At 34.5% G+C, this 72,089-nt stretch overlaps 1 long non-coding RNA gene across 1 annotated transcript; it reads left to right on the top strand.

Moving 5' to 3' along the window:
- Positions 1 to 19,507: 19,507 nt before the first annotated feature.
- On the top strand, positions 19,508 to 54,869 carry LOC120243390. The gene is made up of 3 exons (XR_005531302.1): positions 19,508 to 19,560; positions 50,295 to 50,368; positions 54,020 to 54,869. It is a non-coding gene; the product is annotated as an uncharacterized LOC120243390 (long non-coding RNA).
- The last annotated feature ends 17,220 nt before the right edge of the window (positions 54,870 to 72,089 follow it).

The raw sequence follows: 72,089 nt of genomic DNA, 5'->3' as shown, positions 1-72,089 counted from the left end.
TAGGTCATGATCTCGCGGTTCATGGGTTCAGGCCCCGCGTCGGGCTCTGTGCTGACTGCCAGCTCAGAGCCTGGAGCCTGTTTCAGTGTCTGTGTCTCCCTCTCTCTCTGACTCTCCCCTGCTCATGCTCTCTCTCTTTCTCTCACTCTCTCTCTCTCCTAAAAATAAATAAATAAAAAAATATTAAAAAAAAAGAAAAACTAAACTAAAAAATTAGCAAATCCTTAATAAAACCAATTAAAGTATAAAAACATGAAGAATAGAGGGAATGTAATTACAAATATGGTAGAGGTAAATAATTAGAATACTGTGAACAACAGCATGTAGACATAGTTGAAAATCTAGTAAAAATGATAATTATGTGGAAAAAATATTATGAAAATTGATTCAAGGAGACAAATATGTCAGTAAGCACTAAAAAACTCAATAATTAATTAAAAGCCCAAAGTCCTTCTTTTCAATTGTCCTCCTTCCTTTCTTCCCTTTCTCTTTCTATCTATCCATTCACCCATCCGCCCTTCCATCTGTGTATGCAGTTATCTTTCTGTCCATCCATCCATGCATGTATCCATCCACCCATCCATCCATCCATCCATCCATCCATCCATGTGTATATAGATGATTGTTTCACAGAAGTTTTTCTTACATTCTGGGAACATACATACATAACAACATTCTGATCTTAAAAATTATATAATTTTATAAGTTTAATAATTTTAATTCTGATAAAAGCATTTTCTAAAACAATGTATGCAAATAAAATCTTAATATAAAAACATGGCAAGGACAGACCAGAAAAAGAAAGCTATTCTAAATTTTCTTATGACTTCTATAAAAAATATTGGGAAATTCAATTCAGAAGTTTACAAAGAAAATATCCTTTAACTAAGTAGAGTTTATCTTAGGAATTTATGGATGATTGTATGGAAAGATGTTACATTGAAAATTAAAGATGAAAAACAAATGATCATCTCAATAGAGACAGAAAAAAACACTCGAAGTTTAACACTCAAGATAAAAACTTGGAATTAGAAAAAGCAAACTTCTTTATCCTGATGAATAGTACCAATGAAAACAACAACAGACATTACACTTAGTGTTGAAACTTTAGAAGTTTCCTTAAATTCAGGAAGATTATGAGGTCGTGTTTCTGGTTTAAGCTAGGAAGTCCTAGCTGAAGTCAAGAAAAGATGGAAGAGGTATAAAAATTGGAAAGAAGAAGAGAACAACATCTTTATTTGAAGACATGGTTATCTGCATAGAAATTACAAGAGCTTCTAAAGACAAATTATTAAAAGAGTATTCTAAGCACCAGTGATAATTATTAGAAAATGTATGTGAAATGTCCTTCTACTATGTATATACTGCAGATGTACTTACACATGATGCAGAGGGAGGGATGATAAGAATGCTCATTGAAGTTATTTATAAGAAAAGTTGGAAGCAATCAGAATATACAAAAATATATTTGTAAAATGGGAAACTCTGCAGCCATTCAAACACATGAACTAGAGGTGCAGTTAATCAACAGAGGGAAAACAGTACATTGCAAAAACAGTTCAATAAACCACTATTTATATCATGATAGGTATTAACAAAAAATAATATATGTTTTCTATGGATATACAAACATTAAGTAGGCAAACATTTATGAAAATGATAAATACCAGAAATATGATAGTGGCTTCTTTTGATAAAAAAGAGGATCAGAAAGTAGTACACAGGTCATTCAACTCTGTTTATGTTTTATATCTTAAAAATAAGGTGAGGTGCACATGGTGAAATTTTAAAATTTATAAAACTGGGTTTTAATAAATATACATTTGTTACATTAACCTCTACATTTGTATGCTTATCTGAATTGCTTTACAATTTAAAAACAAAACAAAACTCTTCTCTATTTAAACAAACCCAACCTCAAAATGTTTCTTTTCAAAAACTATTTTCCTGGATTTATTGTCCTAGAACGTCAAACTTAAAAATGAAAAGGAGAGGATTTTTCATTGCCATAAAAATACCTTAATGATCTTGCCAAAATCATAATTAAACTTCCATATACTAATGGCTTAAGTCAAAAACTTTGAAAGAGTGATATAAAAGATTGGAATTGATTTTCAAAGAACACATAATATGTTTGTATAGCATAATGGTGCACTACAGGTCAATAACTCAAGAGGCAAGATGTTGGGGTAGGGAAAGCAACTCTATTTGGAAAGCCAGCAAACTGAGAAGGTGGTGGATTAAAGCCCTAAAGAAACATCTGAACCTATTATGAAATTTGGAAGTCTTTTATGTTACTACAAGGGAAAAGTGAGAGGAGGTTGGAATCAGGACATGAGAGACATCTGTAGACATTCAGGCACCCACAAGAATCTGATGAAGGTCATGAAACTTTTCTGTCCTTGGTAGTTGATCTTTGCATATAGGAATCCCCATGGTGCTCTTATACATCTTATACATAGCAAATATTATTTCTTTACATACTTTCTTATCTCTTCATGGACTGTTGACTTCAAGTAGGGCAGTTTGCATAAATGTTATCATGCCTACATGCAGAGTTAAGAAGTATCTAAGCTATAGGTCCCAACAGAAAGGGAAATAGAAGCAATATGGAGTCAGATATGCCAAATTTCTCCTGTTACAGTTGAAAAATGCCCCAAATAGGCTACTAAGGGATAGTGTATGGCTTTGGCTTTACCAGACCAACTTATATGATGCTAGGTAAATCTCTAAACAATTCTTTCTAGTGCTAAGATCCAGTAGCCTGAGGCTTCTTTCTAATAAGCAAGGGAGATCAGAAGAAGGTTATGATGTACCTGTCAAAAGAAATAAAAACACTGATTTTGGAAAGAAATCTAGTTTGTAGCTATTCTACCAGATTTCTCTAGAAATTTATCCCAATTCCCTAGTTATAAAACACTTAGGATTTACTTTTTGAGATATCTGGAAATAATTTTAGACCCCCCAAGATTCAGGCAAAAATTAGAAAATGGGAAAAATCCTATTCTTTGGTAGTGAATATTTTGTTAGCAGATTAAAAATTAAAACTGAAATGTCCTATATTACTGGAAAAGAAACTTTTCAATTTCAGGATCAACTTAAGTATTTCTTCTTATAATGGAGTCATGTCAATTTAGAAAATGACATCACTGTTTAAAATGCCTTTCCATGGCACTCTTTGATTAAAGCAGCAACAAACTATCAATCTGCTCCCATTAATGAGTTTTTAACTAGTAGAATCTGAGCTGTATGATATACAGTTTAATATTTATTCAGAAAGTATACACAGATTCCTCAGAGATTTAAAGAGGAAACTTAAAATTCAGTCCTTTAAAAGTGATAGTTCAGAAACAAGATAAGGAAAATGAACAAAAGAGAGAAAACAAGGCAGAGACAGAGAGCAGAGGGGAACCACCCAAAGGAGAGACAGATAAACAGAAAGCCGAGAATGGGATGGTGGATGCACATGTCAGGAATTTGTGTTAATGAAATGGTCACCGCAAGTAATTGAATATTCCTGGTTTATGCCCTGGTGAGGTGGTAGTGGTGGCGGAGAAAGTGAGGGAGTTAATATCTTTGTCAGCACAGAGTCCATGAACATCCATTCTGTATCTGGGAAATGAATGTATTTCCTATATTCATTTCAACCTAATTGTCCTTGATTTCAGGTCATTTTTAATTTCCAGTTATGCTATTCACACTATTGATGTGGCAACTTCAAATGAATGACAGAAGGCAGATATGCAAAGGCAGAACAAGGTAGAAAAGACTATATAGTAGTTCAATTAAGTAGTGTATTAAGCTATACAGTTTTAAACAAAAGGTACAAATTTACAGATGTAACAATCAGAAAGCCAGTTAAGTGGCTTATGGCCAGGGGTGGAGAGAAGAGCATTGTGTATTGTTAGGATGCAACTGGCAACTCCATGCTCATCTAATAACAAGAAACAAAGTAAGTCTTATGTCAAGATAGAACCATAAAACTGAAAAAAATCTAGAACAAAGGATAATTTCTCCATAACTTTGGAGTTTCATGGCTTCTCTCATCTTTGGTTATCTCTATTTGTAGGTTTTATTTTACTTTCATTCTTTTATTTTTTAAATGTTTTTATTTATTTCTAGGAGAGAGAGAGAGAGAGACAGCGTGAGCAGGGGAGGGTCAGAGAGAGAGGGAGTCACAGACTGAAACAGGCTCCAGGCTCTGAGCTGGCAGTCAGCACAGAGCCCGACGCGGGGCTCGAACCCACGAACCGTGAGATCATGACCTAAGCGAAAGTCGGACGCCTAACTGACTAAGCCACCCAGGCGCCCCNTGGCAGTCAGCACAGAGCCCGACGCGGGGCTCGAACCCACGAACCGTGAGATCATGACCTAAGCGAAAGTCGGACGCTTAACCGACTAAGCCACCCAGGCGCCCCACTTTCATTCTTTTTCTTGTGCTGGCTCATTCTACATGAACCAGTACACTTGACATGACCTAGTTCACACCAGAAACTGATAAATTCCCTCTATATCTTTCTTGTACGTCACCAAAGAGATACTTGGGGACAGTCTCAATCACCTTTTTACCATTTTTGAACCAGATGCCATCATATTCATTATCATCCTCACCATGTCACTCCTAACATTTCTTGAGTGATTACTACATGCTATGTACTATTCTCTCTCTCTCTCTCTCTCTGTCTTTTTAATATTTTTAGTGAGAGAGGGAAGAGCAAGCAAGTAAGGAAGAGAGAGGTCCAGAGGGAGAGAAAGAGAAAATCCCAAACACACTCTGTGTTCAGTGTGGAGTCCCACATAGGGCTCATTTTCTTGCCCTTGGGATCCTGACCTAAGTCATAATCGAGAGTTAGATGTTCAACAGAGTAAGTCACCCAGGCCCCCCAGTGGTATGTACTATTCTAAGTGTTTTACATGTATTAACTCACTTAATATGTATAATTCTGAGAGGAGGTCATTATTTTATTATATCTATTTTATAGACTTGAAAACTAGAGTATGGGTAAGTAATTGGTTGAAGGTCACTGCTACTCTGTGCAGAGCCAAATTTGAAACCAGAGGCAGACCTCAAAGCCTGTGGGCTCACCCTTTCCACTATACCATACTATCTGTAGGTCAATTGTGGATCCTTACTTTGTTTAGAAGCATTTGGGCTGGGTTATGGAGTTCTCCAACTAATCAAGGTGGGTAGTGGCCAGGGATTTCCTCAAGTGTGGGTAGATGAGACAAGCAGTGACCAGGCTAGCATTTTGTAATACATTTAAAGAAGTCCCATTTCTATGGCAAACTGGCTGAATACCAAGAGAGCTCAGGGTAGCAAAACCTTGGTGAAGTCAGCCAGAGCTCAAACATTCTATGTGTCTCAGAGTTGACTGAAGTCTAAAAACTGGAACATCAACTTAACAAATTTATGTGTCAGGACAAGTTAAATTATAACCAGAAGTATATCTGAAGAACAAAGAAAATTAGATGTATGGATAAACTAAATATTGGACACTATTTAGCTTTATGAATCAATCTTTTTGTGTAAAAATACCTTCTACATCAATTGGAAGATGCTCTCTGCCAGAATAGTTTCTCAATTAGCACAGCCACTGCTTTTCTTTGACATTTCTTTTTCAGGTTCTAATTCTGTATTTCTTCTTCAAATTGCTCACATTGTGTCTTTAGGTATATTTAACGAAATAAGCTATCTTACAGCCATATTTTGTTCAAACTTGAGTTTTATTTGTCTTTTAAAGTGACTTTGCTTACGTTTTATATTATGTGTTATATGCTGACATTATAGTTTAACTCTCAGAGGACAACTCACTTTACCTATGTATATGTTATTGAGGTCCCTTCGCTGCTTATCCTCAAAGTAATACATGAGAAGTTTCTATAGAGAATATAGTGGATAAGAATGCAAATTTTAGATTCAGTTGTATGTAGGTTTGAATTTGTTATTGCCAAATGTAACTGTCTAATTTTGTATAAATTCATAAAATATGTGCCCCAATTTTCATAGGAATAAAATAGGAAAAATAATAGTACATATCTTAGGATGTTGCTAAGATATGGATGTGGATGTGCAACACAGTAGCAATAAGCTACTCAATAAACATTCAATAAGCAGGAGATATTGTTACAATTAACATTCCCTTTAATAGGATGATTTTATTAAATGAACCACTTGCACCTGCAATCAATTTAATGATACACTGTGAGGTAAGACATCTGAGGAAGTTGTAAGATCTCAAAGTCTTCTTATATGACGGAATTTGGTATGGATTCCTTGGTGAACACAAAATTAATTTTGTGGTCATAATTTGTGTGTGTGTGTGTATGTTTTAATTACTTGTAAATGCCTCTCATTCAAAAGATGTGAGAACCTGAAGGACAATGTATCAGTCATTCATTATGTAACAAAGTTTCTGAACGTAGTAACATAAAATAGTAACAAATTATTTGTTTTGATTGTTGAGTTGATGGAGCTCATCTGGGTGGCTCCATGTGGTGCAGCTCTGATCACTTGTATGCCTGAATTCAGTTGGGAGTGTGGCAAAGGCTGCACTGTCCAAGGTGGCTTCTTACCCTCCAGACTCTCTTGCCTCTCATCATTCACTAGTGAGCCCAGGTTGGTTCTTTTCCCCATGGACACTGCTTTCTAATAGAATAAGGCTTCCTCTGGAAGGGTTTAACCAAGCCTCTTCTACATCACACTCACCAATGATGCTCACTTGACCAGTGCTCAGATGTCGGGAAGAGATGATGCAAGAATCTGGAAAGTGGTAATAACAGCCCATACTTTTTAGTGTTGCCATATGAAATAGCATAATATATATAAAGTAGCCAGAAAATAAAGTAGATGCTCAATAATTTACACCCTCAACTATATATAAAGTAACCAGAAAAAAAGTAGATGCTCAATAATTCCAGTCTAATCAAGGAAGTAAAAAGACAGGACACCTGGTTTGCTCAGTCAGTAGAGTATAAGGATGTGACTCTTGAATTGTGAGTTCAAGCTCCACATTGGCTTTAGAGCTTTAAAAAGAATGGAGTAAAAAGAGCTTCAAACAATTATTTTAACAGTTAAACTTTAAAATATCCTTTAAATGTTTATTATTTATTTTTTAAAGAGAGAGAGCACGTGCTCGCAAGAGAGAGAGACAGAGAGAGGGAGAGACAGAGGATCACAAGCAGGCTCCATGCTGTCAGTGCAGAGCCCAGTGCAGGGCTCAAACTCACCAACTGTGAGATTATGACCTGAGATGAAATCCAGAGTTAGACGCTCAACTGACTGAGCTACCGAGGCACACAAAAATATACTCTAAATTAACTTGCAGAGTTATAAGATCAAGATGAAGAATAGACTAATATTCAAATGATCTTATTTTCTTTGAATATAATGACCGGTAGATTAGTCCAAATACCCAAAAGGTATTCCCCGCCCCCCTTAAATTTCTTAAGAAAACTTTTTGAGACGTAAAATAAAAAAGTTTTCCTATTTCAAAATATTGACTGATAGTCCAACCTTTGTCTCCTGCTATCTGTCCAGTATATTTATTATTAGATAAAGATCCCAACAAGGAAAGAACCCATGAGTAAACACAACCAAAACCAGCCACAGGCCTGTAGTAACTCATTTTTTCCCCACTTATTTCTGCCTCCTTCATAGTGTATGAAAAGTGGACTTTACAAAGTAATGTTCTATTATCTCCTCAGTAACCCTAGTACAGTTTTAGAGATGGTGGAGAAAGGACACTAAGTTGTCAACTGGGCTTGTGTAGCAGTCACCTGTGCAATGCATGAGAAAATTGACAAAGAGGCTATTGCTTCAAAGATAGGTACTACAGAGGAAAATATTGTGGAAGCACCAAGTACTGCTGAGTTCAAACAGCTTAAGGGCTTTTCATGTTTGATTCCTATTCCCCTCCCTAATGTACCCAGGGATCACTGCAATGGTGGATTGAAATGTGTTTTGGAATAAAACTCTCTTTTGCATGACTTTTCTTTCTTCAGAAAATTTTGATTTATTAACCTTTGTTTTCAGAAAAGTACATCTTTGTTTCACATTTCCTAGGTGATGGATTTTTCTCTTACATGAATCTGTACCATCGCGTTGCATTAGTCACAGTGCATTATGTTGCACTAAATCAAGTAACACAATGTGACTATTAATGTTGTGATGTGTAAGAACATGTCTCACTCGGGACTGAGGAAAATGTGATTTTCTGAAAACAGCTGTCTCTGCATTTATTCAATAAAACTTTTCACCTTGGAAACGGTGTTGTTTACCATCTAAGCATTTTCATTGGCAATTTTGAGGTATATTTTAAAGTCTTTTTTTTTCCCTCTAGGATCATTAAATATTCATGATTCCACTAAAACTCTCAATAATGAAATAAATTTTAAGGACAATTACAATGAATACCTACCACCTCAATATTTAGATCAATGAGAAAGAATACTGTCAGAATATTTCAGAACAGACCTTTCTAGCAGATTGATCATGATATATCAATAGACTGGAGTATTGATTTTCTAGTGTCTGTTGCCACCACAATACTCCCTTCTCTAAGGTGATTTATAGGAATTAGAGTAACAGACTTTACCAGGATGTTATCTCTTTATGTTTCCAAAGCCTGTTTTAGCCAACTCACTCTGCCTCTCTCTTTGCAACTTCATGGTCATCATGAAGCTTAAGGAAAGTAGAAGACAGTACCCCCTATCAAAATAATGTCATGCACTAAAAGTGATCTTTGGTTTCTGTTAGGAATGAATTAATTAGTCCAGAGCAAGAAACTGTTCCTTGCATTCTGTTAGGAAAGAATCCATATTCTTTTGTCTTTGGCCTACTGAGGTACAAACTACCATGGTGTTCTCATTGCTTTGTAAGTATTCAATCATCTCAACTTCCATGAATTTTCTTCTAGTAACAGCAAACATTCTTACTTCTGTGATTGCTTACATGTTTTCTTCATCATAATTAGGCTACATAACCCTGCACGTTGCAAATAAAAATTTTCAGGTTCTTAAATGGAATATAAAACAAAAAAAAATCAGAAAAACAAAAATAAAAACATGCTCCAAACTGATTTCCCCCTTATTTTTCCATTTTACTTTTCTTCCACTGCTATTTCTCCCTGTTCATCTTGCTTATACATAATATTGCTTTACTTTTATCAAAATAGAATATGCACATAGAAAAAAAAATCCAGTATGTCAAACGGTTCACATATCCAAAGGGATAAATGCTATGGGGAAAATAATTAAAAACAGTGGGATCGGTAGGGAGTGGTGGGATCGGGCTGATTTTATGCTTAAAATCAATAAATATAAATTTTATTTAATATAGCAGAGTAAACAGACACTTAATCTTCCTCCTCTGTGTTCTGAATCATAGAAAATTGTATATACCCACATTCATGCATACACAAGTGTACACAGATGTGATTAAAAACAAGAGAAACATCTCCATAGGGCAGAAAAACAGCAAAATCCGTGGTTTCAAATACAGAGTAGCTATATGGCTTACAGGAAGTAAAAATTTAAGTCAAGAATTGAAAGGACCCCAGAGGTTCGTCAGAAGTAACAACAGAGGTGGAGTTTTGCCTTGCACTCTGGGACTTGGGAAAGAAAGAGAGAAAAACATCCAGAACTGGGAATTTGGCCTATACTTACACAGAAGTCCGCCAAATATATCAGTTACCAGTTTGAATGTGGAGAGATAAATCCCGGCATATGCGAAGCACAGGGTAGGGAAGACTTGCATGGTAAAGTGACAAAAATGAAAGCAAACCAAAATTCTAACCACTATGTGAAGATCTGCAGAGTAAGTAAACATGATACTGAAGAAATGGAAATAGTCAAACTATATGAAAAGGACATTAAAATCAATATATACATAACTCTTAAAGAGGTAAATTATTCCTCTCACAATAACAAGAAGTTACAAAACAATGACAGGTAACGTGTGAAAAAGTGAATTATATAAGACTTGGAAATGAAAAATAAGCTATTTGATGAAGGGGAGAGGATCATTTGAAGAGATGAATGGTGAACTCTTTTCAGTTGATGAGAAATGTTATATTTTAAAATACAACAAAGCAAACCACATGGAAATAACATTGGGATAAAGAAATGCAAAATATGAAAGAAGTTAAAAGGAAGAAGTTAAAAAGAAGACTAATAAACTTCAATATATATTTAATAGACATTTTAAGAAGGTATTGTTTAGAATAAAGATGAGGAAATTGTTAAAGAAATAATTTCTGTTTCCAGAAACAAAGAAACCTGTAAGTCATCAGATTGAAATGTTCACTGAGAGCTGAGCAGTATAAACAAAAAAGGTGCACACTGAGAGAAAAAAATAATTAACTGTACTACATCAATGATAATGAGAAAATCTTAAAAGAAACAAGAGAATATTAAAATTACAATTACTTATAAAGGAAGGGAGATTAAGCTGACAGAAGTCTTATGAACAGAAATACGTGCATGGAAACAAAGAGCTGAAGGAAAATGACTGTCAACCTAGAATTTAATTCCCAATTAAACCATCACTCAGGAGTGACAGTAAGATAAAGATATGCAAAGACTAAAATAGTTTATTTCTTACAGACCATCACTGAAAAACTTCTAAAAGATTTACTGCAGGATAAAGGAAATGAACCAAGAAAAAAAAAAGGTGGGGGAAGGTGGTAAAATGCATGGAGCAAGAATATAAAAATAAAGTAATAAAGTCAAGCCTAAATATAGGCTTGTGAGATAAAGGCAGTAATACTTGAACAAATTGAGACAGAATACAAAACTGTAGTTAAAGATTAAGTGGAATTTGCTGCTTGTAAGGGGTTCAGGGAACAGTTAAATTGTATTAAGTCCTTGTCTTGTTTAGGTAAGAGGCAGAGATATGATTAATTTTAGGTATTGTTTGCAAACTATGTGAAGAGAAGTTTATTATAAAGTTAAGAGCTAACATGAAAGAATAGAAATTACAGACATTTTTAAATGGTTAGAGAATAAACATGAAATTTCAAGAAAGGAGAAAAACAAAGTAAGAAAAGTGTAATAATTGGAAAGCACAAATTATAGAAATAATTTGAAATGTATTTATAATCACAGTGCATGGAAAATTCACATCTTAAAAGAAAAACTCTCAGAACAGCTCATACAATTGGGTACTATTCAGCGGATGAAAGTAATGAATTAGATCTAGGTCTGTGGATAAATCTCAAGAACATATTGTTGAGGGAGAAAAAGCAAGTGTAGTTATTTTACAATGTGATGCCATTATGCAAAAACCACACACACAAGAATACTTTATGTAGTCTGTTCAGCTACAACTCATGTTTCTTGTCATGCCAATTAACGCATATATAGCTAGTGACTAAGAAAATAATGCAGATGTTGCAGCAATTCATAAATGATCTTCCCTGGAAAAAATTAATATTTTTGTGCTTCCATGTGATAGTGGCTGATTCAAAGTATAACTTATTCAGCCATAGCCCACTAACTAGAGAGGAATAGAGTGCAGTGTTTTACCAGATATCGTATCATGCCATGCCTTCTTGGCCTAATTCTTTTGGCCATTTTTCATCCCAGTTTCTCTTTGTTTCTGAATCATCATCTTCAGGGATCCTCCTAAGCAAAATATATATAACACATATTTTCTGAACTCTCAAATATAAAAATATATCTATATTCTATTTTGGATAACTGTTTACTGCTACTACACCAAAGAATATAGCAGAAAGAAATGGGATTTCTCCTAGAAAGACTTATTTTTGGAGTTTACATCCATCCATCCATTCTGTGTGGCAACCTTCTGTTCCATTTACTACAAGCAGCATGTGCCATGTAGCAGTTAAAAAAATACCCAGACTACCCTTTGCTGTATTGCAAGGACAAATCAGAATGTAAACTGTGTATGTTCAGTTGATTACAGATGTAGTCACATGAATTGAAATTAGCTAAGTATAATTTTACCATTTTACCATTAATTGCCATCCATCCTGGGCACTGTATTCTTCTTGCATTCAAGTTGTAGGTACTTCTTTTAAGATAGATCAGCATTTCTCAGAAGATAGGTCCTTCCCTTCATCTAGACCACTTTGCTACTACTTTTTAAACTCCATTGCTATCACAGAAAGTAAGAACCCTTTCCTTTTGGATCCTAAACTCACTTTTTGACTTCAGGGCAAACATTTTTCCTGAATTCATTTGAGTTGAACCTTAGCCACTATCCTCTGTACCTACCTCATGATAATTTATAGTTCTGATATCAGCACTCATGTGCTCTAAACTTCTATCAAGCTCACTCCATTTACTCCTCAATGAGTTGTTTAGATAATTACTTATTCTTAGACTAATATTAGGATAGCTATTGAATTAATTAGGCTCAGATATGTTGTGGAAATAAATATCTGAGAAATGGCAGTGGCTTATGACCACAAAAGTTTATTTCTGTCTCATGCTACATGTGCATTCCAGGTCAGGGGTGGCTCTGTTCCAAGGCTGTGCTCCAAAGTTTGTATTCATCCTGGACCCAAATTAAAGGGATAGCCTTGATCTGAGATGTTGTTGACTTCATGTTTGAGGAAAAATAGAACATAACAGAATTTTGCAATTACTCTTAAAATTTCTTGGAAATAGGCCATATCACTTCTGTTCCCATTTCACTGGCCAAAGCCAGACATGGGACAGAAGTTCATGTTAACAACTAGTAAAACATAATACACCCAGAGGGAACAAGTGGGAAATATTTGAACAACTCACTTTAATTATTGACAATTCTATAGTTGCATTTCCATTAAATTTCACTTGTACCCCCAATTTTTCAATAATGTGTGTTATCTCTTCCTTTCCTTCTCCCCCATCTTCTCATCCCCACTATGTCACTAACATGTGAATCATCTATTCTTTTCCTTCTTACCCATCTTCTCATTCCAATAAACCAAAAAGTCCTACTGATTGACCTTCTGTAATGATTTCATATATATTCCCCCTTCTTTATCTTTACTGCTTCAACCTGGTCAGGCTCTTATCTTCTCATTCTTATACATTTACATCTCCCAACTGGTCCCCTGCCCTCAGTTCAATGTCTCTTCATGTCCATGCTCCACATACCTCTGTACTTTGATTATGTCAATCACCTGCTGAATGTCCCAACCCTTGGAGGCTTATGGGGAACTTCCTGATGTGAGCCCTGTCTCCTCTCTAGCTTCTTTGTTCCTTGCCCCAGGGACTCACTGCAGTACTCTGTGAAATGTACTATCGCATTACCTTCCTCACCACTCATTCATTTGTATAACCCTTACTCATTTTTCAAGACATCTCAAGCATTCCTGGAAAGCCCTTCCTAAAGCTCCCAGCTCTTGAAGGTCTTGTAATGTATTGTGTATTCCACTATTGCTCCATTTATGTTTGCAATAGTATCTTTATGTGCCTGTCTTTCTCACTGGACTCTAAACTCTATTTAGAGTTCGGGACTGATTTTTACTCAGCTTTGTGTACCTGAAAGGGTAGCAATTGTGTCTCAATAATCTCTGTTGTACCAACACAGTATCAGCACATAAAAGATGCCTAATAATTTGGCTTTATGAGTAAATAGATGTAAGCCAAAAAAGACATTTCCTTCTTCAAATTAAAAAAAAAAAACTACAATAATTTTGGAAAAACAATTTATTTTACACCTGAACCAGGTGTTATAAACACAGTGACTTCTATAGGTTTTGTTTGGGAAAGTAAAGAAGTTAGATTATACCTTAACATCATTAGTTCCTTTAATTTTTTTCCTTGTAAGCAAAGCTGTAACCCACAAATTTTAATATATTCAATATGAATTTACTTATACATGGAAATTCCCCCATGAATTCTGGTACCTAATATTCTAAACATTTCCCTTGGTGCTCAAGATTCTTAGTGTTGAAATGAATAGGTAATTGCAGTCATGATTAAAATATTCTTCTCATGAATATAATCATAGGAGCCAATGGTGGGAAATACACAATGGTGGGAAAATAGTTACAAAGTTGCAGATAATGTATAATCCATCCCTGGTGTACAAGTTGAATTTTAACTTTGCTCTACTATTCAGTGGCATAAGGCACTTGACAAGGATATATCTTCAAAAATGTCATACTATCCCAATTTTGAAGAGTAGGCATTCCTATATAAATGACTTGTTTTATCTGAAGAAAGTATTCTCCTAATAGTTATGTTACACAGTTATTTCATTATCTGACATGTCAAAAATTAAGAACAAGGGCAAAATGTACAAAAATACAAAAATGTCCAATTTGAAGTACATGAAAACATTCTATATACCTTCACATTTAAAAACTATTAGTAATATACTAAAGATGAAAAGCATCCTTAAATTATAGTTCATATATTACTATGGTCAACAGATTAAGCTGGGTTCACATATGATTTGATGGACCAATATATTCTGATTTTTGTCAATTATCTGTCTCTTTAGCCATACTATTATATCTTTAATGATGCTAAATGCCTCTGTGCAACTTCAGGTGGATTCGATATACATGATTGACAGTGATATTATTTCATTTCCTTAATAAAATTTTGTTAAGCTCCTTATGGTAGGCATTGTTATAAATGATGGCAATATAAATAAACAGTGAGCACATACAGTCTGTGCACTTAGGGCTTATATTCTGGTGGAAGGAATTGTCTGATACACAAGTTGACATAACATCAGATTCTGATAAGTGGCATAAAGAAAAGTAACAGAGAAAGAAGAGAGAGTGATTGGCAGACATCTCTGAAAAGCACACATTTATACAGACATCTGAATGAAGTGAAGGCGGGGGGCACTGGGACAGCTGGAAGCACAGCTTTCAAAGCTGAAGACACAGTGTGGAAGGGTCCTTCAGCAGGAGCGTACAAGGTGTTTAAGGCCTGGTAGTCTATGGTAAGAGCTTCAGATTTTGTTCTGAGTGAGATAGGTAAGCCATGGCAAGATTGTGAAAAAAGGAACATCTTTGTAAAAGCACTTGTAAAGAAAATATGCCATTAAGAGAAGTTTATAATGGCCCAGAATGGCTAGGAAATAGAACTTTGCCATAACCCCTCTCTTCACTCAGGAAGTTATCCAACTTTTAGATTTATTGGGCAGACAAGTAAAAGTGTTAATTTTATTGATTTAAGAGAGTAATGCGTATTTTTTAAATAATTGGATAAAAGAGCAGCACATGAAACTGAACTAAATAACATTTTTTGTTTCTATTATAGTTGATGCTCTTGACTCAACTGAGAGTTGTTTAAAAAAGATGTGTCTTTGTTAAGTGATTTCTGAATGTAAAAGAGTATTTTCACATGGGAGATCTTTACATATATAATATGCATTTCATAGGAAGTTACTGCTAATGATGGAATGGTAGTCTCTCCATCATCTAGCCCACGTATAGTTTAAGTATCTACTTGGATTTCTTTTCATGATGCTTATAAAGTATGGATAAAAGTGTGTATTTGTTCTGAGTGAATAATGGGTAGTTTGATTTTGGTATGCAGTGTATTGTTTTCCTTATAATGTCAGTCATTACTCTATGTGATGTGTTTATAGCATTCTCAGATTGATATGTTTAAAATTAATGAGGCATTTGTCTTCCTTGTGAAGAAACTAATAAGGAAACTTTATCCCAATGAATTATGTAGACAGAATTAAAACAAATCAATTTTATTTTAGAGTAGATATTTTCTGAATTTAAAGGCATCCTAATCATTACTATGAATTGATACAATGCTTTGAAAAAAAAGTGGTAAGTAACTTCAAATCACAACCAAATAAGTATGCTGAAAATGCTGGTGGCAGGGTTTCATCCTGGATCTTAAATCTGATACAATTTTCTCCCCAGTTTTGTCCTCTAAAGGGATAATTCATTGACTACATAGCACTTATTGTCTTCTATGTGCCAGACTCTAGGGTAGTTACTGGGCAACTACTTATGCAAAGATCAATAAGTACATAATTTGTTCTCAGCTAATAATTTTCCCAAGAAAAATGTATATGCAATAACTAAGAGATGTAATAGCCAACAAGATATGCAGCTAACCAATATAGCAATTTTGTGTGAATTAGAAGAAGGAAACCCATTTCTTCTAAGATGTATACCTTAGAACAAGCTTTCCCTCTAGGCAAAGATAGTCATATCACTGGATGGTTCAGAAAATTGATGAGTGGGTTTAAAATAAAAAAAAAAAGGTATCCTCCTTCCACCCTACTTTATTTATTTATTTTTCCTCCTAGAAAATGCATTCCTATGATAGGACATGGGCTGGGCAAGTGAAGTACTGGTTGGATTTATATTGTGATTCTCTCCCCTGGGTACTTTTATGCAGTGTACAAACTTTACTACCATGCATGATAGTCCCACAGCTAATGGTCTCACAGTGGAAACACTAAGCAGGGAGTTATGCTAGATAGTATTTTGGGAAGGCTCCTCCCAAATGGAATATTTGAATATAAAACATGAGAGCTAAGAGGTAATTTTGACAACTTAAGAGGCAATTTCAGTAAGAAGGAGAAAGTTGGAAATGTGGCATTTTTGACATTTTGTTTAGTGGTAAGAGATTTGAGAGGGCTGAAATAAAAGATTCATAATTGGGAGTGATATGAATTGTGCCTGGAACGTTTTATGCCTGATTATGAAGAGTCTGGAATGCCCTGATAAGAAATTTGGACTAACAGAGCAGGTTTGGATTACTTTTGGGGAAAAACTTGGAAATTATATAAAGGATACTTGAGTTAGAAAAACATTCCATTTACCACCACTTGCAAACAGAATAGAGTTAAGACAGTGCAGCTGATAACTGCTTTGACTTGCAACACGGCAGACAGAGCTACTCTGTTTCATTGCAAAGGTTGGATCATGTCTTGGAAATTTAAATGACACCATTAGAAGTGTGAATGCATTGACCCATTTCAAATTTTCATAAGGATTTTTCTCTAAATAGGCCTATTTATTATCATTATCAAAGTAATAGGTAAAATAAATAAATAAGTTTATATGAGTAATAAAAATGTGTGAATACAAAACCAATGAATTATTCATAAGTCTTATGAAACCTTAAGAGAATGTCAACCTTATAAGGGCTAGTACATCTTGAAAAAGTTTCTGCACATATACACTTTGATATAATAGTTTTTATGCCAGCTTACTATAGCAGATACTTCTGAAAGGAACATCATTTAATTATACTGGAAAAATGTTGACTTTCTGATAGGTAGGGTAACTTTATCATCACAGAACAATTTTACTTTCCTTTAATGCTCTGTCAGTACTATAATATTTTGCTTTTGATTGTCCTAGTACAAATTTATCTTCTATGATATATTTTAAATTTAAATTTTTAAAGTTTATTTTTTAACATGCTCAAGATGAATACATGGTGGGCTCAGATTGAAGTAGAACTATCTCATGACCTTTTAAAATGATGTATTATGTGACCATATTCAATGGGGAAGTTAACTTTTAACTTCATCAGAGAAAACACATCAAGAATAATAATGATAAATGATCTTTTTAAATATTTTTATATTCCCCAAATTTATTCACACTGTTCTTCTTTGGTTTCTTCTTTTCCTTTGTTTTCTCACTTTCAAGGTAAGTTCACTGTAAGGACAGGCTTTGGGACAGTGTTTCTCCCAATTTTTATGAATCAGAATTCTGAACATGTGGACTAGTAAAAAGACTTTATTTTATCATAAAAAATAAAGCATGAATTTTTAAAAAATTGCAATTGGATAATATGGGAAAAATGCAGTACTTTCCTAAATCTCTCTCACCTCTGGGTGTAATAACTTTTAGGTATGGAGAGAATTCTTCCATATAATTTGCTATACATATACAAATAGAACAGGAAGGTTTGATTAAGATTGTCACTGCTTAAGTATCCATTGGATACTGAAGTCTATAATAGATTATTGAACTTGACAGAATTTTGTCTTGATTTTCAAGTTTAGAAAGCACAGATATTTCATAGAATCACATCATGTTCTTCACATATTTCAGACAAAGTTTTAAGCTTCATTATGATCAGAAGTTCCTTGTGTTTAAAAATTCTGAAATTACTAAGAGCATATAATTTGTTCTGTGAGTGATGAAATATTTGATTTAAAATAAATTAATCTGTTGAAAACTTGGAAGGTAGATAGGAAAAGTATGATACTAGAAACAAGGAAGTAGGTTAAGAGATATATCTAAGGACAGGAAAGATTCTCATTAACAACAGAGGCCACATGGAGAATTGACGTATCATTCACTGCTGCTCCCACTGCAATACAAGTTACTTTTTGTTGAGAGTAGGTCTGAAGATCTAGTAAGAAGTCTAATGGTCCACTCAGGCCCTCTTTCCATCTCAAATTCAAACTGTCAAAAATAATAAAGATTCATTATTCATTATCCAGTGTAAGGTACTTCACTTAGAGCTGTCACTCAGCCTCTTGGATCTCTAGATTTAACTCTGTATGCTCTTTTTGTGACGGGATCTATCACTGATCCAATTAACCATGTTCATAATGGTATACTAGTGTAGCACATTGTATGGTGACTGCTGCATAATGAATTTCTCAAAATTTATCTGTGAATATTGGAGGCACTTTGTGGAATTTTAGATAGGGTGGTATAATTAAAAGACTCTGTATGTGATCTTGCATTAGAAGACACTAACATGGGCACCCAGAAAATGGAGACTTTTGGTAAATTGAGTTATTGGCCTAATTTCTTGCCTTTTCCAACATCCATCCCTTTTAGTATTTTATTTTTTAGGTTGAAGAAAATATTTTAATAGATAGTAGTAATATAATCATCTTTGTAACAATTCAGTATAAAATATAATTTTTATATGGAGGAAGTAGACTTGAAAAGGAAATATGCCTAGGGCCTACAAAAATCAACACTCAGCCTTGTCATAAGGTGGACCTGTGGGCTTGGGTGACCATGCTGAACCTGTGCATTCAGGGCATAGGTAGTTGCTCAGACTTCTTTTGGTCCCTTCCATCTCCTGGACTGTTCTTAGGACTATTTCAGCTGCTTCAATGTGCCTGTTCTTAATTTCAGCCTGTTCAGTCACTCAGAACTTAATGCCAAATGCTGTATGCTTTTTCTGGGAAAGCAAGCCCAGCTTCTTATCAGATTCTCAAGGAGTCTGGAAAGATGTAGCACTTGCATTCAGAGTTGCCGTTTTGAAGCAAGAAGCACCATGATGATGATGGAGGTACTTGAGATGATGTAAGAGGACTCAGAGGCATTGTGATGACCCTAGAGGTCTTATGGTAATGCAAAGAGGGGCCATGATGACATAGAGCGACTGTTAATAATAAAAAGTGTGTGATGAGTTGGAAGATGTTGGAATACATGGTTTGCTTTACAGTTTCCAAATGGAATTTGGATCCAGGACTTGGGCTCAAGGCTCTCTGTGATTTAATCAACTGACTCAGGACTCTCAGGACTTGAGCTCAAGGTTCTCCATGGTCTAATCCACTGACTTCTTCTCTTTTGTGCTTAGATACTCCTTCCCCCAAAGGAATTTTGAAAAACCATCTACCTGCCCACACAGGTAAAAATATGTTTCGTCATAAGTTTAAATAGTTGTAAACCATTTCACACTGTAGACAAAACTGATAATTTTTGTATGTACAATATAATACACATAACATAAAACTGAACATTTTTGGGTGGCTGGATGGCTCAGTCAGTTAAGCATCTGACTTTGGCTCAGATCGTGATCTCATGGTTCAAGAGTTTGAGCCCCACATTGGGCTCTGTGCTGACAGCTCAGAACCTGGAGCCTGCTTCAGAGTCTGTATCTCCATCTCTTTCTGCCTCACCCCCACTTGTTCTGTGCTTCTCTGTCTCTCTCAAAAATAAATAAACATTAAATTTTTTTAATTGAACATTTTGACCATTTTGAGGTATATAGTTTAGTGGCATTAAGTGCATCCATATTGTTGTGCAACTATCACCACTCTCTATCTTCAGAACTGTTGTTTGTTATTTGACCTTGAAGTAAACTTCCAGTGGAAATACACCTCATCTCTAGATTCTGGGCCTGTTCATGTGCTTTTCTTTGGCTAGTAGAAAGTGGGCAGAAGTGATACTGTGCCATTTCCAACACCAGGGTTTTAAGAGACATCACATATTTATTTGTGCTGTTGTGTCTCTGCTGTGGATGTGAGGAAAACATTCTCAGGGAGGATGAGAGATTTGTGAAGCTGAATGACATCTAACCTTCAGTTTACAGCTATCCAGTTGAGTCTAGACTATATTAACGGAATCCTAAATGACTAATGAATAGCCAAAAGAAATACTTTCTGTTGTATAACATAGAGATTTTCGTGGTGGTTTGTTATACAGTAGTGGATGACTTGTACAGGCAGGCCTAAACTCAGTTTGTGGCAGGGCAGAAATATGATAAAGATCTTGCTCTCCTTGAAACACTCTCTGTCCTTCAGATCTATGACATCATACTCTCTTGTATATTGTTTCTACTTTTCAGGCTGTTAATTCTCAGTCTCTTCTCTACCTTTTAGGTTGCAGTTCTACGGTGCTTAATTTTCATATTTCAGAGTAACAGCATTCTTAGAATAGCTCCACTAGATCATATTCTATTATCTTTTTTAAATGTATTCTTTAAAAAATATATTTTGTTTATGATTTTTGCTTTTATGTTTCTGTGAGATATTGGTTTAGAATTTTCCTTTTTTGTAATGTGCTAGTACTATTTGGAGTCAGTGTTATGGTAATCTTATAAAATGAATTGGAAAATTTTCTCTATTTTCTGAAACATTTTGTGTAATACAATTTTATTTCTTCCTGAAAGATACGAAAGAATTCACTATGGCAGCCAACTGGTCCTAGAGTTTCCTTTTTGGGAAAAATTCAATTTATATATTCGTTTCTTTAATAGATCTAGGGCTGTTGAGAGCATCTATTTAATTCTGTGTCAGAGATAATATTTTGCATTTCTCATTTTTATCAAAAGAATCAAATTTATTTAATTCTTTTTAATCAACATATTTAATCTTGTTTATGATTAAAAGTGTAAGTTATGTCACATTTTTATTCCTGACATTGATAATCTATATTTTCTTTCTTACTATTTTGATCAGTTTTGCTAGGAGTCAGACCTACCAATTTCCTTATTCATTTCAAAGAACTTATTTTTGGATCTGTTTTTCTATTGTACATATGCATTTGATTTCATTGATTTCTGTTCTTGTGTGATTATTTTTTCTCTTCTAGTTTCTTTGTCTTGAATATGCTGTTCCTGCTTTACTTTTTTAAAGTTTAAGCAATTTATTTTCAAGAATTTTTGTGGTGTCCTGAAAAGGAATTTCTTTTGTTTTGTTTCTGATCATTGCAAAATCAGCCTTCCGTTGCCATTATTTATCATTGTTTCTTGCCAGAGTCCAGATCTAGCCGGTCCAGGGGTCTCTGAAGGATGGACGGTGTCAGTGAGAGAGGGATGAGAGAGCCCCGAAATTCTTTCTGGTCACCAGCCAGGCATCTCCTCACTGTCAGAGACTCAACTTTATTTTATGATTAAGTATTTGGGGCACAGCATAGAAGTGGCATTCTAATGATAAATTTTTTGATCAGTAAAAACTTTCCAGAACATTGATATGCATAACTTTATTATTATGATTTAGATAAGGGTATTCATGCTCATCATATGAGAAAGGAAGATATCTTTAGCATTCAGATACAAACAGGATAATGGTTTTAGCACAGTAAAGGCAAAAGTTAGTTCTTTGTGAGCAGGGGTCAATAGCCTGTTTATCACTTAATGGGAAGTATTAAGAAAAATAGGTTTTTCAGGAAACACAATGTTTGCTCTCATAACCACAAAAGAAAACATCTAAACATTAGCCACAGGGCTTCTAGTTCGTATAACATCATCCATGCCCAGGAATAGTACATCAGTCTGTACCAAAGTTATTATTTTATTAATGTAAACCTGAAAGCAATATCTAATCTTTTTTATGTCATCAATTACTCAGTCCTGATCACTATTTCCAGATTACTAAGCATCAGCGTTTTTCCAAGCTACAATAATTTCATTCACAAGGTGCAATCAGCATACCAGGGCCAGAATAAGTCACTCCCAATAAATCAACAAGGTGCCTTGGGGGTTGGTGCTCAAGAAAAACAATTGAGTGGGGCTGGGTATTGGTCGTCATCTGAAGGCAAGAGCCTTGCAAACTGACTGTAAACTCATAAGGAGTTTCTCAACTAGTGAGTTCAGAATGGCTCCCAACACTTCCTCACAGAATGGGAAGTTCTTCCTTTTTTAAATCCTATCACAGTGAGTGGTAACACTATTCAGCTAGTTGTAAAAACTCAGATGCCTGTAAGAATCCTTGAAACATTCTTTTTTTTTCTCCTCTGCCTGTTTCCATAACACATCAATTGTCAAAGTTAGTAGCTTCTAACTTATATCATTAATCCATGCACTTCTATTTTCCCTTCTAAATATGCGTCATATCCATTTACTTCTCTTCACTTTTATTTTACCAAAACTATTGAAATCGATTTGCTTCTGTTTTCTCCACTTCAATTTTTTCCTGTGTTCTCCTTTTTAGTTACAGTCTGCCAGAGTGATTGCTTCTAATTTGAAAAAAAAAAAAATGACCCTTCAGTTGATTCCACTTTCTATTACTATATTAAAAAGTAACAAAATCAAAACCTCATTTATATGCTCTAAATCTCCTATATGACTGTTTTCTCCTGCATTACCCATCTCCTCTTTTGCCCTGCTTTCATTTGTTGTCTGTGCTTCAGAATAGGCCTCTCAGTGTTCAGCCTGCCACCGTTCTCCCCAAATCTAGTCATTCCCACAAGGTACTTCCTAGATCAGTGTGTTGTTCCTTTTTTTTCCTCTTGTGAAGGACTCAGCTGAAAAAAATAACTTTTTCAAGAAAGCTTTTTTGACTCTCTAGACCTAGAGCAGATACCCCAAAATACGTTCTCACATATTGAGGTCAGAATTTTGTGTTTCTTCTGCATAAGACTTTTCCTATTTATATATAAGGATGATTTTGATTTTTTGTGCTATTTCTAAAATGTACATTCCATGAGAAGAACAATTACATCTGAATTGTTTTCCACTTGCTGTTGCATATCCAGTTTTTAGGCAGAACTTTAACATGGTAGTATCCAATAAATATCAAAGGCGTGAGATTAAGTGACTCATCAGAAGTTGCCTGCTTTGATGGACAGAGGATTTGGAAAGGAAATAAATATGCAAGAGAAATTATTCCAGTTAGGAGAGATTTAGGAAGGGACACTGTTTGTATCTCTGCACATCACCATTGTAGTATATATAATAACTAAGTAAACAATAATTATAGTTATAATTATAACTAATGACCTGGTACTGGCATTTATTGAGTACTCATAATATGTCTGGCATTGTTTTAAGTACATTACATATCATCTCATTTGATTCTTACAGTAACCCCACAAGATTTGCCCCAGTTTTATAAATGAGAAAACCGAGGCACAGAGTAACTTTCCTAAGGCTACATAAATAGTAAGTGGTATAGGTGGCATTTAAATTCCAGGTATCTTGCTTCAGAGCCTTACTGTTAATTACTATGCTGTTCACCCTTGAAACATTTTCCTCCTTAGGATAACAAATAGGAGTTCAAAGAAAGGGCAGTTTATGATATCACTGTTTTTTTCTTTTCCTTTTTTGTGTTCATTAAATCCTATAATATGGCATTCTCCACGATTATATTTTAGTGTCTGATGTTTAAAAATACTTTATTCTTTAAAAAGTATCCGATGGAAAGGAAGAATTGAAATATAGTTTGACTTAACCCAAAAGATACTCTGAAAGAGCCAGCATTCTTAATGCATGTGTGATAAACAGCAGATGAATATTTTAAACGTTACTTAGAAGGATGTCTGGACCTCAGGCATGCTTGGATCCATGGACTCAGATGTCATTTGGACTCAGTCTGCTTTTTCTATTTGTGTTTTAATGAAAGCTCTTTCATATGGTGGCAAGATGACCTTTAGAAGGATTGGGCTTTAGCTTACTACCTTAACAGTCAAAGGGAAATGGGGCACCTGGGTAGCTCAATCAGTTAAACATCTGACTTTGGCTCAGATCATGATCTCATGGTCCATGGGTTCGAGCTCTGCTTCAGGTTTTGTGCTGACCACTAAGAGCCTGGAGCCTGCTTTGGATTCTGTGTCTCCTTCTGCCCCTGCCCAACTCATGCTCTGTCTCTCTCTCTCTCTCAAAAAAAATTAAACATTAAAAAAAGATTTTTTTAAAAAAGCAGTCAAGAGGAAAGTACAGCCAGCTCTTTTCCAATTATTCAAGCAAAGTACTATCTAAGGTCTTACTGCTCTTACTTGGGTCACCTGTTCATCTGTGACCAATTACGATGCTTAAGGTAATGAATTAGTTTGAATGCACACACATATAAATCATAGGCCTATCATCAGAGTCATAGATGAGAACAATCTGTAGCCTTAAACCCAAGCTCAGGAAAATTGAGAAATTCTTCTAGAATTAGAGTGAATGAAAAATGAGCAAACAGAAACTACATATCACAGCTATAGACAGTGAGAAGAATAAATTAGAAAAACTTCAAGTTTAAATAACAATGGCAATAGTATCATTTATAAACTTAGAACTGTAGTCATTAAGAGGATTAAAGTAACTGTCCCACACTGCAGTCCCACACTGCAGTTTAACTCAGGGCATTGATAATTTTGCAATCTAAGCTAGTTTTCAACAAATATAGTTATCTCCACTGAATGCCAGTAATCTCTTCCTTAAAATCAAATGTCTTGCATGGATACACTCACCAAAAGCCTATTTCTCATTATTTTTAAGTGGAAAAAATAAGGCAATTCATGAAAACCCACACCTCAGCAAATTTTCCAAAATGTAACTAAAATTTAGAGTAATGCCAATAAGTGACACATTATCAGCTTAGAATATAAGAAGCTTAAAATGTGCTGTTCTGATCACCAAAAAACCAGTTTATAATTAAAGGTATTTTGTGCATGACATACATAATGTTTATCGCCTTCATTAACTCTTTTTCAAAATCTTTTCTTCTGATTTTGACAGTCTAATACTTCTATTTGGAATGTAATTCAAGATTTTTAAAATTTTTAATAAAAATATTGTGTTGAGCTTTGGGTATATAAATTTACAATTTTTCCCCAGTAGACAGTGGCTGAAGATGTCATTTTCAGAAATATATACCTTTTATGAAACTTGACTTATATTGTAAATGTATATTTGTTAATTATTTGTATTTCTGTATTATAATGTCTTTGACATTTTAAAAACCTTTAAGGCTGCAGAGAGATTATCTCTTTCAGGGCTAGGTAATTCCCAACAAAACCAATAACTTGCTCTAAGCATGCTTTTCATATATAAACCAATTAGTCCTGAGTTTGTACTCCCCAAGTATTTCCATATTTAATTTTCTTGCAGCAAGCCAAAACTTCTGCTCTAAATTATCCCAGGGTCAGGTATGTACCAGGCAACTAGATGGTTCCTATAGACTAAAGCTTGCCAGAATTTTTCAAACTAGCCAGTCCTAAACTGTTCTATCTTACCTTTCTTGTGGAAACCCCAATGAAGGCTGTGGCCTATGCTTTCCCCTTTTCCCCCTGCATTCTGACTCCTGACCACCCTAGTGATTTCCCCCATGACCCTATGTGGCATGTAGTGACCCTCTCTTTGGAAGCTGTGAGTGTAATAAAGTTCATTCTCATTTCAGGCTATAGCTGCACTCTCATACTATATCCAACATATACATTTTTAAAACAGCTATAGATTACCCAAGAGATGTTTTGCTAAGGAAGAGTTAAGTGGAGTGATTTCTGCAGGAATCTTATAGTATGCGGGCTTTGGAAATTTGAGAAGAGCCCATTGTAGGAAAGAGACATGACAGTGTAGATTAAAGGCTAGTTATTTGCTGCAACTACTTGAAGCTTGAAATAATGCTTGGCAAAAACAATAACAAAATATGTATACTCAAATACTCAAGTTTCAGAGTAAATAGAAATGGAAGATGATTTCTGATTTTTTTACAGTTCTCCTAAACAATATTTATTACTTTAAAAATGAGCAGCCCTTGCCTGAACCAAAATCTTAGAGTAAGTAATTTAAGTAATCAAGGAAAGCAATTCTGTGATATCCAAAAGTATATCATATTAACTTAAGGTAAAAAGTTAGTAAGAAAGTGTTACCAAAAACTACTAAAAAAGTCTTTCTGAATTTATGAGCAATTGCAATTCTGCAATGCTTAGGTGAGGCAAAGTATTCATAGCCTGGCAAACCTGTCAGAGGGTGGCTATGAAAACAGTAGTGAAATGTTCAAATGGGATCTAATAGCTGAGTAAAGAAAGCAAAAACAATACTGTAAACTACTTTTGAGAATAAGATAAACAATTTTTTAATGATATGCATTTTTTCCCCTCAAGTGTCTCTCACCAAGGGAAGAAAAACACTTCTAAGTTCTAACAGAAAGCATGAGAGGAAAAAAGAAGATGAGTTTTATTGTCACACAAACCTGTACTCTTCTCCATTTCCAGGGATGTAGCAAGGACATTTTTAGTGAGATGATGATGGGAATGTCCTAAGTTCTATAAGACTTGGTCTCTTCATTGGTAAAATTACATAGTAGCTCAGATATCATAGGGTTTATGTGAATTTTAAATTAGATAAAAATCTGAGACCTTATCACTGTTATGTAACATCAGCTGTACCATATCTTATATTAAAAATTAACTGTGGAAAGGAATCTGTATAGTAGTCCAATAAGATAAGGAACTAAATTTCAATCTACAGCTGTATTTTGAAGATTCTTCTTTTGCTGTTTCAGCGTTGGTGTGTTTGTTTTATCTATATCCATAGAAGATAGAGGGGAAAAAGTTACAAATGTTTTTTCACACTTTATGGAGAACTGAGATTGTGCTCAGAGTGTGTATCCAGAGCACTCAGAGAAATCCTCTGAAGTCATTCTGGCATGATAAACTCTTTCCTGACTAACAGTGTAATAAATTCAGGTTTTATATAGACTATTTTGGTGATTCCAATTCATTCTTCAACCATAGCATCTTAGTATGCATTTAGCAGTCACATGAGCATCTGAATATACCTCAGTTTGGGGCTCTCTGAAAGGTAACTATCATTCTTTGGGGTGATTTTTAAGGATCCGAGGGTGGATTTGATATGTTCTACCCACCCTCCAAATTTAGTGAACACTTTTTTATTATTTACTGTATGATGTCAGGACAGATAGACAAGGTCATTTTAGTTATTGTATGTACTTGACTTCATTCAGCATTTGTTTTGCTTCAGGTTTTCATTTAACTTGGTCATCCATAAGAAAATGGTTTCTTCTGCATTAATAAACAGTTTAATTAGAAACTTGGAAAACTTTGAGATTCTGCAGTTGGCTGAGTCCCAGAAGCTTCTCAGAGTTTAGATGCTTTCTATTTATCTAGTACCTCTGTGATACTGTGACTGTTGTGGAGGAAAAATTTTCCTCTCCTTTTCCAAGATTCTTCTGGCCGATCTAAGAATTAAACCTTCTTGAGACAAATTAACAGGAGAAAATCAACTTTAATTTTTTATGTATAGGAATCATACATACATGAAGAGTTTAAATATAGAAAGATAAAATGTGGTATATATGTTATCCTTAACTCAAGAATGGGGGTGGGGGGCAATTCACAGGGTACTAAGAAGAGCAGATGTTTGGTAATCAAATGTTTGCCCTGCCATACAGCGTGTCATTCAGATGAACTTTAACTGTGGTAATAACTCTTCTTATGGGTAAGACCTCCAATTTATATTTTAGGTAGTTAAGGGAGGGGCAAAAGTTCCTCTTGAAGTTTCTGTTGCTTTTATCGTGAAATAGTTCTCATGCCAAAGTGGCACATTTTGGGGAGACTTTTTCTGATCCCTGTCATGATTTATAACAAATAGTTATTTGGTCATTCCGATGACCAAAATACATTTCTCATATGTACATTTGATCCTTGAACAATATCGGTCTTAGGGGTGCTGACCCCACCATGCAGTCGAAATTCCACATATAACTTTGATTCCCCCCAGAATTACCTAAAATATTACTGTTGAATGAAAGCTCTACCCATAACATAAACCGTTAATTATACATATTTTGTATATTTATGTATAGTATACTATATTCCTACAATAAAGTAAGCTACAGAAAATAAATGTTAGTAAGAAAATCATAAGGAAGAGAAAATATATTTAGAGTACTGTAAAAAATCCACTTTTATATATAAGTTGTTCAAGGGTTAATTGCTTTGGGTTTTTGTTTATGGTTTCTGGCTTACAGCTCCTAAAACCCTTGGAATTTCCTGTGATCAATGCAATAATAATGCAATAGTGCTGTCTTTTGTTATGCTAATGTATTGAGTTTTGGAAAGCACTTTGGTAACTTAGGGCTGAGGGCTGGTTGCCAGGGCAACCAACCACATGAGGAGAGGGCTGGAACTTCCATTTCTCACTACTCCACCACCACCTCCAAGAAGGGGAGAGAGGCTAAGTTCTATTGCCAATGGGCAATGATTTAATCAGCCATGCCTGTGTAATGAATCCTCATAAAACCCAAAAGAACAGTGTTCAGAGAGCTTCTGGGTTGTTGAATATGTGGAGATTTAGGAAGAGTGACACACACAAAATGAGCAGAAACACTGTACCCCTTCCCCATACCTTGCTCTAAGCATGGTTATTCCTGAATTATATATTTTTATAACTAATAGGTAATCTAGTGAGTAAACAGGTTTCTTGAGCTCCATGAGAGACTCTAGCAAATTAATTGAAACTAAGGAGGAGTGTGTCTTGGAAACTTCTCATTTATTCAGTTGGTCAGAAGCACAAGTAACAGTCTGGGCTTGGGACTTGCATCTGACATGGGAATCAGGTAGGGGATAGTCTTGGAAGATTGAACCACTAACCAGTGGAATCTGACACTATCTCCAGGTAGATAATGCCAAAGTTGAGTTGAATTCTTAAACAGCTCGCTGATGCCTGAGAATTGTTTGTTGGTATGGTAACACATTGGAATTGGGTCTTAACTCTGGTTCCCATTTGTACCTTCTGTACTGCTTGGAATCCTCATGGTGTTGGTAAGCCTAAATTTCTGAAACAGAAACCCATAATCTGAATTCCTTACTTCTTAATGGAGAACATACTTTAGTGATCACAGTACTCCAAAAAAGCACTGAATAAATTGTTACAGAAAAATTGCTTGTGAAGGCCTTTAACTGCAGCCTTCTAGAAACTGGTTCCATGAATGAAGAATAAAAAATGAGGATTTCACACTGAAAAGAGAATGCTATACTACTAATGCCCCTGAAATCACCTGTCATTACCTTATTCTGAAAATAATTTGTGATTTAACCCAGTATAGATTTCTTCCTCAGATAAAGTTAAATAAATATTTGCAAAATTATTTTTATGAGCAGGCCAAATTATCAAGAATTAATGCTAAATTTCTAATGAATATAAGTCTTGGAAAGGGAAGCAAAACAATGTTAGAGAAAGAAGTGAAAGAAAAATTCAATAGCTTCCCTCACTGAGCAACTTTTTCTTTTGCAAAGAAGTCATGGTGGTGTTCAGAAATTGTGTATGGGGAGGAAGTTTAGTTTTCTTTAAAATACATGGAAAATTACCTCCCACATGTTTTTGGTAATATTTTTACTTGTGGCCTTCAGATAAAATAACACATTGTAGCTGTAGATATGCTTCACTTGAAGAAGATGAACAAGGACCTTTACTTAGAAGTTTTTTCAGTAATCTATAATGAAAGTATTCAGTTTCCTAAGGTTGTTTTTATTCCTTCATCTCACCAAAAGACAAAATCCTTGTTTAGTCTTTTCAGATTTCCTGGTAGGAGATTTAAAGCTTTATGTGAACAAGTCAATACTTTCTTTTGAACATCTTGCTGATAAGTCTTCCTTTATGAGACACATGATTAAGCCTGAATTTGAACAAAAAGATTCATCAAACCCGTCTCTGGTTTCTTTCATTTGAAACTCTGAAATTTTATGTAACACTGGCATAGTAAAGCTTTTTCTTTTTCATAAACGTCACTTGGCTTTAATATAACTTCTCTGAATTTTTTCAGCTTACTCTTATAACAAAAGGTAATTGTCCAATAGAAAATAACAACAGCAGTAAACAAAACAAAACAAATCAAAACCCCTGAATTTTATTCTAATGATTTAACTTGTATCAACTCTCTTATGGACCTTTTGCAAATGTTCTAGGAGAAATTAACTGATGAGTCATTAATATTAAAATTATAAAAGGATTTTCTGTAGGTTAAATAAATTTTGAACTTAAACAAACATTTTAATACATGAAAATGGAATTTCCTATCTTGGCTAATTAGTTTTAATTCACTTTAACAATTACTATTGATGAGATATGGATAATATTAGTTTGGTAGGAAGTGCTTAGATTGGTTTCAAAATATTTCTCTTTAGGATATGGCATAGGTTTTTCTTTTTATGCACAAAAATTATATACTATGTACACATCACACATATAGTACATAACTTTTTTTGTTTCTTTAGAAAACACCTAGGGGCACCTGGGTGGCTCAGTAGGTTGAGCGTCCAACTTCGGCCCAGGTCATGATCTCATGGTCTGTGAGTTTGAACCCTACATCAGGCTCTGTGCTGACAGCTCAGAGCCTGGGGCCTGTTTTAGATTCTGTGTCTCCTTCTCTGTCTGCCCTGCCCCTTCTTGCACTCTGTTCCTTTCTCCCTTTCTCAAAAATAAGTATTAAAAAAAAATTAAAAATAAAAGAAAACATCTATACTTTACTTCTTCCAAGTCTCATCATGTCTCTCTCACTCTCTCTCTCTCTCTTTTTCTGGCACTGTTTTATCAAATTTTAGTGAATGTTGGGGGGCCAGTATGCTATTTGGTCACATTTCTCTGTGTGTTAGGGCCATGAGCTTTCTCCTGACTAATGCTGCTTCTCGTATATTCCTCTGTTAACTTTGGGAAAGTTGGATATGCTATTGCAGCATTATTTGTTGGGGGAGGTCATTGAGAGGACATGACCACAGGTTGATCAGTGAGCTGCAGCTAGGCAGTTGGAGGCTCCTCACCCTCTCCCTCATCCTTGGAATAAACCATTATTCCATAGCTATCTCAAAAACACAACCTTGAGTTAATAATGTGTTGTTGAGACCATCTTTACTGTCTATGTGACTGAACCCCATCAAGGGCTGTATATAAACATTTAAGATTCTGTCAGGTAGATGCAGAGGTCTATTTGTGCATCTTGCAGCCTCCCAAAAGAAGCTTCATATGTAAATTAGCTTGCTTATTCAAACTTCCAGCTACCAATTTGTAGTGGTCTGCTTCTTGCTTTGGTCTCTCTTTGCCCTCATGTGCTGGGGGAGTTTTTAGATTTCACCCAGGAAGCTCCCTAGTTTTTGAAGCAAAAGTTTTTTCCCAGTGTCTGCCCATTAAAATAGATTGTTAGCAAATCTGAACCAAATCATTACTGAAGAATCTAACACATAACTTTTTTGATTATTGGCTGAAGTGATTGATAATGAATTTGAATGTTATGTAATTTTGAAAGGTACTTAATGACGACAATCATAGATAATATGACAAGAAAAAAGATGCTAAAAGATATTAAGTAGTTAAGTCTTAGATGTGGTCTCTTTATTTCATTAATACACCAATATAGGTACTCTCTGCAGAAAAGGTTTAGTTTTTTTTTTCATATTTTATTAAACTTTATTTTATTGTCAAGAAGCCTTTGATATGACCACCCTCTTCTATGACCAATTCATAAAAGCTACTGACATCTCTTTCTTTTTTTTAATGTTTTATTTATTTCTGAGAGAGAGAGAGACAGCGTTAGCAGGGGAGGGTCAGAGAGAAAGGGAGACACAGATTCCGAAACAGGCTCCAAGCTCTGAGCTAGCTGTCAGCACAGAGCCCGATGCGGGGCTCGAACCCATGAACTGTGAGATCATGACCTGAGCTGAAGTTGGACACTTAACTGACTGAGCCACCCAGGCACCCCAACAACTTTCTTTTATGCTATTTAAGGGATTCAGCTTCTTTTGGAAGGAAATTTTAGTTTACCGCTTTTTAAAAAAAATTTTATTTCTCAATGTACTTCATATTTTAGAACATATTTGATTTAGAGAAATACTGTGAAGAGAGTAACACGAATTGTATTATATTACCTATCCAGGTTTGTTTTCCTGATTATTTTGCTTTTGTATGGTACACTTGTTAAAATTAATGAACAAGTCTTAATACATTATTAATTGAGTTCGTATCTTAATTTCTTTTTTTTAGGTAGGTTTCATGCCCAGCATGGAGCCCAGCACAGGGCTTGAACTCATGATCCTGAGATCAAGACCTGAGCTGAGACCAAGAGTTGGATACTTAACCACATAGGCACTCCTAATTAAGTTCATATCTTATTGAGATTTCCTTACTTTTAACCTAATGTCCTTTTGCTGTTCAGTATCTTATCCAAAATACCATATTGCATTTAGCTGTCATGTCTCCTTAGCCTTTTCTTGACTGTTACAGTTTCTTATATTTTCCTTGATTCTTTCATTTCTTCCTTCCTTTCTCTCTCTCTTCTCTGTCATTTGTCGTTCCTTCCCTCCTCCCTCCCTCCATCTCTCCCTTCTTCTTTCTTCTCTTCTCTTTCTTTTGTTTTGTTGTTTTGTTTTTTAATGACCCTGATAGCTTAGATGAGTAGTGGTTGAGTACTCTATAGAATGTCCTTCAATTTGAATTTATCTCATGTTTATCTTACGGTTATCTTGGGATTTATGTGTTATTAGAGGGCAGATCACAAAGCTAAAAGTTCTATTATCATCACATTAAGGGTACATATTATTCAGATAACTTATCACTGTTGATGTTCATCTTGACTACTTGGCTGAAGTAGTGTTTGACAAGTTTCTCTATTCTAAAGTTACTTCCCTCCCTGTCCATATTATATTCTTTGGGAAGAAGTGACTGGACAGCACATACTTAAAGAGTAGGGCTTTACACTGTACCTTCTAGAATATGTACATAAATTATTTGGAATTCTTCTGCCCTAGACATTTGTCTCATCTCCACCACCTATCTGTTGATTAAATTCATTCCTTCTATTAGTATGGAATCATGCATTTTATATTTTTGGTTATAACTGAATACTACTTTATTTAATTTGTTGGCTGAGATTGTTTAGCTTTGGCCATTGGTGCTCTTTCAGTTGGTGGCTATGTTTTTCTGACATACTCCCATTACTCTGTGTGTGTGTGTGTGTGCGTGTGCGTGTGTGTGTGTGTGTGTGTGTGTGTGTAGTGTGTAACACTCCCTTTCTTACAGAAGTTGCTCCAGGCCCACTTTGTATATTTATTACTCCTAGTCCTAGATTCAGCTGGCTGTCCAAGAAGCACTGATTCCTTTTACTGAAGAATGATATTAGAAGCAAGGTCTGGTTGCTAAGTGTGCTCATTGCTACTAGTTATTATTGTTTCAGGCATTTCAGCTGAAAGTGCACAGAAATATATGTGTGCATACTAAAGCTTATACATAATTATCTCTATGAATATTTCTATATGTAACCATCTGTCTTTATATTAAGATAAACATGAGTTAACACTGTTATCTACAACACTAATCTTTTACCACATAGATCATTCTAGCTTCTTCCCTTGTTCATCTGTAAACTTTTAGTCCAACAGTGAGAAACCTAGCCCCTACCATTTGCCATCCATTTGCTTTGTTATTCACTTCCAGTGTATATGTATAGCAGTATCCAAATTATTAACCTGTGTCATCATGGGAAACAATTTTATTGAGTATAGTTCAGTACTTATGTGCAGTTTCTTTTGCTATGAGTTGTACTTATTCCTTTTTTGGTACTTCTGCCCCCACATTCCCTTCATGGAGTTTGTTTCATACATTTTTAATATGGTTAGATTGTTTTGTCACATTCTGCATTGCAATCTTGGATTCTCTAACCTTATAAATTATGTTTTAAAATTTTTCCATGTGTCCTATATGCTTTGATTAATACATAATGTTAAATTTCCTCAACTTCAGTTTAATACAGAATACTTTAACCACATGAAAAGTGTCTCCATGCTTCACCGTTTTAACCTCCTCACTTCCCTGGAACCCCTGGAAATTTTTTATTCTGTGGCTATATAGTTTGACCCTTTTCAGAACATTGTTTAATCAGAATCATGAAGTAAGTAGTCTTTGACACCGGCTTCTTCAATGTATCATTGTGTATTTAAAATTCATTTAAGTTGTTAGGTGGCTTTCTAGCTAGTTTCTTTTTATTGCTGAATAATATTTAAGTGCATGGATATATCATAGTTTATTTATTCACTTTTTGAAAGACAATTTCACTGCTTCTAGTGTTTGGTAATTATGAATAAAACTGACATAAAATTTAAACAAAGGAAGATTTTTTTTGTAAGCCAAAGTTTTCAAATCAGTTTGGTCTGTGACTAGGAGCACAATTGTAATTACTGCATCTCATGGTAAGGTTATGTGTGACTTTGTAAGAAAATGAAAAGTATCTTTCAGAGTGGTTGTATCATTTTTCATGAGAGCTCCTTTTGCCTCACAACCTCACTGACATTTGGTTGTGTTTTGTATTTTAACTAAACTAGTAGTTGTGATTGGTATTGTAATACTCATTACAGTTTAGTATTTGTACTTATCTCATTACAAATGATGTTAAGAATCTTTTCAGATACTTAATATTTGTGTATCTTTAATGCTTTCTCTTTAAATATTTTGCCCATTTTAAAATAGGATCATTTGTATGCTTACTGTTGACTTTTAAGAGTCTTGCTTATTTTGGAGACAAGTACTTTATCAGATACATATTTTGCAAATATTTTTTTCCCCAACCTGTGGCTTGTCTTTTCATTCTCTTAATGTTTTTCACAGAATTTTTAATTAAAACAAATCCAGCTTATCAGGTTCTTCTTTCATTAGTCCTGGTTTTGATGTTTTATCCACAAACTCATAACTGTATCAAAGGTCACTTGCATTTTCTTATAGAAGTTTTATACATTTGCATTTTACATTCATGTCCTTGATATTTTTTGAGCTAATTTTTATCTAATGTGCGAGGTCTGCACCTAGGTGGTGGTGGTGGTGGTGGTTGTTATTTTGCATATAATATGTTGCAAAGTTTGTACTTTCTCCTTTGACCCACCTTTGCTTTTTTCCTCAGAGACCAGTTGACTGTATTTGTTTGGGTCTATTTCTGGGGTCTCTATTCTACTCCATGGATTTGTGTGTCTGTTCTTTTGCAAATACTGAACTGCTCTAACTACCAACTTTGTGCAGGATTATGTTAGCTTTTCCAAGTCTTTAGCCTCTCCCTGTAAACTTTGGAATCAGTTTATTATCTATAAAGTATCTTTATAGGATTTAGTAGAGTTTCAATCAATCTATAGATCATGTTGGCAAGAACTCATATTATAACAATTTATTGATTATATCTCCACTTATTTAGATCATTGATCCCTTTCACCAGAGTTTTATAGTTTTCAGCATAGAGATTCTGTAGATATTTTGTTAGCTTTATACCTAAGTATCTTATTTTTGATGGTATTTAAGTTTGAAATATGTATGTGTATACATATATAAATTTATATGTTTTAAATATATACATATTTAAATTTCAAATTCCCATAGTTTGTTACCAGTATATATTAAAGTAACTATTTTTCCTAGACTGACCTTGTATCCTCCAACTTCTCTATACTTGTATTAGTACCAGGAATTGGAGAGTCTTTGGAATTTTGTATCTAGACAGTTATGTGTTCTGCCAACAAAGGCAGTTTTATTTCTTCTTTCCCAATCTGTGTAATATTTATTTCCTTTTCTTATTACAGTGACTAAGATAATGTTGAATAGAAGTGTTGAGAGAAGTCATATTTATTTTGTTTCTAGTATTAGTAGAAAAGTGCCGAGTTTCTCACTATAAAGTATGATGTCAACTCTAACTTTTCTGTATGTGGTCTTTATCAAGTTCAGGAAGTTTCCCTCTTTCTAGTTATATAGTTTTTCATAAATAAATATTATACTTTCTCACTGCTTTTTTCCTTCTCAAATGAGTTGATCTTATGATTTATTTTTTAATCTGTTGATATGAGAGATTAATTTTTTTGAATGTTGAACTAGGCTTTCTTGCTTGGAATAATTCCATTTGGTTGTGGTTCATAATTCTTTGTACGTTGTTGAATTCAATTTATTAATATTTTGTTGAGGACTATAGCATCTCTTTTCATGAGAATTACTGCTCCATAATTTTTCTTTCTTGTAATGTTTTCCCTGGTTTCATTATTAGAGGAATAATGTGTTCAATGAATGAGTTAGGCAGTATATCCTCTACTTTGATTTTCTGGAAGAGATTCTAGAGACCTGGTGTCATTTCTTCCTAAAATGTTTGGTACAGTGCATGAATGACACCAATTTGGGTCTATACTTTCTCTTTTGGGAGATAATTAATTAATTTTTTAAATAGATATATGACTTTTCAGATATATTTTCTTATATGAGCTTTGTAGTTTTGTGTCTTTCAGATAATTGATCCTTTCAAATAATTGATCCATTTGACCTAAATGATCAATTTTATGGAAATAGAGTTTTATGCAGTATTCATTTTTTTAAATGTTTACATGATTAGTAAGGATGATCCCTCTTTGATTTCGAGTATTGATAATTTGTGTCCTTTTTTCAAGATTAGTCTGATTTGAAATTTATCAACTTTATTGATCTTTTTAAAGAATCAACATTGATATTGTTACTTTTTTATATTGAATTCTTGTTTTTGATTTTTGCAATTTCTGCTCCATTTTTATTATTTCTTTCTTTCCGTTTATTTAAGGCTTAGGTTGTTCATTTTCTTGTATCCTGAGGTAGAAATTTAGAATATTGAATTTAAATATTTCTTCCTTTTAATACATACATTAATACTATAAATATATTTCTAATCAGTGTTTTCATTGTAGCCCACAGATTTTGATAAATTATATTTTCATTTCAAAAATTTTTCCCAAATTATCCTGAAACTCTTTCATTGGACATGTGTTGTTTTGAGTGTGTGTGTTTTTTAAAAAATTTTTAATGTTTATTTATTTTTGAGTGACAGAGAGAGAGACAGAGCACTAGTAGGGAAAGGGCAGAGAGAGAGGGAGAAACAGAATCTGAAGCAGGCTCCAAGCTCTAAGCTGTCAGCACAGACCCTGATGTGGGACTCAAACTCATGAACTGTGAGATCATGACCCAGCCGAAGTTAGATGCTTAACAAACTGAGCCATCAGGTGCTCCTCTGAGTGTGTTTTAAATCTCCAAATATTTGAAATTGTCCAGTTATCTTCTGTTATTGATACCTAGTTTAATTCCATTATGGTCTGAGAATACTGTACTTGTATCGTTTCTATTCTTTTAAATTTGATAATTTTTTTTCATGGCTCATAATATCTCTTGTCTTTGTGATTGTTCCATGTGGGCTTGAAAAAATGTACTTTACCATTGTGGGAAGGACTATTTTTATGGCTATTAGAATTTTTAAGTTTATAGTAATCCATTCTCATAGTCCAAAACCTGTCACTCTTCTGCACATTTGAAACAGGAGAGTTAAATACCTTCATCTCTCAAATCATTGATGTGTCTCAAGTCTCTTTTGTCCTTAAGGAAATGCAATATTACTTATTGACTGTTTAACAGGGAGAAGTTCTGGAGGACCAAAGTGGAATTTTGGTACTTGGTGATTAAATTATTTCTGAACCAGTTTCTAGTAATGCTCCACACTCCCTCCTCCAATGTACAGTCCTTTCTGGGAAGTACCTACAAGTTTCTTTGGAGAAAATGAGAATTAAGTATTATATTATATAATAGTCTCAAGGAACTTCTACCTTCTCATTGAAGAGACTGAGTTTATAAACTAGTGCAGGCAGGTGAGAGATCATGACTCTCTGATGTGGTGACCTGTTGGGTTACTATTCTAAATGAAACTGATAGAAAACAAAGACTCATGAAGTACTGGACATGGACTATATCTTGTAATGTCACTGAAGTCAACAAACCCAGAACTGTCTTTACAGTTTTTGATTATATGAGCCAATGAATTACCTTTTACTTTTTATGTCCTTTTAACTTAAGTTTCTATCTCTTGCATCTGAAAGAATCATAGTGGACTCAAATTGAAATTTCCAACTACAGATGTTACAAATCTTATGCATTGATTTGCATTTGAGCAGCTAGCTTCTTATCTGGACAACTAAGTAGCTTCTTCTCCAGGATGCACAGCCTCTGGGATTTATGTACTCAGTGATGATTAAGGATTCTTTCAAACAACACTGGGCAGAATGTTTGTATATAAGCAAAATGGTAGAGGAGAGTTTCTGACTCCTTTTCCCTGAAGCCTTTCCTCTATCTTACCCCTTTATACCTAATAAGGTTTGGTTTACCGATACTGCCAAAGTCTTTGTTGACTATTTTACTGAAAGTACCTTAGTAGTGGGAATTTTAGTTAGAAAGTAATGGTTAGAACAGGCCCAAAGGGAAAAATATTTCACCAGATAGTTTCTCAGTAAAGCAGAAATCACACTGTTTTTACCAATTTGGTTTGTCTACAGAAAGAGTAAACTTGCTGAGAAACATCTTTGAAGACAATGAAACTAAATCTTCCCCTTCTTTGTGTCTTCCTTGTTGTCGGGGAAATCCTTTGAAAATGGTTCCATAAAAAGTCTTTCTTTGTGCAGCTACAATAAAAAACAATTGAGAGAAACTAATCATTTCTTTTTGTCATGGCTCCTCTTGAGACCTCCAGAGGAGTAAATATCTGAAATAACAAGCCTGAATATAAGATTTTGTTTGAGAAAAGTTTCATACATAGTTGAAGTGTAATTTCACAGAATCTTTTGTTATGCTCAAATTCTTCTATGAATGGCAAATGTTATTGATAAGAGCCTGAATCATGAAAGCTCATCCTGCTTCAGTCTGGACACGTAGACAAAGTTCTTAAATTGCATTTATCATCCTTATAGAATGGTTTTTACCATGTTTTTTCATGATATGGGATAAAGATGTATTATTTTAATTTGTTCTCTAAACTACAAAATGAAATGTCTACACCATTCATTGTTTAAAGATACAGTTTCACATTTGTATTTAAGATAACCTTTAAAGAAACCTTCATATACTTCTCTGTCATTTATTTAAAAAAAAAACAATTTAGGATTCAGTCTTTAACTTTTTCACCTTAAAACAAAAGTCTTGTTCTTTGTTGAAAAGGCTTTCTTCTTTGATAGAAATGTAATTTTAGTTTATCTACATTGACATTTGAATTTGTATGCATTCATTAAACATTCAGATTGTATAAATAATGTGATCTGTATTTTAACAAAGGAAGCTTTCATGGATGAATAACTTCTTTACTTGGCATTATGACAGCTATTGAGAATTCAAATTTTTGCATTAAAAAACACTGTGTGAAAATATCTTGAGAGAGAGAGAGAGAGAGAGATTGAGAATCAAATAGAATAATTTTAAGGGTAGTTTTTAAATGTTTTGATGAGTCAACAATTTCAAGTATATAAAATATATGTCATATTTTATAACTTCTCTGGAAGAGTATCTTCATTAAAAAGATATTGTATCCTTAATCAAAATATTCTATTTTCTACAAATTTGTAATCTGTAACCCTCTTTTATTCCCTTATGTTCTGAAAAGACTCCTTGTCCTCCTATCTTCTTAATTGCATAGCCCAGAACTTCTGTTTGTACAGTAATTCATGGTACAGTTCTCCTGACCTTTCCGTCTGCAGTTCATTGTTCAGCATGCTTAATCTACTTGTTTTCTTGACCAGTGACCATCACACATGTTTCATCCTGGACCTGAGCAGGTTGTACAAGAACCTTTATTCATTTGTCACATAAGAGCACAAGTATACTATTTGAAGCACATAATTGTATGAGAAAATACAAACCAGAGCACCTGTGAGGTTAGATTCTGTTATTTTTCTTTCAAAATTTAAATCTTAGCAAAATACCTGGCACAGAGTTGGCACACAGTAAACATTTGCTAAATGAATAAGAATGATGCTCTTCATGCATGCAAAGAGGAAAACCAGGAGATATAACCATGGAAAGTACAGTGGGACATGAAAAGGATATGAGGAGAAAGAATTTTAAAGGAGGAAGAAGACTAAGACCATAGAAAACAATAAGATGGATCCCACTACGTGCTTGGGCCACAAGGAAGGCAAGGACAAGCAAGGGACTGCACAGTGATTAAGTGAAGATTTGTTGAATAGCTAGCATGTACTGAGAATTTGAAAATATATCCTGCATTCATCATTAATTTATTGTTTTTATTAGGTACCTACTGTATGTCAGGCCTGGCTTTGGATTCTTGAGACCCATCACTAAACAAAAGAAAGACTCCTGCCCTTTTAGCACATATTTAGATGGTATGTAATAATCAAAATAAATATACTATGAGAAAGGTGAAAAATGCTATGGGAAAAAAGAAAATTGCAGAACAGTAAAATCTTACTGACAAGGTGACCAGGAAGGCATCTCTGGGAAGGCGAGGTCTGAGTAAAGAGGAATGGATGGGAATTAGGAAAGAAAATTTCTGGAGGAAGATCAGTCTATGCAGTGGGAACAGTAGAAGCAAAGATGGAAGGAAGGAGTTTTCCTGGCTGAGGGAGGAATAGCATGGAAGCCAGAAGGTCTTGGGCAGAAGGAGCAAGGGGAAAAGCAGTAGAGAATTAGGCCAGATATAATGGTGAGATACAGGGAATAAAGAACAGTCATGAACATTGTAGGTATATTTGTCTTTCATTTTGAGTGAGATGGAAGCCTTGAGAGGGTTTAGAATACAGGGGTGGTTTGCCTGTATTTTGTTTAAAAAGCATGATCTTGGGGGCGCCTGGGTGGCTTAGTCGGTTAAGCGTCCGACTTTCGCTTAGGTCATGACCTCGCGGTTCGTGGGTTCGAGCCCCGCGTCGGGCTCTGTGCTGACTGCCAGCTCAGAGCCTGGAGCCTGTTTCAGTCTGTGACTCCCTCTCTATCTGACCCTCCCCTGCTCATGCTGTCTCTCTCTCTCCTAGAAATAAATAAAACATTTAAAAAAAAAATAAAAAGCATGATCTTGTTCAGTCCTTATAAGACATACTATGAAGTAAAATTTTAGCAAGAATTATTTTAGATGTAAAGAAACCAACTGAAATTGGAGTTCACATTAAGGGTTGATTTTTTTCTCTGGAACAGTGGGTGCAGATGGGTGTTTCTAAGAGTGGTGTAGTGAATTAATGATGCCTAGTTCTGTAGGACTCACTGTGGGTTTGCCATTCTCCTGGCGTTCCTATCATACATGGTGGTGAGGTGGTGGTTGTAATTCCAAGAATCACATCTTCACACAGCAGTCCTCAAAGTCAGTAAGAAAGACTGCTTTTCGCTGTTGATCTGGCTTTCCTTCTCACTCTCACTCTCTTAGCCTTTTTTTTTTTTTAATGTTTTTATTTATTTCTAGGAGAGAGATAGAGACAGTGTGAGCAGGGGAGGGTCAGAGAGAGAGGGAGACACAGACTCCGAAATAGGCTCCAGGCTCTGAGCTGGCAGTCAGCACAGAGCCCGACGCGGGGCTCGAACCCACGAACCGTGAGATCATGACCTAAGCGAAAGTCAGACGCTTAACCGACTAAGCCACCCAGGCGCCCCATCTCTTAGCCTGTCTTTATCAGGGAGTGAAACAGTTTTCAGAAATCTCCAGTATCTTTCCTATGAGGTTCCTTTGAACAAAACTAGGTCATATCACATATCAAACAATAAACCAATTACTAACTGAAAAGTGGGGAAAGGATTACCTTCAATCAAGACATGTCATCTAGGGTAGGACATAGCTACATGGTACCTGAATAAAATTATAGTTGTGTTAACCAGCGATAAGGAGAAATGACTGATGAATAGGCAAATGATTGTGTCTTCCAGAGGCGGTAGGTTCTATTATGTGCCTTTATAGGTGAAGAGAGGTTTAGAGAGTCTTTGTAATTCTCCTAATATAAAATAACTAAAAAAGGCAGAGCAAGGATTGAACTACAGATCTGTCTGATTACAAACTCATGTGGGTTTTTTGTTTGTTTGTTTTTGCTAAACTAGACAGGCCCCTCTGTAACTCTGCCACACTGTTGTGGGGATTAGTGTAGGGGGACCTTTATCCAGATGGCAATGGCTATTAACTTACCACTGTTGCATGAATTGTTTAATGCTTGCTGACAAGACAAGAATATTTTCTTCCTTGAAACAGAGTCCATGTATGAAGCCAAATATTAGTTAAGAGGTTTGTGAGTAAGCAGAATCTCTCACAGTGGTCTAGTTGCAAACCACAGAAACCACTTTAGCTAGTTTAATCATAAATGAAATTTAATAAAAAATGATAGGTCACAGAATCCATGGAGGCTACACAGTCAGGAACATTGCTGAAGTCATTCTAATAGCGTGCTGGCAGGCACAATCTTTCTGTGCCTGAGTCCAAGAATTAGACAATTGTTGGACATCTCCACAAGGACATCTGCCACTGTTCTCTATGAAATCTTTCACTGGACATGGCCTTCTCTATTTTGTCCAAACATCGTTTCCTATGTGTTTTGTTTGTAGAAGCAAGGACACATGCCTATAATCTATCTCCTAACGAAGCTGAGAATTCCCTGGAAGAAATTGTAAATAATTGGTGTCATTTTTAAAATATTCGATATAATTTATCAATAAAAATATCTGGTCCTGTAGTTACTTTTTTTGAAAAAAAATTTTTTTTTAATTTTAGAAAGTTTGGGAGGAGGGCAGAAGGAAAGAGAGAGAGAATCTTAAGCAGGCTCCATGCTCAATTCAGAGCCTGACACAGGACTTGATTCCATGACCCTGCGATCATGACCTGAGCTGAAATCAAGAATTGGACACTTAACTGATTGAGCCACCCAGGTGTCCCATGTTATTTGAAAATTTTAAACTACTAATTCAATTTCTTTAATACATGTAAGCTGACTCAGATGACCTATTCTGCCTTGTGTGTGTTTTCATAGCTTTTGTCTTTCAAGGAATTGGTCCATTATATCCAAATGATCACATTTGTAGCATTCCTTTGCTACTTAAAAAAAATGTTTACGTATTTGTTTTGAGAGAGAGAGAGAGAGAGAGAGAGAGAGAACATACATAAGCTGGGGAGGGACAGAGAGGGAGGGACGAAGGGAGAGATAGAGAATCCCATGCAGGCTCCATCTCACTACTGTGAGGTCATGACTTAATGCTTAACTGAGAGCCACCCAGGCAACGCCCTTTGCTACTTTTTTAATGTCTATGCAATCAGTAGTGATGACCTCTCTTTTATTTCTAATATTGATAATTTGCATCTTCTCTCTTTTTCCCTTGGTTAGTTTAACTGGATGTTCATCACATTTATTGTCTTTTCAAAAGAACCAACTAATATCATGTTTTTATATTATATTCCTGTCTTAATTTCATCAATTTCTCCTCCAAATTTATTATGTATTTTCTTCTACTTGTTTGAGGCTTATACTGTTTTCCTATCTCCAATCTCCTACAGTAGAAGCTAAGGTTGTTACTGATTTTAGTGCTCTGTTCTTTTCTAAAATATGCATTTAATGCTAGAAATTTCTGTGTTGCATACTTTCACTGCATCTCACAAATGTTGATGAGTTATATTGTTACTGTTATTTTCATTTAGTTCAAAATATTTTTGTTTCCCCTGAGACTTCTTTTATGACCATGTATTATTAATTTGTTTAATTTCCAAATATTTATGGATTTTCAACTGTATAGCACTTATTCCCAGTTTAATTTCTTATTCCATTAGTTAAACACACTTTGTCTGGTTTCTGTTTTTAAACTTTTTGAAGTATTCTCTATGTTCCTAAACATAATCTTTCCTGGAGGATGTTAATGTGAGCTTGAGAAAAATGTGTACTTTGGTTTACTGGGTGAAGTTTTCTATAAATAATGTCAATTAGATTAATTTGATTAATGATGCCATTGAGGTCAACTATACCCTTAGTGACTTTTAGCCTGATTCATATATCAATTACTGAAAAAACGTTTTGAAGTTTACAAGCATATTTTTATATAATGAATTTATCTCTTCTTTCAGTTTTATCAGATTTGCCTCATATTTTAACACTTTATTAGATGCACATTATTCATTCTGTAGTGCTTCATATTATCACTGAAAACTTTCCTTGTTCTGAAGTTTGTTTTTCTGAAGTAAATATAGTTACTCCAGGTTTCTTGTATTAATATTATTTTTTTAAATTTTTTAAGCTTTTTTTTTTTTAATTTATTTTTGAGAGTGGGGAGGGCAGTGTGAGCAGGGGAGGGTCAGAGAGAGAAGGAGACACAGAATCCGAAGCAGGATTCAGGTCTGAGCTGTCAGCACAGAGCCTGACGTGAGGCTTGAACCCACGAACCATGAGATCATGACATGAGCTGAAGTCAGATGCTTAACCAACTGAGCCACCCAGGTGCCCCTCTTGTATTAATATTATCATGGTGTATCTTTCCCTATCTTTGAATTACTACATCAAGACCCTTCACATTTAAAATTATTATTGCATGGTTGGATTAAAATTTACATTTTTGTAACTTTTGTATTCATTACATTTGTTCTTGTTTTCTTTTTTTCCCCTTTCTTCTTGTTTAGCTTTCTCTAATCTTAATTGAGTGTTTTACATATTTCCATTTCCTTTCCATTTCCTCTTCTTTTTTTAACATTATTATACTTCATTAACAATTTTTTTGGTGGTTGACTTAGAGCTTATCATATTCTTTTGTAACTAGTTTGAGTTTACCTTTAAATAACACTGTATGTTTCACATGTATGTAGGTACCCTGTAACAGACTATTCCGAGTGTATTGCTGTCATTCAGTTCATTTATTTCTATGCTATAATTACCCAATGCTTTGACAATATTTTGGCTTTAAACAGACTGTTATGTTTTTTCAAATTTTTGTTTATTTATTTTGAGAGATATTGAGAGAGAGAGTGCATGCACATGTATGCACACTGGAGGGTCAAAAAGATAGGGAGAGAGAGAATCACAAGCAATTTTGTGCTATTAGCCCAGAGCCCAGTGTGGGGCTCAGTCTCACAATCGTGAGATCATGACCTGAACTGAAATCAAGAGTCAGACACTTAACCAACTGAACCACCCAGGCACCCCAAACAAACCATTATTTTTTAAATTAATTATGAATGAGAGAGCTATATAGTTTATACATATTTCATATAGTTATATCTAAGACTAGTTATCATACCAAAGCTCTCTTTGTGTGTGGTAAGAGACAGAGATAGGGAAGCATTTTTGATTAAAAAGTTTTTTGATTTCAGGCTTTCAGTTGTCCTGTGTCCCTGAATTGTGATTTTCACAAGTATTTTTTAGATTTTTTTTTCCTCCTCGAAGTGGATGTGTCTGCAGTGGGGAAAATGCCCTTCTCCAAGGTGTGAAGAGTCTGGTAATGTCTCTTCCCTGGATAGTAGGCCTTTGCTATGGAGAAAACTCTGAGCAATATTTCACAAAGTCACATCTGGAATGGGATCTTTCTTGGATCTTCACATTAAAAAGTGGATATAAATCCCACAAATGTGAGACCTCCTCTAAGTCTTATATCCAAGAGATTTTCATTTTCACTTTGGTCTACATTCAGTTTCTTATAATTCATCAAATTACCTTTAAGCTTTTTTACCAGTTTCTGGCTCTTGCGGCTTCAATTTCAGGTTAACTGATCTTGACTGTGTCTCACCGATTTTGTCGTTATTCCCCAGATTTTGGGGTGATGTTTTACCCTGTTACACTTATTCTTTAATAATAAAAGAAGGGTCATTGATTTGCAGTTTGTTTAGCTTTGCCTTTTATAAGGAACAGAGTGAAGACTTCTGAGTTCTTTACAAATCAGTGTTGAAACAAGAAGTCTGGGAGTCTGAATTTTAACTTTTACCTTTGGAAGCCTTTGGCCATAATATTGGAAATTCCAACTTTATAGGAATATAAAAATATAAAAAAACTATAGAAATAAACAAATACAGGACTAGCCAAAACATGTGAGGCTACCACAAATATCACAAACATTTATTAGATAACACAATTGTAAAAAAAAAAAAGAAAAGAAAAGAAAAGAAAAAAGAAAAAAACAGAAAAAAAGTCAGAAGTGATGTACATGTTTAATAACATTCAGCTTAGCTAGCTTCACAAAGGTATTGGCCTGCTATTGGGACAGAATATTTAAAGTCTGTTGTCTAATGTTCTCTAGATAGTGTTTAAAAGGGCAGATATGATGTTTCCACAGTGACTTCTTTTTCTAAACTTCTGATGCTAACCAGGTGCCTACCGCCCTGTTTCTATGATTGACATATTCTTTCCTTAGTTAATTTTAGATAGTTTGGTAATAGATAATCCTGGAAGCTGTTTTTATAAGGAGGACATTTCCTTGTCTCTGCTCTGGCTTATTATGTGAATTATTATGTTTTAATAGTAAGTACATCATCTTATTATTTTATTTTCCCTTACTTGGTATAAATGTTATCTTATTTAAATAGGCTAATTTCCCAGGTGATAATATATTTTTGCCCTTCATGCCATTTTCTGTGTTGGGTCACCTTTCTTTAGAATATTCTGGAAGAAGAGAAATTCAAATAGTCAAACCTGTCCAATATTTGGTTAGGAAAGTATTCCAAGCTCTTGATTTAATGAAGTTTGAGAGTTGTCTTAACTTCCATTTATCTATGCTGTCTTTGCTGCCCCATTATATGGATGAATGTGACCCAAGGGTGGACAGTAAGTACTTGGTGACTGACTGAAGCACAAATGTTAGTTGCCACAAAATAAAGTTGCCTACTAAGAGGCAACAGGGTCAAAGCTTTTCACCCTAAATGAAATATTTTTGACAGTTTCGCTTATAAAAGAAGTTAATAATGTTAACAGGAGCTACAGTAATATTGTTGGCTTTTTCACAGTATGTACAGTATTATTGAAATATGTAAATGTAAGAAGTCTATTTTAATAAGTTCTTTTTAAAGGTATGAATGTGCCCTTTTGATGGGAAGAATAAAAATAAAAGATAATTAGGTTGACTGCTATGAAAGCACTCACATTTCTACCTTGGGCTATAGTGAAACATTCTGCCTGAGTTACACAGCTTGATTTATCCATGAAAATTGCATTTATAGTACTCCTAGAGCAAGGAAGTATAGAAACTAATGTCATGACCTTAAATAAGAATTCTAAATCTAATAAGAGCCTCTTTTAATGTAAGGATGTGATTTAGAAGATGCATTTTAATAGTACTTATTAAACCTAATATATAAGAAAATTTGTACTTGGACTGTGTTGTTGAAACTCTTGAAAATAGAGAGCTTTGACTTCAAACTCAGAACATTAACATGAAAAGACATGTCAGTTTCTTGATCCACCTAGATTCTTACCCCATGGCGCAGTCTGTGTCCATGGTTTAAGCTTCATGTAAGGATGGATATGAAACTGGTCAAAACTTGGGACGACAAAGCTTCACACTAAATTTGTGATTAACTCTGTTCTGGTCCTGATAGCTGAGTTGCTTATAGCCAGGATTCTGTTCCTATCTGTCAGTGTCTTCTGATTAAGGGCCTACCTTGTACTCTGGCATCACAGTTCCACTTATATTTTCCCATTCTTTAGCAGCCGGGTTGCTGTCATGACACATCAAATCTCCAAACGATTGGGTTCCTGCCCACACATTTTTGTCCCTTCTCCTGCTTGATGCTTCTGAATTTCTACTCTCCTGTTCTCATCTCTGGTAAGATAGACAGCTGGACTGTAGGATTGCTTTCAGTACTCATTTGGGAGTCATAATTTAATCTGGACTGTATAAGTTTTAGACAGTCTCAATCATAAGGAAAAAAAAAACCCAAAACCTGTCTTTTAAAATAATTTCAAAAATTTGAGGTCTGAATATATCTTTAGGGTGACTATTTGTTTTAGGAAACAAATAAAATTATACCTCCTGCAATAAGACAAATACAGAAAGAACACACAATGTTTGTGATCCTTTAAGTTATATAAGTGAAAATTAAATATCCTCAACCAAAACCAATATTTGAAGCTGGAAATGTTGAATCAGTGAAGCTACTTTGTGTGTTTATAGAGACATGAGCTGGTTACAGTCTTATTAGTTTCACCTTTAAAGATCATTCCTCTTAAAAATATTTATCTTAAAAGTGTGAGTTTAAAGTATTACATGATTTCATTAGTTACATTTGCTCTTGAGAATATAAGTTGTATTATTTTTTCTATATTGCTCACCGTGGTTTGGGGACAGAAAATGCAAGGACGAGGGAAAGTCTAGTTCTACCCCTCTCTTTAACTTTGAGTGAAAGGAGAAATTGAAGAGGAGTTCCAAGGCATTCTGTCATCTTAACATAAACTATACTATCAATTCCCTAGATTTAGACTGAATAGGAAAAAATGCTTTGATATTGGGCTATTAAACTCTGTACACTTCTGTCCATGTGGAACCATAAGGAAAGATTAATCCCTTTGAAGGGAGGATCTGCTTTTCCTTTAATAAAGTGGCTATTTCTGATGTCAGTCCTCCTGGGAAAACAGATTGCTCCCAAGACTTTGTTGTGGGATTGGGGAAGGGGTTGTAAAGGAGAGAAGCTAACATGGTCAGGAGGCAGTTGAACCTGTGATCACTATTGTGGGAGACTTGTGCCCCGCAGTGGTGATAGGTTATGGAAGCAATGTAATAGGTACTAGACCAGAATAGGAGAGATTATGAGGTTATGTAATTGTGGAAATGCTGGTAGAGGAAGTAGTGGTGGAACTGAAATTCTTGAAATCAAGACTGTGGGGTCTGAGTCAGTATAATTTTAGTGCTTAATGAAAATATGGCATTCTTTCAGAATCACAGCAACTTTAAACCAATCTTTTTTTGAACTGATGACCTTGTATTTTTAGTTTTAGTTCCAGACCTTACCTCAAGGTCAGAATCCTTCTAAGGCTTATACCTTTATGAGCTATTACTTTAATTAATGAAAGGAAATTTATTATTTTTATTCCAGCTACTAAGTGAGGTGACAGAATTTTTAAAATAAATTTTTGTTATCTAGCGGAGTTTAGGAAATTCTTTACATTACTGTTTGAGTTCATTTTGACATTTGAAGATCTAGTGTGACTTTGGTTCTATACAGAAATATGCTGAAATGCTACTCCTGTGAAGTCTTCTGTGGCTCCTCTCAGGGAAAATTAATTTTATCTTTTGATCTTCTTTGGTACCTTTAAATGTTTTTAATGTTTATTTATATTTGAAAGAGAGAGAGAATGGGGGGGAGATGTTGGAGGGGCACAGAGAGAGAGGGAGACACAGAATCTGAAGCAGGCTCCAGGCTCTGAGCTGTCAGCACAGAGCCCGATGTGGGGCTCGAACCCACAGACCATGAGATCATGACCTGAGGTGAAGTTGGACGCTTCAACCAACTGAGCCACCTAGGTGCCCCATCTTTGGTACCTTTTTTAAACTTAATTTTTAGGACAGTTTATATTCCTGTTACTTTTGTGCATATCCTGTGTGTCTATGGGATTCTACCCTTCTTGAGAGCAGGTATAATTTCATTTATTTCCCAGCAAGTATTAATTACTTGTTACATTCTTGTTCTCCCTCCCTGAGCATTTAACACAAGACAGAACACACATACAGTAGGTGTGCAATAAATGTTGGTAAAAAACTAACAAAAGATAATATTTTCATTTTCTCAAGCTCCTTGCAATAACTTTCCTCAGTATGTCCCTAATGGTCAGAATGTAAGACTGACCCAGGGGTCTTCGTGTATATATATTTGATAATTAAAAAAAGTCCCACACCTTGAAAATATCATTTGGATATGTCTTATTTCTAAATAAATTATGAGATATTAGCTAATGTGGGATAAAGCTTTTTTCCCCCCATAGAAAACATACATGCTGTCAGTGCAATGCAGTCAGCTACCAACATTGCAAAGGAGATTGAAAGAACAAAGAATATGACAAAATAGGATTTTCAAAAACTGTAAACTTGTCACAAATTTTGAATTTCCTACATTTAAGTGAACTTGTATCTCTGCTTTCTACAATTCTAATTTCTTCTGCAAAATATAAATTGAACAATTTATGGGTTGAAGTAAAAATCTTGGCCAATGGTATATTAAAAACATGTTTCTCCTTTTCTAGGTTGTGCATCCCTTGAGGATAGGGATTATTGTGTTTTTTCCATCTTGGAATTCCCAGCATTTCTATAATCCCTGGTAAGTAGCAAATGCTTAATGTTCACTAAGTGAAGCAATTAATTTGATATTTCCATATTTACCTCTTCACTCCAAAGTTCGTTATATCTGTCAATATGAGGTATTTTATTTCTTGCTGTCTTTCAAACAAATTCTCCTCTAAAATAAATTAAGAATAAACAACATGGATTTTTTTTTCATTTTATTTATTTACGTTTTTCATCATGATACATGTACTATTTAATCCCCATCCCCTACTCCCATTCCCCCATCTACCTCCCCTCTGGTAACTATCAGTGTGTTCTCTATTGTTATGATTCTGGTTTTTTATCTCTCTCTCTCTCTCCCTCTCTTTCCTTTGCTCATTTGTTTTATTTCTTAAATTCCACATATGTGTAAAATCATATTTTATTTGTCTACTCTAATTTCACTTAGCATTATATTCTCTAAGTTCATCCATGTTGTTGCAGTTGGCAAGATTTCATTCTTTGTTTTCAGTCTGAATAATATTACATTATATATACATTACATGTGTATATATATGTGTATATATATATGAATGTATATACATGTATATATGTGTATATGTGTGTATAAATATGTATGCATACACGGTGGACACTTGAGCTGCCTCCATAGTTTGGCTACTGTAAATAATGCTGCAATAAACATAGAGGAGGTACATGTAGGCCTTTGAATTAATGTTTTTGTATTTTTTTGATAAACACTCAGTAGTGCAAATCCTGTATCATAGGGTAGTTCTGTTTTTAATTTTCCATACTGTTTTTGCACAGTGACTGTACCAATGTGCATTCTTACCAACAGGATTCTTAAAAATCCTTTTTAATCCACATTCTCAACAACACCTTTGGTTCCTATGTTTTTGCTTTTAGCCGTTCTAACAGGTTTGAGGCGATATCTCATTGTAGTTTTGATTTTCATTTCCTTGATGATGAGTGATGTTGAATATCTTTTCATGTGTGTTGGCCATCAGGACATCTTTTTTGGAGAAATATTTGATATTGTCTTCTGTTCATTTGTAAATTGGATTATTTGTTTTTTGGGCATTGAGTTGTGTCAGTTCTTTATATAATTTGCATACTAACCCTTTATATGATTTGGATACTAACCCTTTATTTGGAAGGTATTGGCAAATATATTCTCCCATTCGGTAAGTCCTTTTAGTTTTGTTAATTTTGTTTCCTTCACTGTGCAGAAACTTTTTATTTTGATGCAATTCCTATCGTCTATTTTCCTTTTATTTCCCTTGTCTCAGGAGATCTATGTAGAAAATATTTCTAGGGCTGAAGTCATAGAGATAACTGCCTGTGCTCTTTTCAAGGATTTTTATAGTTTTAGGTCTCACATTTATGTCTTTACTCCATTTTGAGTTTATTTTTGCATATGGTAAAAGAAAGTGGTCAAGTTTCATTGTTTTACACGTAGCTGTCTGGTTTTCCTAATACCATTTATTGACGAGACTGTCTTTTTCCTATGGTATATTCATTCCTCCTTTGCTGAAAAATAATTGACCCTATAATTGTGGTTTTATTTCTGCATTTTCTATTCTGTTCTAGTGATCTATGTATCTATTATTATGCTAGTACCATACTGTTTTAATTACTATCACTTTGTAATATACCTTGAAATCTGGAATTGTGGTAACTCCAGTTTTCTTTTTCTTTTTCAGAATTTCTTTGGCTATTCTAGGCATTTTGTGGTTCCATAAAACTTTAGGGTGTTTTGCTCTCATTCTGTGAAAAATGCTGTTGACATTTTGATAGGGATTGCATTAATTGGATAGTGTAGGTATTTTAAAAATATTTTTCTTCTGATCCATGAGCATGGAATGTGTTTCCAACATTATTATTCCAATATTATTTAATTGAAAAGTGAATCCAAGCTTCATGTACTATGAGTTTATTTATACATGACCTTTTAAACATTATTTTTTTTAGACCAAATATATTGAGAGGGGATTCACAGAAAAACCTTCAATCATGGAAGCCCCACTGTGTGGGAAAATTCTGAGTGTCTGAAAAAATTATTTAAAGAATAAAGGTATTATATTTCCTCTAAAAACTGCTTCAAGTGATATCAGTGAAAGGAGTCAGCTTGAAATATTTAGATATCTGTTGGGCACAGATACATGGTAAAAAAAAAAAAAATACTTTACAATTAGAAGAAAGAAGCATTGTAAAAGCAGAGAGCCTACAATACAAGTAGTCTCTTTTGTTTCTTAGAAGGCAGTATAAAGGCTCCTGATTTAATAGGCAAGACCCATAGTTCAGTTTCCATCTTCCCTTGTGATGATTGAGTCTGGTTTAATAGATAAAAGCTCAGCTCTGAGATGAGGCACTTTCATGGACCCTGGATCCCTAATCCGATTCAAAGGGTAGGAAGACAAAGGGACAATTTTAGCATATTAAAGAATTATAAGGTGTCCCCTCCCTTTCTTTTCTGTGTTTAGTATTAGCTGTGGAAAACAAGTGATGTACAGGAACTGGCTCTTACTGGCTTATGAGAGCCATTTGTGCATATCTTCAACACCTTGTGTTTAATGCTGTGATTTGAAATTGGCCATGGTAGGGATATTTAAATGACAAAAAAGGCAATTGCTACATGTCAAAGGTTTTTTTTTTTTTTTTAATATTTTTATTTATTTCTAGGAGAGAGAGACAGCGTGAACAGGGGAGGGTCAGAGAGAGAGGGAGACACAGACTCCGAAATAGGCTCCAGGCTCTGAGCTGGCAGTCAGCACAGAGCCCGACGCGGGGCTCGAACCCACGAACCGCGAGATCATGACCTGAGCGAAAGTCGGACGCTTAACCGACTAAGCCACCCAGGCGCCCCAAAGGGTTTTTGTTTTTTAAGAGCTGGTTTATCAGAACACCACTGCAAAAGATTTAGAAAGTTAATCAGAAAATTTAAATTAAAAGCAATTATTCATTATACTTTTTATCAGTTTTCTGAACTTATCCTCTTCTCTCTATTCTAGTTTCATCTGCCTGCTAGATAAAATGCTCTCATCTCAGCTTCAGGTACAGGCAAACAAGATACTTGTCCCTGTATAGTCCCTCAGTGCTTTAGCTGTATTTACAAGCAGTCTGTGTTTTCCTGCCTCTGTGAACTTTTTGCATACGATGGTCTTTATGTTTGGAAAACCTTTGCCTGTGTTGTTTCTCACCAAATCCTACCCATTCCTTAATACTCAGCAACAGTGTACATCATTCCTTAGGGAAACCTTTTCTTGACCTCTCCTACCACTACCATGAGCTGAATTAAGCATTCTGCTTTGTAATCCCATTATAGGCTCTGATTACCCTTATTATGCCATAATTATGTCATACAGTCTGCATTAGTTTTCTATCGCTGCTATAATAAATGACTTCAAATTTAGTGTCTTAAAATAACACACGTTAAACTTATTCTTACAGTTCTGGAGGTCTTAAGTTTGCTATGGGCCACAGTGGGCTGAAATGAAGGTATTGATGGGGCTGCATTCCTTGCTCAAGGCTGTAGGGGACAATCTGTTTCCTTGCCATTTCCAATTTGTAGTGGATGCCTTTATCTGTGACTCAATGAGTGTCTTTTATAGTCAAAGCCAACAATGGCTGGTCAGTCTTTCTTACTTATTACTCTGACACGGATTCTTCCACCCCTCTCTTCCAGGTTTCAGGATTCTTGTGGTTACATTTGGCCGATCTGGATAATCCAGGAAAACCTCCCTATTTTAGAATAATCAGGTTAGCAAATTTAATTACGTCTGTCACCTCAATTTTCTTTTGTAATGTACGTAAGATATTCATAATTTCTGGGGATTAGAATGTGAACCTTCTTGGGAGACCACTTTTCTGCTTACCACAGAGTTATAAATGTTATTTAACTTGCTTGTATATAGCTACAGTTTCCAGCACTGCATAAGGGCTCAAGACATAATTTTTTTAATAAATTCGTATTTACAAAATCATCAATTTTTCATAGAATCATGCAAATTGAAGATTGGAACAACTTTAATGCTCTGTTCTTTTGTATTTCTTGAACTGTGATAAGGACAATATTAGTTTAATTAATTTAAGAAGTTAATTGGCTATGTATCCTTGTATATGTTTTAGACCGTGCTCTTATAATACTACCATTCTTACTCTGATACATAACAAGTAATTGAATACATTGTAATGATGACAACATATTTAGAAGTGCTCAATTTTAGTAAAAATTCCTTGGACAAACTTTCTGAACCCCTGGTTAAACATTCTCATGAACTGCAAGTACTTTTGAATATTTCACCACCTTTCTGCACAGTTTTTCAACGTTCAACAAAAACGTATCATTTTCTAAACAGAAATCTGAACTCCTAAGTGCCTAGCATAAACAATAATCTGCATTTGATTTTTATCAATTGATAAAAATTTGACAAATATTTGATTTTGATGAATATCAAAAAGTATGTCATGTTTAAATTCATAGGAAAAAAATCTATCTGTAAGTCTCTGCTTTTTAAATAGATAAAGAAAAGCTTTGTGTTTTGTTTTTTTTTCCACAATGAGATATGGGTTGGGAATTTAATTTGAGCTGATATCCCCAAGGTAGTCAGAAGGTTATTTCAAAATAAAGAAAACTTAAAGAAACATCTTACCCAGTGGTTCAGTGACAATATATATTCTGTATCTGTCCAAATGAGAAAGGTAACACTCTCACCTTTAAATAATTTTTTACTCAACAAAACTTGCTGCTTAGCCCCATAGTTCTTTATAAGTACTGTGACTTTGTGGAACACTATATTGGAGAAGCTGATTGTAGAAGCTAATGTATAGACTAATGTAATTTAAAATCAGAATGTTGGTATTAAAAAGACTTTTTACACAGTGTTTAAAAATTATATTATGCAATACCAGTGTATTGATTTCTATAATATCCACAGTATGGTTCTGGAAAGGCAAATTAAAAGAGGACATAAAAATTCAAAGTAACTTACTGCTGTTTACAAAGACATGGGATTCTTATATTGGCAAAATCAGTCAATTATATTAACAAAGCTAGGTAAATAGTCAGCCACCAAATAATTTCTAGGCTTTTTCATATCTAGTTCAAAGTAATTTATCATATTGGATTTCCCTTCCCCCTTCTCTTAAGTAGGATCTGTGAAAAGCTGTCTCTTTTTACTCGTGAGATAGGATTTTTTTGCAAGTAATCTTTTTTTTGTTTGTCTCTTGAGGTTATTGTCATTAAATTGTTCTTATTAAACACAAAATATGCAAAGTACTGTGCTGCATTATGTTAAGAACATTCAGCAGACATGGTCCAGCACTCTCATTTCTATAATCTTCACAGTTGTGCTACAGAGTTCCTGATTGTATAATTTTGTCCTTTATTTCTTTGGTTTTCATGCCTGTGGAATTGCTGATGCAATTACAGATCATGGCCAAAATTGTAGGCTTGATCATAGACAGCATAATGAACCAGGGAATTGAGTATGACACTCAGGGAAAGTTATTGAACTCTAAGCTTCAGTTTAATAGAAGATAATATATATATATTTCAAGAAATATACATCTACATAAAAGATATTATCATAATATCATATAACAATATATTAATATGATACTATTAATAAATATATAATATATAAATATATAATAATGTAATATATAATTATTATATAAGAAGTGTCACATGTCATATATGATATATGTAATGTGAAATAATGATTTATGTATATATATATAAATTTTAGAATTAAATGAAATTAAGTTAAATACCTAGTACAGTTCTAGCACATGCTATAATCAAAACATATCAAACTTTCATCTCTGGAATGACTGAATCATACAACAGTGGTACTTTCTGAAGCTTCAAAGCAAAGGTGCTTCCCTGAGGAAAAGTCAGTTGTTAAAATAATAATTATAAAAGGCAAGGGTTCATTTATTTATTAATTAATGTTTTGACTATTGTACTCAAAGTTAGGAAGAGGATGCCCTCAAGGCAAAGGTTAATTGTAATGGCATAGATAGAAATCCACACATATTTTATCCCATTATGCTTTACAAAAAGAAAATTTTGGGTATTTAATGACTAAACCACCATCAGTCATTCCAGAGAATAATAAATATTTTTTGTCTGATTGTAATTCTTAAGCATAATTAAGGATGATGACTTTATAAAAATTCATTTTCCTAACCTTTGGGTAAATGCCAAATCATGTATAGCTACAAGTTGAAGCTAAAGTTGTGGGTAGAATTCATGTGTCCCATATGTCAAGACACAGTTAGGGTATCAATAATCTGAGTAATAGCTCCTATTTATTGAGGACCTACTATGAGCAAGAAACTTCACTCGATAGTTTATTTCTATGATCTCATTTAATATTCCCAGTAGGGCTACTAAATGGATAATATTATACTTTGAGAATAGACAAGGAAATAGTCTCAGGAAGGTTTAAATGGCTTTTTCAAAGAAGTCACACAACTAGAAAATGTTGGTGGTGAGGTTCCAATACTGATCCATCTATCTGATTCTGAGTGGAGGCTGTTCAACTGTGTTTTAGTACCTGTTTTCACCTCAGGCACTCCATTATTTTGAGGTGGGGAGGGGAGGTTTTATATTGTCGGATAGTTAGGCTGGAACTACATTTCCCAGAAGTACTTTCTCTGAATAGTTCTGAGTTAGGGTTAACCACAAGAGAAGTTGCACTGAATTTGGAAGGCAGAGACAAAGCAACAGCCATTGTGCTCTGAATGTTAGTGTTGAGCTCCAGGCATCACCAAAGTTCACCAGCTGCTTATCTGCTGGTTTACCTTATTGTAGGACACCCAACAGATCCTCAGCTCCTTTATCTTCTAGGAGTCCTAGACCAGTAAGGGAACAGTTCTATGGTGAAGGCACTAGCTTCTTCTGTACGTCCCTCCCTCAGATCTACATAGTTGTAGGTCCTGTTTGCCTATATAGGTCTCAGTTTTTCTTGAGGGTGCCAGATTTTTCTGGATTTGCCATGCCAGCTTTTCTTCCTTTCTCCTGGCTTGGCTTCCCTATAGTAACTTTAGGACCACTCTCAAACTAGAAAAAAACAACCTTCTGTAGAGTTCTCAATCAGAGTTTGCCCACAAATTGGGCAACACTAAATCTTTAAATTAAATTACTTACTCTATATTATACCCTAATGGTCCTGCCCCCCCTGATAAAACCATGACTATCAAACCTGTAAAATATGTCTTGCAGTGGTGATCATAGTTAATTTCTGGAACATTGTGATGGTGAAGCAAACTATAACCTATCTCTGTTAAATTACAAGTTAAACAAAATCATTTTTTCCCCTGCTTAAAAGTGAGTGGTATAAAAAGCTAAGATAATCTCTCTAAAGCTATTCTATTGAACAGCTACATCAAACATATTAGAGTCTGAGTATGATTTACATGCTTAAATTTACAATCATGAGGCCAAAATACCAGCTTGTGCTACTCACTGGTTCTTGCTATAAATTTCACCTAAGTCATCCAAACAAATTTGCATAGGATCAATTATAATCTTTGCTATTGAGTGTTCTGTGCTTTGTATTAATTAAGGTGATTGCCTTGTAATGACTTCATTACTTATGCCTGTACTCAGTTTCTGTATTACTAACAATTATGCTGTCTTTAATACTACAAGAAAAGTATTACATCTAGATCTAAATTGACTTTAAAATATTTAGAATCTATGTACTAGATCAATATATCTTACTTTTTTCCCTTCAGATTATACAGAAGTAGCTTCATTTAGTATTTAATACAAGGTTTTTCGATCATCCAAGCATGTGGATCTGTGTAATGTCAACTACAGACCCGATCAGAATCTCCTACTATCTAAAATGAAGTAAGAAATACATCTAATATGTGCTTCCATTTCCCCTATTTTTACCCATTGTTTACATTTCATAAGTCTCCACACTTGTGAACAAACTGAGAAATGTAATCTGGACAACAGAGGCCAATTAGTCTGGTAATAATAAGAACTGGTAAAGGAGTTAGAAATATAACAGCTTCATTTGTGTTCTCTTTGATGTTTAAAACCCTTCTCTATGCATTAACTTAATATTCATAAAAAATGTGTGTGATAAGCAAATCTTATCAGCCTTATTTCAAAGATGAGAAAATTAAGACTCAGTGATTTTAATGCTAAAATCACAGTTTAAAGAAGTGATTGAGCCATCAATTATTGACTGTTTTTTTGTTTGTTTAATGTAAAGCAAGTAGTATAGATAGTGGAAATGCTATATATTTTAGGTTTTATGACTCTTTCCGAATCAAAGATCTATGATCTTAACTAAAGCCCGGTGACTTTGACTAAGTCAGTTAGTTTTGCTGATCTATTTTTCATAGTATATAAATGAGAGTGTTAGAATTTACCTTACAACTTTATTATGAAAACTTTCCCAATATGTTTTATGGTATGGAATACTTATCAGATTTGTGAATGATTAAAATATTATTTTTAGTCTTTTAATGAGTATTTGGTTTATTTTTGAGTAGTTTGTCCTAAAATGTTTGAATCCCTATGTAATTATACTATTTTTAAGTTTGTTTTTTATTTATTGTGAGAGAGAGAGACAGGAAGAGAGAGAGTGGGGAAAGGGGAGAGGGAAAGTGAGAGAGAGGATCCCAAGCAGGCTCCATGCTGTCGGCATAGTGGGGCTCAATCCCAGAAACGATGAGATCATGACATGAGCTGAAATCAAACGTCAGATGCTTAACCGACAGAGCCACCCAAGTACCCTTTATATTACTTTTTAAAGTTATTTTTATCCATAAGAGTATGTATCTAATATTATAGCATAAAAGTTATAAAATTTTAGCATATTTTAGAATCACTTGTTAAAACACAAATTGTTGCAATATCAGACTTTGTGAATCAGTAGATCTGGAGTGGAATTCAAGAATTTGTAGTTCTAATAAGTTCTGAGTTGATACTACTTCTGCTGGCTCAAGGGTCACACTTTGAGAACCTTTGTTATTGGTGAAAATATCAAATAAAATAGAACTTTTGTTTTTGGTGAAAATATCAAATAAAATAGAACCTTTGTTATTGGTGAATATCAAATAAAATAGAATATGATGAACAGAACTTTACTTTCCAAAAACAAACAAACAACAAACAAAAAACCCAAAACATGTGCAAAAAATCACTTGGCTGAAAATCATTTTTAAAATATACTTCTTTAAAGTACCATTTTAGATTTATGGAAATATTGAGAATATAGTATAGAGTTGCCAATATACTGCATGATAAGTTTTTATTAACATTTTATATTAACATGATACATTTTTATAAACAATATGATAGGTCATTATTAACTAAGGTCTATAGCTTACCGAGATTTATTTATTTTCTTAGTTTTACCTAATGCCTTTATTTGGGGTTCTAGAATACCACATTTATTTGTTTGTTTGTTTTTGAGTACTTCCCTACTTTTTTGTTATTTTTTTGCTTGTTTCTTTATTATCTGGTGTAAGTTACTCCAGATTCATTTTGTATTAGCTCCTTCCCTAGGCCTAGAATTAGCCATTTCTCCAAGGATCCATGGTTACTTTTATTGGGGAATGTTACTAGAAACACAGTCCTGAATAGGTGTACTCATTGCTTCTGAGTTGTTTCTTTTATACCAGCTTATGTGACAGAGAAAAAAATATATATATGTATGTATGTATACTAATTGTATTTTTATATATTAGCTAGAGCTGACATACCAAGAATACTATAGACCAGGTGGCTTAAAAACTGAAATTTATTTTCTCACAGTGGTAGAGGCTAGAACTTTTAGATCAAGATGCCAGCTGGATGTCAGATTCTGGTGAAAGCTTTCTTCCTACTTTGCAGATGGCCATCTTCTTGCTATATCCTCATATGGCTTTTTCTCAGTGTTTTCACATTTAGAGAGAGACAGACACAGAAAGAAACATCTCTTTCTTCCTTAAAAGGCCACTAATTCCATTATAGGGGACACATCCTTGTGACCTAATCTAACCCTAATTACTTCTGAAAGTCCCCATATTTAAGTAGTATCACACTGCAGGTTAGAACTCAAAATATCAACTTGGATAAGAGGACAAACATTTAGTCTGTGGCATTCCACATGTGTAAGAATGTATTCTAAAGATGTAGGATAATGGTAGATGGATTATAAAGTTGGATCAGGTTGAATTTATTGATATGAGCTTACTGAACAGATTCTGCATTTACTATTATAGCTAGGAATTAGAAAGAACTCTAACAGTTTGTTTGGTTAAATTAGCTGAGAAATGGACCAAAATGTGGCTCACAGTGAGTGAGTTGGAAATGCTGAACCTGGCTTGGTTTAATGTAGGTGAAGAAATTCAAAAGCTTAACTAGATTGGAATGTTACAGTAGATTTGTCATTTAAGACACACTCACCCATGTTGGCAGTGTCAGAAGACATACTTTTAACCAAGACTGTAATAAGTAAATTTATGAGGAGAGAAGAGCCCTAGCATCTGTGAAGAGTTGTGTGATTGATCTTTTCCATATGCCAGAACTTGCAGTGGGAACTGCAATCACTGATTTGGTAAACCTGCATGCAATGGGAATAATTGGTTTCTAGGATGGCAGGGCCAAGTGGGCACACTCAGCCACCAAAGACAGGATTAGCTTGGTGACTGTAATGGACAGCAGAGTCAAAACAGCAACCAGAGTAGTCTGACTTGCATAGATCTATAGTGTTGGCTAGTTGATCATGGTGTTCCTGGAAGTGAAATAAGAACTCTGTTGAATTCTTAATCTGTATAAACAGAAAAGTTCTAGGTGAAGTGAACATAAGTCTAAGATGAATCTTAGAATCAGAGAATCATAGCCCTTCAATCAGTTTCCAGACATGAGCAAATTTATAGACTCAGAACCATTTGAATGAAGGGAAAACTGTGTTCTCCTGAGAAAAGACCCTGATACACTGACAAAATTTTATAGTTAATCTTTCCTTTAGTGTTTCCAAAAGGGATCTATGGCCTGTAGAAATAAGCACTGAATAGAACATGAGTCAAATATGTAATCACAAGATATTTACTGATTGCTGATTTTATGGAATTAGTAAATTCACTAATATGATATTGAGTGTGGAGATCCTAATGCATAGGACCACAACATGGAAGTTGTACTAACCCACTGTGAGGCACCATTTATTCTTTCCAGATTTAAGATGAGTCAGAATTGAGCTATCAAATGTAAAAGTTGAGAGAGCTATTCATTAATTAGATCTTATATATAATAAGTTTGAATCCTTGAAGGTCACATCTTAACATTCATTGGGACACATTAACTATTTTAACTGGGTGTCCTGAACTTCTAACACCCATAAAAATTTGTTAATATTTAAGTTATAAGGGGTAGATAATTAATTCAAGCTTTCCTTCCAATATCCTATAAGTAACTAAAATTAGTTCCCCATGGCCATTTCCAAAGACGGTATGGAGCACCAAGTAGCTAAACAGAAAACTGCTTAGTAAATTAAGATCACATTTGTAGATAATAATGAAATCAATATCTCATAATGATGAACTTAGACGACTCCTCTTTGGTAAGGAAAATCAGCATCAGACAACAAAAGACTATCAATGCAGCTATGCAACGTTCTTTTGGCTAGTTGGTCTTGGTACTCTTGGTCTGAATGCTTTCATTAGTTTGTGATCTGGAGGTCCAAACCCTCACAATAAGTCATTGTTTCAAATAAGCATGTCAGATACTGAGGTCTGCATGTCATTGAGTGGCTAAATACAAGCCCTGCAGCACAAAAACCTTGCTGGCTTGCCTGTTACCAGCTGAACTGACAACTGAGATAAAGGACTGGTAGTAATTTGTTAAACTGGAGGACCTGATTACAGGCTAATGCTAGAGGTGCAATCTTAGCCACAGATAATATACCTAACAAACAACCTGATACCCTACTAACAACATATATCCAAATCAGGCTCTATGACTCCTAAAACCTATTTTCAGCATAATCCCTATTGTCTCTTATCTGGGCAAATCCTTGGATTATTGAGAGCTTTTAGATTCAGCTACTCTAATGGGAGTTTTAATTGTGCTGGTCAAGTTCCAGTGCCTTAGTCTAATGATTAGAGTGTCACAGATGACAGTTTCACAGATTATGGGACTTATACATCACCTTGGCTAGCTATGAAACCACAAAACCTCTTAAATTAAAAGATACTTATAAATCAAGCTCTCAGGCCCAATGTTGCCTTCAAATTCCAAATGTAGCTCAGATTAGTTATACCGTCATTATAGCCACAATAACATGATCCCCATCAACCCAAGTGGATATGCACTTGGGAAGACTACCCCAGTTTCATATCTCAGATGACATCAGCCTGGCTTGGAACTCACTGCTAGAGATAACATTGCCTCAGGTAACATTGCCCAGCTCAAGTCATCACTGATGGAGATGAGTGCCCCCTGTAACAGAGTCAACGTCACCCCAGACATTTGGATCACTGCCAAGCAACATTCATGGGCTGCCTCTCCTAAGGACTGACAGATTGGATATGGAGCATTTACTATTTTTCTTTCTTCAGTATTAAGGATTCTATTACATTTCTCACTGTTTGCTTAGTCCGTGGTTTGGTATATTCCTTATTCTTTGTCAAAACATATAGCCCTACACTCTCATACCTAAAAGAGGGTCTTGAAGTGGGTGCTGTTATCTTTGCCACTCTAAAAAAAAAATAATGGAGCATATTACTTTTATTATCAGAAGGACCTGCCTCATATAGGTCCACCTCTCAAATCTCTGGGAAGAGGATTTCTCACTGTCTAGAACCTTCTCATAGTCCACCCTTCCATCTTTCCACCATGGCCCTCCCACTCATGTCTCCATTTTTATCATAATCACTACTTCTCCTTGCTTACACCAGTAACCGTTACATATCCATTACTGAATTATCACTTCATGTCCTCCCACTATAACTGCTGGACCTGCCAACTTGATCCAAGGAATACAAAAATATATCATTGTCAAGAAAAACATAGCTGATACCTTTACACACTTTACACCTATACCAGAATATTGTTAGAGATCCTAGAAATTTTGCATCTTCTTCCTTGATTAATGCCATGTAAATAGGGAACTTGGTTATGGGCTGCTGTGTAAAAGGCTCCTTATATTTCTATTTGTTTTTCTCCTTTTTTTTTCCTCTCATGTTTCCTGTACTTACAGGGCATCTAATATCTGTTCTCTGGAAGCCTCTTCTATTATTCAGGCCACTCAAATACTCAAAATAATTGAGTTCAAAATTTATGTCAAGACATCAGTGGGTCAATTTGTAATATAGACTTTTTTGAGATGCTGTCTTGACCCAGTTTTGAGGTCCTGGCTAGAGGCCAGTCAGTTCTCTTTTTTTGCAGCTGATTAAATCTACACACCAACCACTTCCTTTTATGGGGCTCTCACACACTAGAACCACTATGAACTTGCCCTAATTGCTTCTAGGACCAGGTTTGACACAACTAGGGACTGCCCCTATGCCCTGGAGTCTGAAAAATTATTCAAATCAGTCAGTACACAGAGAGCCTTAGAAACTTAGCTAACCAAACCCTGAATGCCATATATGAACTATCCCCATACAGCTCCAGCTTGCTGTTACCCTGTCCCCAGCTACAACCTTGATTTGACTTTACTTGGCAGCCTTCCCTTGTTTGGATCTGTAAGTAATAAAGAGTTTGACCTTTCACCTATCTTGAGTGTCATTGCATTGTGTCTTGCCATCAAAAGAATCATTACGTTTTATAAAATAACTTGCATCATTCTAGACCTAAGATCTGACACATTAAACCTGTACACCTGTAATAATACCAACAGAGTTGTAATTCTTTTTAGTGAATCCCACATCTACTTTTCTGCTGGTGCTAATAAATCAGCCAAGGGAGTTTCGGGAAACTTAGCAGCAAAGTAAAGGTAATCCTACAAAGGAATTAAAAGCACTAGATCCACTTAGGAGGTAATAATACAGAAGTTTTGATTTTCTACAACATATTAGGCATAGTTCATCAATATGGTAGCCAATTAGAACCGTCAGGAAGATTTTACTAAATACTGTCCCTAGGCCCTTAATCGAGACTCTGATTAGATCCAGATATTGGTATTCATTAAAGTCTTCCAAGTGATTAAAACATAATGATAAGTAAAGGAATCATTACTGAGCTACAGGAAGCTAACCCAGGGAAGCAAAGACGCCAGACATAACAATTTTGGTAGCATTCCCCTAGAACTAGACACAGTTCCTAAATGCAAAGAATTGGGAAATACTTCATTCAAATATTAAATGTGACATTGTCTGTGTCATCCTGAGTCCATATCCAAACCTCCTCCAACTTGGAACACTTGCACTAGATTATTCACAAGAAATGTAGTTATATCAAGCTATTGACATGTCATATGTGTTTATTATAGCATATATTATATTCACATACAAAAAGTTAGCAATAGGGTGCTGCCATAACAAATCTAAAATATGTAGCCATGGCTTAGTGGTTGGGTAATTGTCAATAAAGCAAAATAACTAAAGCAGGGTAGAAGTCAATACCGTCTAGTGATGCTATGGGGAAGCTACTGCCTGTGAGAATTTTGAAGGCAGCCTGTGTCTAAAGAACCTAAAGGTTGAGGAGAAATTGTGAAGAACCAGAATGTCATAGCCTGTGTTGGCTACTATTGGATGTCTGTAGCAAGATATTAGAAGAAAAGTATGTGTATAGAAAAGAATTGGTTCATTTTCAAGCAAGAAAAATTATGGAATTATAGGTGAAACTCTTATTATCATTAGTTTGTAAACTTATTTTATAGAGTTTTTAAAAATAAACATTTTCATGTATTATAGGGCAGATTTAAAAATATGGAACTCAAAAAATAAAATATTTTTACAATATTCTCTGTCACTTTCATATTTTGATTCATCAACTTATATTGTTTTTTTTTTTTTTTTTTCAACTTATATTGTTTAAAATGATTTTGGTGAAAGTAATCTATGCCTATAATGGGAACAATACATATTGTGAAAATTCTGGCAAGAAATATTATAACTTGCACTGTTTTTTTATATGACACAGATAAATGACTGCCAAGGAATGTAGAAAGGAGTATTTGCTGATTTTTATATCTGTTTTTGGATTGGGCTTTGCAATTTATGAAGTATCTTTATAATCAGTTGATATTACAAGTGAGTCCATGGAATACAGAAGACAGGAATTATACTAATAGAAAAAAAAGGTTCGTGCTAGGATTAGAAACATGAGCTTTGGTGTTGGACTGGCTGGATTCTAATCCTCGTTCCCCTAGCACTGTGACTAAATGAATTACTTACCTTCTCTGAGTGTCCTCAACTATAAAATAAAGGCACTTTATAGAACCTCAAGAATTAGTGTCAGGATTAAATGAGATATATACACAAAGCATTTAGAAGAGTTTCTGACACAAGGAAAACACTCAAAACATTTTAGCAATTATTATCAATATGCCCAGCATAATAAAATTGTGATCCAAATAAATTACTTTATTAAAGATTACATAACAAATAAATATATGTTCCTAGAGTAGACCCAGAATCTCCAGACTTCTGATTTAAGGAACTTCTTTCTTCTACAGCACCTGCAATTTGGATAAATTAATACAAATACATAGTCACTGATTTTCAAATTACAAATAAAGTCTAAACTATGCTACTAAACACAGACTTGAAAAAGATATATGTACCACATGAAGTTGTGCTCAACACAATTTTTTTTTTTTTTTTTTTTTTTTTTACATATCCTGGTGTCTGGAAACTTATTTCCTAGCATTCTTGATAACCTGGCCATATGGCTAGCTCTAGTGAATAGACCAAGAGCAGAAGGGATCTGTGCATTTAAGCTGGTTTGTGATTTTCTGGGCTCTAATTCCCCAACACAGAAAGGGTAGATGCACGAGTTGAGAACGAGTTGAGATGGAGTGCTTTAATATGGACACAACCTGAATTTCTGTGCACTTTAAGGAGGCCAGTTGTCCTGAAATATCACCCAGATCCTCAGCCACCTTTGTGTAAGGAAAAAATAAACTTTAGTTGGGTTAAGACATTGAACTTTGGAGGCTGGTTGCCATACATCCTAGTCAATCTTATCCATTATACTATATTCTCATAAAGCTCCTTGATTAGCCAACTTAGATCTTTCTTCAGCTCAGAAAATATTTTCCTTTAACTTCTTTTTTGTTAATTATTTTTGCTTTATCTATGTTATTTTTACAAGATAGAGAATAAAATTATGTTTTGATTTCTACTGTATTTAGATTATGGATTTCTGTTATCTTTTAACTCCTAATGTATAAAAGTTTTTCACTTAATACCTTTTAAGATTTATCTAATTTCTGGAGTTCATATCGTGAATTTCTTCCCTCTGCTACATAACATTACATGGTATTTATCTGTCGTATACCCATTTCTTTAATGATGAACACCAACTATTCATTGTCACGAACACCTCGTTAAGACATATTCCTATATATGTCTTGTGGACTAATGGAGAGATCACTCGGCTGTGTATACATAGGAGTGGGATTCTTGGCTTGCATACTTGCTACATTTCACTACAATAATGCCAGAATTCTCATCAAAATGATCATCCCAATTGATACATCTCCCAGTAATTCATGAAGGTTTTACTTCCTCATGTTTGCTAAAAACTGATGTTATCTACTTTTCAAGTATTCAGAACTATATTGTACATAAAGCAAGACATTATTTACATTTCAATTTGCATTTCTATGTAAAGTTAATCACCTCTATATGTATTTGTTAACTGTTTTCTTGTTCTGTAAATTATCTTTTCATGTCTTTTGTCCTCCCTTCCTTGTTGATTTGAAAGGATATGCATTAGATTTACACATTGCAGCTATCTCCCAGTAAACTTTAGTGTGGATTTCTTCAATTAAATTTTTTTAAAATATTAACTCACTGTAATTTCTAGGAGCCTTCTTGACTTTTCTAACGTGGCTAGTATGATTTTCACAATATTTACCTAAAGTATTGTCATCAAGTTTTATAATTTGACAGTTAACTTTCTTAAATTTAAAAATCTCTCCAGGATTTCAGCTGCCTTTCTCTTGATATCTTCACCATATTTTTAGATACACAATTCTCTTAGTTCAGTTAGAAATACAAACTCGAAATTTTCTAACAATTTATTCTACTTCCAGAAATATTTTTTTTACAGGTGAGGTATTTTCTTTGATTTTAAAAGATAACCCACTATCTTGGGTATTAGTCTCTTTTCATAGTTCTGATTATTTTTCTTTTCTTTTTTTTTAATGTTTTATTTATTTTTGAGAGAGAGAGATGGAGACAGCATGAGCAGGGGAGGGCCAGAGAGAGAGGGAGACACAGAATCTGAAGCAGGCTCCAGCTCCGTAGCTGTCAGCACAGAGCTGGACACGGGACTCGAACCCACAAACTGTGAGATCATGACCTGAGCCGAAGTTGGATGCTCAACTGACTGAGCCACCCAGGTGCCCCTATTTTTCTTTTTAAATACTTAGAAATAAAGAATGAAGTTCTTTTTTTCTAACTCCTAACTATATGTTAAACTATATGTTAAAATTTTTAGTTAAAATATCCCACTTTTAAGCTTAATTCCACCTATCTTTAGTTTTCCTTTATAAGGTAGAACTCTTTGATTTCTTACCTTCTGTCTATCACTTCCTCTTTATATTAATTTTGATCATCCACTACTCTTGGCAATACTCTCAAGTTCCTTCTCTTTAATCAGAGCATATATACTACTATAACTTTTGTCCAATGACCTGCCCTGTGCTATGGTACTGAAATTGTGATTTCCTAAATATATTTCAACCTCTTCATTTTATGTAGTTGTTGGCCCTTTTCACTCTTTGTGTGCCCAGGTCCCAGTTCTTAGTCATTTTCATCATTTGGGAGGCTTTTTTTTAAACCTCTTCTAATGGGGCTACCCCTCTTGTTATATAGCTTCCTGAATCTACTCTTTCTATACTGTTTTTTTTTTTTTCATTATAACTGTTTGTGTACTTAACTGTTTTCACTGTTAATCATGTAAGCTTTGTGAAGAAAAAAAAACTGACTTTTTCTTCATTCATCAATGTACCCTCAAGACCTATCCTACTGCTGGACAGTAATTACTTTCCAATAAATATTTGTTGGATGAGTAACTAATGATTGGATGAGTATAAGCATGCATGCTTCAAAATGTCTTTTGATTTGCATTGATCCAAGTCTTATTTCCTTCCTTATTTGGTAAGCAAGGGTGAAATCACATTATTCATTGTAAATTTCTTTCTAGACATGAGGAAATCACATTTAGGAATGAAATAAAGCAGTGTTTATTAATTAAAGTCTTCTTTAGAAACACGCACACACACACACACACACACACACACCATGCAGCAAGCAACCTTTTGTAACTAACTTCCTAATTAAGTTTTAATTATTGATTCATCGTTGAACCCTCTCTGATGAAATGGATTTTTCCTCTGTTAGATGAGGGAATAAAATCTATGTACCTATACAATGGCGTGTGGAAGAGTCCCCCCTCCAGGAACATTGCACCCTAATGTTTTAAATACAAGTATCATTCTTACTAAAATATTTAAAGAAATTTAAGATAAGATGCAAAGATATAAAGGAAAGTAGAACTCTAGATTCTGTGTTGCCAAGGTTTATATCTCTTTAAAATCTATAATCTTTTGAGGCTAAATCTAAAACGGTGTGTTTCTTGAATTCTTTCAAATGAAATTAGTTACTTGTACATTTTAGAAAGAGCTCTTTTAAAATCAATGTAATATGATACCCAATTAGAAAATATAGTGTATAATGTTTCTAGGCATAGATTTCTCCCAAGAATGCTCACAGTTCAAAGGAATCCCTTAGGAAAAGGTTGTAGTAATTGGTAAAAAGATGGTAGAGATACATCTGTGATATTAAACACTTTTTCTAGTACAAAAAGGAAGCAACTAATTAAAAAAAAATGCTGTGGATTAAAATTTATCCTACAAAAAAGTTTAGAGAGACAGATAAACTGGAAAGTGATTTTCAATTTGCTATATACTACAATTTAAAGTATGTTAATCAGTGAACTGAGTTTGACTATCTCTCAGAAAGAGTTGCTGCTATCCTCTGTACATTTTAAGTGAACAAATGCCCAATTTTCTCACATTTATGAAATAACGGTTTTACTGTATAATCATGTATGTAAGTGCCGTTCTTCACCTAATCATATGATTTGGGACCAATAAAATATTCCATTTGAACCTCTTGACACGAGGCAGCCGGAGGTAACAGAAACAGCTTCAGAATTAAAGTAAAAATATTTATGTCTAACTTCCTCATTAGATCCTTTTTGGATCCTTCAATTATTAGGTTCTTAGTATATCACTTAATCTCTGTTAACCTCAGTTTCGTCATGTAAAATGGTACAAGAAATACTGCCCTGGCCTTTTCAAAGGAGATAACATTTGTGAAAGTCTTAAAGAAATTATAAAATATTTTAGAAATACTAAAATTATCAATAATTGTCAATAATTAAGTTGACTAAGGTTTTTTTTCTTTATTTAGACTAATTTGAGTTGACTAAATAAAACAATCCTTTGGTATTTTAAATCCAGATTAATTAATTGTGGGAACAAAAACCAACAGGTGGTAGAGCATGTTTGAGAATTTCTAAATATATCTGTTTTATCAGCCTGGAGCTCTTGTCAGTCAGAAACTTTATTGTTTGATTCCCAGACCTGTGAATCTCCTGATCTAGTGAGATAGATAGTTACAAGGCATGTTCTCTTAGTCTTAACTAACAGGGTTTTGTTGTTGTTATTTTTTTGTTAGTTTTTGTTTTTGTTTTGTCATGCAGAAACATTAAAAAGTAACTGTCATCTCTTTGTCACCATTATTTCAAAAAATGAAGGCAATTGGAACATCTTCCTGCTCCTTAAAAAAGAATATAATCTCAAGTTAAAAGAGTCTGGACAATGTATAGTATAGTATGCTTGAGAAATAAAAGAGGAAAATGACTATATGACTCAAAGAGAATAGTTAATTTTAAGAGACATTGTGGCACATGAAGACTGAATTTTGTAGCATGAAGAGAGCAGGTGTCAGAAAGGAGAAAAGCTTCCCACTGTTGCAGTGATGGAGGTATTCTTTTTAAGATAGAGAGCAAAGTGGGTGGGGCATGAATTGATTTCAGTAGCTTATGACCCAGTTCCTAACTGTGGCTGGCAGGACAATTTAGATTCTACATAGATAAAACCCCAGAAATCCAACCAGATGTAGGAGTTTGATTACATTGGTCTTTCGGTTAAATTGGGGAACTTTCTTCACCTCATTTCTTCTAAAAAATCTTTTCAAACTAGGATGACATTGGGGCGCCTGGGTGGCTTAGTCGGTTAAGCGTCCGACTTTCGCTTAGGTCATGATCTCGCGGTTCGTGGGTTCGAGCCCCGCTTCGGGCTCTGTGCTGACTGCCTGCTCAGAGCCTGGAGCCTGTTTCAGTCTGTGACTCCCTCTCTCTCTGACCCTCCCCTGCTCACGCTGTCTCTCTCTCTCTCTCTCTCTCCTAGAAATAAATAAAACATTAAAAATTAAAAAAAAAAAAACTAAGATGACATTGAATAGCTGATTCTCTTACAATATATTAAAATTCATTTTTTGTTGACTATAATTATAACCTGTCAGAGATAGTTAGACATTTTGTCATTATTTGGAGTAGTTAGCTTATGTGGTAGAAAGAATACTGAAATGGAAATCAGGAAACTTGTTTTCTATTCTTAACTACTAATTGATTGACTTTGTGTAAGTTAACTTGATTTTTCCAGAATAGAACTGTCATCGTATATGCATAATATTCTTCATAGTGGAGATTTTTAATAATTTCTTGTTGAAATGAATTGAATTAAATCAAGAAATTCTGTTTCTTCACTGGGTTGTTTGTTTTTCGGGCGTGTAGTTTGGGGAGTTCCTTATAGATTCTGGATATTAACCCTTTATCTGATATGTCATTTGCAACTATCTTTTCCCATTCCGTTGGTTGCCTATTAATTTTCTGGGTTGTTTCCTTGGCTGTGCAGAAGCTTAAATCAAGAAATTCTGAAAGTTGGATTTTATTTTTCAAATTCCTGCTATGTCAGAAGTTCTGTGATGATTCATTCATTCAGTACTGTGGTTGACTTCACCACATCAGAATATTTGTTATAAATGTTTACTGTCCTTATTTCATTATCTACAACTTATAGACTCACATGTGTTTGGGTTTTCCAAGATGGTTCAGAAAAATGAACTACCTACTTTATGTATCTTGAGGACACTAACATATTTTCTGACTCAGCTCCATTTAGAACTGATTTTCCAGGGTCTTTAAAAAATACACATAATGTAGAAGTAAATACATGCACACATGAAAACACATACACATGTATATATATCTCTGTATAGTATATACGTGAATATAATGTGTATTCATATATATACCAATACACATATATGTGACTTTTCCAGTATTCTCATTTTACATATGAAGATTCTGAGGTAAATAAAAGTTAAGTGATCTTTTAAAATCACTTAAGCTTATTATTGGCAGAACTAAGAATATAACTTATTTACAGGAACAAAACTGCATCTTTTATGAAGAACCGTTTTATTGTTATGTTTTTATTTTTCATTTTTTTAATGCTCATTTTGAGAGAGAGAGAGAGCAAGGAAGGGGCAGGGAG

This window comes from Hyaena hyaena, unplaced genomic scaffold, assembly GCF_003009895.1.
Source record: "Hyaena hyaena isolate Hyena2069 unplaced genomic scaffold, ASM300989v1 scaffold_340, whole genome shotgun sequence".
Classification (NCBI taxonomy): Eukaryota; Metazoa; Chordata; class Mammalia; order Carnivora; family Hyaenidae; genus Hyaena; species Hyaena hyaena.
This window is presented reverse-complemented; position numbering and strand designations above follow the sequence as displayed.